At 30.8% G+C, this 72,089-nt stretch overlaps 10 protein-coding genes across 10 annotated transcripts in view; 6 read left to right on the forward strand and 4 right to left on the reverse strand.

Annotated features, from left to right (window-relative positions):
• The first annotated feature begins 2,017 nt into the window (after positions 1 to 2,017).
• On the forward strand, positions 2,018 to 3,489 carry LOC101260093 (anthocyanidin 3-O-glucosyltransferase). The gene has a single exon (XM_004249399.5). It carries the CDS (start codon positions 2,018 to 2,020, stop codon positions 3,359 to 3,361), a length of 1,344 nt encoding a protein of 447 aa, XP_004249447.1. The 3' UTR covers positions 3,362 to 3,489.
• Positions 3,490 to 3,697: 208 nt separating this feature from the next.
• LOC101244243 (NAC transcription factor 32-like) lies at positions 3,698 to 6,912 on the reverse strand. The gene is made up of 3 exons (XM_004249735.5): positions 6,661 to 6,912; positions 4,379 to 4,659; positions 3,698 to 4,305 (listed from the first exon to the last, which is right to left on the reverse strand). Exons 1-3 carry the CDS (start codon positions 6,872 to 6,874, stop codon positions 3,931 to 3,933), a joined length of 870 nt encoding a protein of 289 aa, XP_004249783.2. The 5' UTR covers positions 6,875 to 6,912; the 3' UTR covers positions 3,698 to 3,930.
• A 3,436-nt stretch (positions 6,913 to 10,348) lies between these two features.
• Positions 10,349 to 11,442, forward strand: SAP9 (stress-associated protein 9). The gene is given in 1 exon segment (NM_001345837.2): positions 10,349 to 11,442. A coding segment is annotated over 1 exon segment (480 nt). The 5' UTR covers positions 10,349 to 10,642; the 3' UTR covers positions 11,123 to 11,442.
• Positions 11,443 to 14,507: 3,065 nt separating this feature from the next.
• Positions 14,508 to 14,926, forward strand: LOC101261278 (uncharacterized). The gene has a single exon (XM_004249403.5). It carries the CDS (start codon positions 14,508 to 14,510, stop codon positions 14,820 to 14,822), a length of 315 nt encoding a protein of 104 aa, XP_004249451.1. The 3' UTR covers positions 14,823 to 14,926.
• A 51-nt stretch (positions 14,927 to 14,977) lies between these two features.
• On the reverse strand, positions 14,978 to 18,345 carry LOC101244540 (E3 ubiquitin-protein ligase UPL5-like). The gene is made up of 3 exons (XM_026027864.2): positions 16,650 to 18,345; positions 15,782 to 16,368; positions 14,978 to 15,524 (listed from the first exon to the last, which is right to left on the reverse strand). Exons 1-3 carry the CDS (start codon positions 18,181 to 18,183, stop codon positions 15,261 to 15,263), a joined length of 2,385 nt encoding a protein of 794 aa, XP_025883649.1. The 5' UTR covers positions 18,184 to 18,345; the 3' UTR covers positions 14,978 to 15,260.
• An 889-nt stretch (positions 18,346 to 19,234) lies between these two features.
• Positions 19,235 to 21,674, reverse strand: LOC101260981 (F-box/LRR-repeat protein At1g67190). The gene is made up of 3 exons (XM_004249402.5): positions 21,411 to 21,674; positions 21,242 to 21,291; positions 19,235 to 20,788 (listed from the first exon to the last, which is right to left on the reverse strand). The coding sequence occupies exons 2-3, from the start codon at positions 21,266 to 21,268 to the stop codon at positions 19,526 to 19,528; spliced, it is 1,290 nt and encodes a 429-aa protein (XP_004249450.1). The 5' UTR covers positions 21,269 to 21,291; positions 21,411 to 21,674; the 3' UTR covers positions 19,235 to 19,525.
• Positions 21,675 to 23,505: 1,831 nt separating this feature from the next.
• LOC101260679 (cell division protein FtsZ homolog 2-1, chloroplastic) lies at positions 23,506 to 34,906 on the forward strand. Its single transcript, XM_004249401.5, has 9 exons — positions 23,506 to 23,809; positions 24,103 to 24,847; positions 27,845 to 28,144; positions 30,570 to 30,660; positions 32,323 to 32,447; positions 32,996 to 33,088; positions 34,053 to 34,118; positions 34,205 to 34,336; positions 34,438 to 34,906. The coding sequence occupies exons 2-8, from the start codon at positions 24,218 to 24,220 to the stop codon at positions 34,334 to 34,336; spliced, it is 1,437 nt and encodes a 478-aa protein (XP_004249449.1). The 5' UTR covers positions 23,506 to 23,809; positions 24,103 to 24,217; the 3' UTR covers positions 34,438 to 34,906.
• A 12,154-nt stretch (positions 34,907 to 47,060) lies between these two features.
• On the forward strand, positions 47,061 to 53,175 carry LOC101261560 (serine/threonine-protein kinase KIPK2). Its single transcript, XM_004249404.5, has 3 exons — positions 47,061 to 47,208; positions 48,631 to 50,994; positions 52,120 to 53,175. The coding sequence occupies exons 2-3, from the start codon at positions 48,812 to 48,814 to the stop codon at positions 52,952 to 52,954; spliced, it is 3,018 nt and encodes a 1,005-aa protein (XP_004249452.1). The 5' UTR covers positions 47,061 to 47,208; positions 48,631 to 48,811; the 3' UTR covers positions 52,955 to 53,175.
• A 2,988-nt stretch (positions 53,176 to 56,163) lies between these two features.
• On the reverse strand, positions 56,164 to 60,465 carry LOC101261864 (growth-regulating factor 3). Its single transcript, XM_004249405.3, has 4 exons — positions 60,029 to 60,465; positions 59,625 to 59,834; positions 58,383 to 58,713; positions 56,164 to 56,761 (listed from the first exon to the last, which is right to left on the reverse strand). Exons 1-4 carry the CDS (start codon positions 60,246 to 60,248, stop codon positions 56,353 to 56,355), a joined length of 1,170 nt encoding a protein of 389 aa, XP_004249453.2. The 5' UTR covers positions 60,249 to 60,465; the 3' UTR covers positions 56,164 to 56,352.
• Positions 60,466 to 71,170: 10,705 nt separating this feature from the next.
• LOC101262159 (uncharacterized) overlaps positions 71,171 to 72,089 on the forward strand; it is a 2,020-nt gene continuing 1,101 nt past the window's right edge. Inside the window, exon 1 of the mRNA XM_004249406.5 lies at positions 71,171 to 71,755. Coding sequence (XP_004249454.1) covers positions 71,510 to 71,755 — 246 coding nt within the window. The 5' untranslated portion in view covers positions 71,171 to 71,509. The remainder of the gene's footprint in view (positions 71,756 to 72,089) is intronic.

Here is a 72,089-nt window from a genome sequence, read left to right on the forward strand (position 1 = left end):
AATACATTAGATGAGAAATAATAAATTTTTTAGAATTTTTTAGAAATAAAAGGAAATGTTAAATAATAAAAAAATAAGACGTATATTTTAATAATTTTTCTTGAAAAAAATTGACCACGGAGTCTCAGTCGAGTTAATAGCCAACCATTAGTCAAGGCCGCTCAGTATGTAATGAATAAGGCCTAGCCCATCTGTGGACCAGGCTAACCCAGTCCATTGTAGTCTAGTTTTGGGCTATATATGGGCCGCCATTAACGGGCTCGTCTGTGAGAATTCACGGGCCTAACTAATCCACTTGCCAAATTTATTGTTGGAAAAATGAGATTTTTAGAAATTGTGTTTTCTTCTTAACATTCGGATATATCATTCCTATCTCTATCGCGTACGTTATAATATTCTTTGTGTATAATGTATTGGTAGAAATATTACTATTGATACATAAATTTCAATTATTTCAAATTTAAATCAGTATGAATTGAATTTATAACTCATATCATTTGCTTATGCATTAGATGAAGAAACAATATATTGACAGAGTTAAAAGAGCGTCCAAATTATTGTGATTTTTATACTTAGTACAACCATCCATCAAATTATTGGAAATGTATATTTTACATTCCTATTTATTTTTATTTATGGTTAATAACTGAATAATCGAATAAAAACCTTTAAATATATATTATGATTTGATTTGATTTTAATAATTTTAAAATCAATTATGTTGGTTTGAGTTTAACTTTGACCAACCAGTGTTTTAAAAGACGGGGGCATTTTATACAGTATAAGGCAGAGGCGTAAGCCCCGAGACATGAGGCGTAAGTCCCATGGATCTACGGGACGTAGTCTCATGTATATTCAATTTTATAGTTTTATGGTAATAAAATAAGTAAAAGTAAACCTTTCAATGATTTATGTTTTTTATTTGAGATAAATATTAATATCAATAATTTAAAAAAATATAATTATTATTTAAAAAATATCATTACACCAATACTAAAAATATGAACTAAAGCAAAAAAATGTTTTAATAAATAAATTAAAAAACGCCTCCGCTTACGTTTTTACATCCAGAACAAGACTTACACCTCAACTTTTATGACTTACACTTTATGAATTTACATTTTCCATTTACGCTTTAGAGCATTTTTAATACACTCCACTCTGAGACTCGCCCTAAAACTCACTCCAAAAATATTTTTTAAAACACCGATCCAAATCAACCCATCAACACCGCTAGTAATAGGATAAGTTGACAAATAACCTTGAAAACAATCTTTTTTTAAGATAAGTGACAGCCAAGGTCCCACTTACAAAATAAGAGGCAACATGTAGAGCATCGTGTCTGCGATATCTACCGTCCATTCTACCTAATAGTTTACTCTGAGCCAATATCGACCGTTGATCTTACCTAGCTCATTTATGCGTGTCACATCTGCCTCACTAGTTAGTTCCTTGGCGCTATATATTTTTACACATAAATTTATATTATATTGATATCATATCGAATTCAGATAAATCCAATCACATAAATTACTTTCACCCTTGTTGAACTTCTTATCTTATATTTATATGATATTACATAATTTAAATTTGAGATTTATTTGTTTTTTAAAATAATAAAATTGGACTTATTTTTACTATCACTCACAGTAATTGAAAAATTAAATTGTAATTATCTTATAGAATTTAAAAATTTTATCGCATAAGTTAGCTTTTGAGATTAAATTATACGGAGAGTTCATCTACCTTTCAAATAGAAACAAAATCCTCATGCTATCAACCCCCAAAATAAATGGTAGATGGTACCTTCAACCCCCACCAAAAAAAATATAATAAACTTTGTTTTTTAACCACCAACAAAGAAAGTATAACAACTACTAGTCAATTATATCTACCCCCAACCCCCAACCCCCAACTATCAAACCTACAACAAAAATATATAAACAAACTTGTAAAGAGCCTAAAAACTAAAATTCAATTGAAACAAACAAAACAAAACAACAACTACAACAAAAGAATGACAAGTCCTCAACTTCATATTGCACTTCTTGCATTCCCATTTGGAAGTCATGCAGCTCCTTTACTAACACTAGCTCAAAAAATCACTCCATTTTTACCATCCAACACAATATTTTCCTTCTTCAACACATCAAATTCCAACACATCAATTTTCTCAAGAACTCCAAATCAAGAAAACATCAAGGTTTACAACATTTGGGATGGCGTCAAACAAGGCAATGACACGCCTATTGGGCGCGAAGCAATTGAACTCTTCATACACTCAACACCAACGAATTTCGAAACATCAATGAAAGAAGCAGAGGAGGAAACAGGGGTTAAATTTTCATGCATTATCAGCGATGCATTTTTATGGTTTTCTAGTGAATTTGCTAACAAAATGAACGTCCCTTGGATTGCATTTTGGACTGCTGGTTCATGTTCATTATCTATCCATTTGTACACTGATTTGATTCGATCGAACGACGAAACACTGTTGAACATCCCTGGATTTTCATCTACTTTGAAAATGAGTGATATGCCACCTGAAGTTATAGCAGAGAGTTTAAAAGGGCCAATGCCATCTATGCTGCACAACATGGCATTGAATTTACACAAAGCTAATGCTGTTGTATTAAATTCCTTTGAAGAATTAGATCCAATTATCAATAAAGACCTCAAATCAAAGCTCCAAAAGGTACTCAACATTGGTCCTTTAGTAATATCATCATCATCATCAAATAAAGACGCGAATACTGATGAAAGTGGATGTATCGAATGGCTTGATAATCAAAAGGAAAGATCGGTGGTGTATCTAAGTTTTGGTACGGTTACAACATTACCTCCTAATGAAATAATCGCGATAGCACAAGCGTTGGAAGATAAAAAGATTCCATTTATTTGGTCATTAAGAGACAACGGAGTCAAGACTTTACCTAAGGGTTTTTACGAAAGGTCAAAGGAATATGGGAAGATAATTTCGTGGGCGCCTCAATTGGAAATTTTGGCACATAAGAGTGTTGGCGTTTTTGTAACGCATTGTGGATGGAACTCGATTCTGGAAGGGATATCATACGGTGTGCCTATGATATGTAGGCCCTTTTTTGGTGACCAAAAATTGAATAGTAGAATGGTGGAAAGTGTTTGGAAAATTGGTTTGCAAATTGAAGGTGGGAATTTTACTAAAAGTGGAACAATTGGTGCATTGAGTACTTTTTTCAATGAAGGAAAAGGGAAAGTATTAAGGAAAAATGTTGAAGGGCTAAAAGAAAAAGCATTAGAGGCTGTGAAATTAGATAATGGGAGTTCAATAGAAAATTTCAAGGTTCTAGTTGAGCTAATTAAATGTCACAAGCCTACTTAATTTGTTCCAAAGTATGTTAATCATTGCAATTAGGTGATTTACTAAAAATGTTCATCTAGAACTTTCCCTCGAGCTTCCCGTTGTAATCCTTTTTCAGTTTCAATTTATTTGATCTGTTTTCTTATTAATCCGTCTTAAAAACACCGACATGTTCAATATTTACATGTATTAGAAGTGTCTCTGAGTTGTTAAACAACAACACTGTCTCGATTCCAAACCAGAAGATGAGTATATGATTACTGATGTATCAATTCCAAATAAGTTGAAATTGGATATATGATATTCACATTATCATGTGTTATTTATTTAAAAATAAAACCAAAAAAAAGAGATTTATTTAGTAGGGGAAAATATGACACTATCTTATAAAATAATTATGGAGCCATCTCCATAAAATACATGAATTTCTGCTCGTTGTTAGTGACATATCAATCAATAAACTAGACTCAGTCTTGAACTTGATAACTTTTTTAATTGAATACACACTAAACCAAGAATCTACTATTAAATAGCTAGCTATCATCAATGAATACACATAAACTTGATGGAATATGGAATGATCTATATCTTTATTGATGTGTGCTCTTATCATCAGGAGAATCATCATCGAGAACGTTCTGGGATTCAGTCGTACCTGTGTTGTAATAAGGATTCTGGTACAAATTGTCGAGAGGAACCTGGTACAAGTTGTTGAAATCGATAATTGGGAAAGTGTTGTTGTAACAATCTATGGACACGTTTTCAGACATGTTAAGATACTGATATGGATCCTCAAACTGTCGTTTAGCAAATTCTATTAGACAAGAATCCATAGTCCATTCATAATTCTCAGCAGAATTGATTTTGCTAGCATCTTCCAACTCGTCTTCTTGCTCCTTCTGCTTCTTACTGTCTTTGGATTTGGTACATCTCTTGTAAATCATACATAGAACCCAATCGTCGAGCTATAATAATATGATTAGTATGAATAATATACATAACAAAAAATAAGTTTTTATTTTGTAAACAGAGTAGTACCTTCATATCAGCTGCATGCATTTTGATTCTGCGAGACTCATTTACCCTGTATTCGTGCATAATCCAATTTGTTTTGAGTCCTTTGGGAGGTTTACCTTCGTAGAAAACCAGAGCCTTTCGAAATCCAACTGTAACATTGTTATGTATTATAGGTTTGTCAGCTCCGGTAGCCTTCCAATAACCTCTTCCCGCAGCACGATTTGGCCTATGACCGTTAGGATATTTCCTGTTTCTTGGAGTGAAGAAGTACCATTCCTTTTCTCCAAGCTCAGGATAAATCTCTAGTGAATATTAAACAAAGACAAAACAAAAAATAATTTTAATTTACAAATAGATTTTGTGTTAGATAAAAAATAATTATATTTTGTTAATAATTTGACGCCTTTTCATAAAAAGTTTATAATTTTGAACTTGAGCTCTAACTTTTAATACTAAAAAATAGGAAAAGTTTAAAAAAAAACAGAAATTTTTTATATATATTATGACAAAAATGCATAAATCCAAAGAAATCATAACCTTAAGTATATTGGAAACTTACATAAATATACTATAATAAAAAAATATTTATCATTTATAGTAATAACATTTTTTTTTCACTTGATCACTTTTAATTCATTTATAATACAAGTTTAATACATATTACAAAGAACAATTTATTATTCACATATAATATAAGTTTTAATGATGGATAATGCATTTATCACACATTTTAATAAACTTATAATACAATATGACAATTTTTTATCAAACAAACATAAGATATTTCAAAAACAATTATCATTCAAATATATTGCATACATAATTCACTTTTAATACATATTAAAATTTATCACAGTATCGCTATAAATGATAATAAACAAAAAGTATTGCTAAAATCAGTAATTATTTTTAAAAATGTATTAATTCCTGTAATTTTTCCGTATATAAATAAAAAGGATACGAAATCATACCATAAATTATAAGTAATGTAGATTAGCTTGTCAAAAAAATTAAAAATATGTATAAAGAACAGAATCTCAATAATACTTTTGAACAGGTGAAACTATAAGAGATTAAATATATAATCAATAAACAAATCCTAACAATATAATATATAAACAATAAAACAAACCCTAACTATTGAAGATTAATGAAAAGATATTAAAAAGAAACAAATTGTGTGATTCAAATATTAGTATATGAGTATTGTACATAATGAACATAATCAACAATTTTAAATACTAAATTCATTACGATGTACTTTAGAATAAGTAAAACTAGGATAAAAGATTAGTATATAGATTAGTAAAATAGAGATTAAGAAAAAACAAAAACAAAACATGAAAGCTACCGAGGACTATGACAATAATTTAAATTTACAAAATAGAGAAAAGATTTGGTATGATTTATATTAGATAAAAAGTGTAGTAAAATTAATTATTTTTTTCATTAATTAAGTAATGATGAAGAGTGAAAATTCATAATGAAATAATAACGGGAAAAATAGAATAACAAATATAATACATATGCTCATGGAAGAGAAAAATTCAAACGGATTAGATATGTGTATAACAAAAATGCATAGATCCAAAGAAATCATACAGATAAATCTTAAATTATAAATAAAAAAGGCTACAGAATCACACAAAGAGAACTTTGAATTATAAATAAATAAATAACAAAGACAACAAAAAGGAGTATAAACCAAATCTGCTATTAAAACTTAATAACTCAAAACGATATAAAATATATAAGACTAATAGCAAATTAAAAAAATGGTGGCTTGTATCGAATTGATAATTTGTGTGACTCAAACTTTTTATAACTAATGTCGATCAGCAATGTAGATTAGATTAAGAATGTAGATTAATGTATCAACATATGTATAAAGAATTTAGAACAAGTGAAACGGTAAGTAAAGATCTATATAGCATAAACCTAATGATTTAACATATAAATAAACCCTAAAAAAAAGATTAAAAAGAAACAAACTCTGTAATTCAAATCTTATATCAGTAATGTACCTTAGCATGCCAAAAGAAACAAAAAATATATATATAAAGAACATAATCAACAATTTTAATTACTAAATTCATTACTAGATAGTAATATATAGTTCAGAGAACAACTAAACCTAAAAATTAAGAAGAAGGAAAAAAAACCTTAGATCTAAATACTGAATTTAAAACTATAAAAAAAACTAACTACAAGGTCATGAAGAGGACTATAACTTGATGTGACCTTTAGAACAAGTGAAATATAAATTCTAACGATCGAGATTAAAAAGAAAGAGAGAAAATTACCTGCAAGATCATAAGGACTATACTTGTAAAGATTAACTTCTTTGATCTTATCATGAGGTAAAACTTCATTCCTGATCCTTTTGAGTAGATAATGAGTGATGAGTTCGTCATCACGTGGACAAAAACGATAACCAACTGGAAAAACAAAATCATTAGGGTTAGGGTTTTCAAAATTGGAGTTGATGAAAGCCATGTTTTTCTCATAGGACTCCATTGAGAGACTTCTACGTAACAAGAAATTACTGTTTGACAAATTTATAGCTCATGGACTCTTATATATAATAATTAGTTAAATAAGTTTTTTAAAATATGATAAAATTTGTTTTGAAATCTTTATAAGATAAATATTGTTATCGGAAATATTTCGGAAGATATTTGATCCTATCTAATTGATAGTAGTTAGAATTTGAAAAAGAAAAGGTTATTTCTTAATGAATTGTTTTTTACCTTGGTAAAGTTGATAATTAGTTAGATATATATAATTTATCTTATTTCCATCTTATCATTTGTAAACATGCATGTACAACAAATATTATGTGAATTTTGAATTAAAAAATGCTTGAAAAATATTAGAAAAAAATAAATAATTAATGAAAATTCTTGACCAAATTTGAAGTTGAGTCAATTGTTAACAACGTGTGTATCGATCAATTCGGTTCATTGTTAAGTATTTTTGGTTTATTTGTTTCTAAATATGCTAAATAGAAATCGATTTATCGGTTTGGATCTTTAACGGTTCGTTTCTTTTTTTAATTAATAAGAAAATGCTTTCAAAATATGTAAATATATGACTTGTCCAATAATCTAACGCAAAATAAAAGAGAGAGATCTAATTACTCATTGAGTGCAAAAATTATTCTTAGTGCAGTAAAAGTATAGCAAATACTCACAAAGTCACAACCTAGTCATTGCCTAACCCTTGCCATCGTTCTTAGTTTTTTAGATTTTTGACGTTGTGAACCTAAAGACTAAAATACTTAAAATAAAGGGTAAATGCAGCAAACAAGTTGATTAAGTAATGTTAATTGTGCAGAATCTGTATAATTAGTCTAATATAGTGAGTATATTAATATTTTTTGTATGATATTTATATATGATTAAAAATTAAAATAGTAAATTACTATATTTTAATAACCTAATATTAAAAAAAATATCGAATTGATAATCCAATAATTTTTTATTTATAAAATAAAACTATGAAATAATTGTTAACCAATAACACAATAACAATAAATTGATAATATTTTTTTTAATTCAATTTATCGATCAATTCAATTTTGCATACCACTACAAGAAAGTGGGAGTGTGCAAAAATTGAACCAACCGATAAAATGATCCAAAATAGATACTCTGACATACAATTTATTTTAATTAAGCATTTAGATACATGTCATGAAAAATATATTTGTTTGACGTTTTTAATTTAAACTTTGAAATTTTTTATGTATTTATTTTAGCATTCTACCTAAGACATACCCCTCTATCCCTAATTACTTACCAACTTTTGAATTGACACACCTATTAAGAAAATATTTATTGATATAGTGAATTTAACATTTTATCGCAATTAATATATAGGTGATGAATTAGAAATCTAATATTTTAAAGAAATTCTACATTTTTTCAAAGTGACTAATTGAAGATAGGGCATATAGCAAACAAAAAATTCATATTTGTATGCTATAACAAAGTTTGTATGATTGCGCTCCATAGCAAACATAAAACTATATAATTCGCTATACATATACAATTGTATAATTCGCTGGCCTAAATTGTATAATTCACTGCAATTGTATGATTCGCTATCCTATTTCAATGCGATTGTATAATGCACAATTGTATAATTCGCTGCCTATTTCGCTGCAATATTTTTATAAAATTTGTTTTGCATACAGTTAAATCGAAATATTGCATAATTATAAGTGTATAGCAAGAATATATATGTTTTTCTCTCGCTTTATACAAAAACAGAAACACAATATATACACTTTTGTTGTATAAAGCTAGAGAAAATTGTATTTCACTGCAATTGTATAATTCGTTGGCTTTTTTCTCTGCAATATTTGAAGTAAAATGTTTGTAAATTGTATAACTAAGTGTATAACACGAAGATATATATTTTTGCATGTGTATATACAATTTTCTCTCGCTTTATACAAAACAAAAACAGAATTATACACTTCTGTGTATAAAGCGAGAGAGGCGAGCGAGATTTTTGGGAGAGAGACGCTGGCAAATTTTAGCTAACGTTTGCTATGGAGCACAATTAAATCAAACCCTAGCTATTCCATTTATTTTAAGTTATTAGTTTGCTATTATATACAATTTTCCCTTGAATATAGTAGGTAAAAATATTTTGTCCTTTAATGAATTGTCAAAATAGACAAGTAATTATGGACAACTAAAAAAATAGACAAATAATTAGAGACGGGGGAAATATCATTTATATTTTGTCATGTACATCCATATCAATTAGTACTCTCTCTGTTTCATAAAGAATGACTTAGTTTGACTTAACATAAAATTTAAAAAAATAAAGAAAACTTTTGAATGTTGTGGTCTTAAATTAAAGTTATGTCAAATGTACAAAATTGCATTTAATCTTGTGGCCTTAAACATGTCACGTGAAAAGTTGAAAATATATGTTAACAAAAAATAAAAGACATCATTCTTTTTCAAACGGATTAAAAAGGAAAGGAGATCATTCATTTTTAAATGAAGGGAATATATATTTGTACTATGTAATTTAAAGAGAAAAGACATAATGATACTCCCTCCGTTCGGTATTGTTTGTCATGATTTATATTTTTAGAGTCAAACTATAAAAATGACTAACATTTTAAGGTGTATTTTTTCGTCATATTAATATGCAAAAAATTGTAATTTATAATACTTTTCATATTATTTTTTTTGTTTAAAATATCGAATTAATGTGATCCAATTTACCTTTAAAAATTAGTCAAATTGACTTTCGATAAACGCAACATGATAAACAATTCCGGACGAAGGGAGCATCTGACTTTGTTCCGTATTTTTAAAAAGACACCTTAACTATACCAACGCTCTATTACTTCACTAAACAATCTTGAACTGATATTACCATGATTACAAAATTAAAGTATCTTTTCTTATAAAACTAAGTTACTGTGTATAATTTAAGGAGACACATATTTTGACTGATGGGTTTATTTATGCATTCTTAAGAATGTACAACAAATACTTTTTAAAATTTGAGCCAGGATAATACCTAATAACTCATTGAATGATTAACACATTAATTTATGTAATATCTCAAATGATAATATCACTTGATTTTTTTTTTCAAACTAAATATTTCAAAAGCTAGCAATATCAATCAACTTTCATATTTTTATCTTTTTATACTGTCCAATAAGTACATCAAGAGAAGTGATGATGATAATCAATTATATATAAAAAAAATTCCATCAAAAATATAAATGTTATGTCATTTAATACAACTAAAAAAAATTCAAACTCCACTTAACAAATGAATAGCATATAGAACTTATTTATTATATCTCAATTAAATTAAAATATGTCATAATTTAAATATCTAAAAATATAAATAAAAAGAATTTCAATATCTCACCTCAAACCACAATTCTTTAGCCACATGTCCTCCCTCACCATCCAATTACTCAAATCTCTTGGCTTCCTTTCATTTGCTAAGTTTCCTCCCCAATTTTTTCTTTTTTTATTTTTTTTTTAAAAACCATCTTCATCTTCTTTTTTGCCTCTTCCAGCCTGTTCTTTTCATATTTTTTTAATTATATTATATCTTTCTCTAATGATTTGCCACCATTTTCATTATTAAATTCCCCCTTTTTTTAATTTTTTTCTTTTGTCTCCTTTCCCTTTCTCTATTTATCTATTCTCCCTTCACCTCATATTTTCTTCATTTAGTTTTCACAATTGAATTAATTTTCGTGCTTTTTGATATCGAAGAGAAATCGATATAATTATGGCGGAAGAACATGGATTTGAAGCACCAGAAGGACATATATTATGCGCTAATAACTGTGGTTTCTTTGGTAGCCCAACAACGCAAAATTTCTGCTCCAAATGTTACAATGAAGTTTACATAAAAGGGGGACAACAAAAACCTATTGATTCCCTTTTTCCTCCTTCGCAGCTGCCGATTCCATCAACCTCATCGATACTGGTGCTGCAGGAATCGACAGCTGCGGAGGAAGAACCTGAGGTTGTGACCGCGGCTGTAACAGTCGCGGTCCAACCGATTTCTGCACAGCCGAACAGATGTTCGGCCTGCAGGAAGAAGGTGGGATTGACAGGGTTCAAGTGCAGATGTGGGACCACGTTTTGTGGGACCCATCGGTACCCGGAGATCCATGGATGCTCGTTTGATTTCAAATCTATCGGAAGAGAAGCCATTGCTAAGGCGAATCCGGTGGTTAAAGCAGAGAAATTGGGGAAGATATAATCACAGCCGTTGAATTTAGATGATGAAATCTCGTCGGAAAATGACGTCATGTGAATTAAATATTACTGTATCAATTTATGGGGACCAAAATGGAAATAGAGAAAAAAATCTTGAGGGTCATGTGTCCCATTGTTGACAAAAAAAAAAAAAAGTGAATTAATTAGTGTATATTTTTATTTTATTTTTGTTATTATTTTTTTTTTTAATCTTTTGCTTGGAAAATAATTTATGATTTGGCTTGTTTTGTAGATTTCAACTTTTACTATCTTTGGAATTTGGATATTCCCTCTCCATTGAGGTTTTCACCATGCAATATTGGTTAAATAAATAAAGATAATGAAAGTTATACAAATTTTATGTAAATGTCAAATTTCCTGATTTTCTTATTTGTTAATGTTACTTTATGAACTAATTTTCTAAAGTCTTTTAATATATTTCACATGAGTGAAATCTAGAGAGGAAAAAATGTACGTAGGTCTTATTTTTACTTCAAGTTAATTGTTTATATTTTCTGCTCAAATATAACTATCTTATGCTATAGAAAAAGATAATAAAAATAAAAGTAATCAAAAGACAAAAAATGCATACTGTAATAGAATAAAAAAGAATTAATTGCAACTTAATTTAGTGTGATTTGATATAGTGTGATTTGATAAGAATGTTAAAAATTGGAACCTCTCCACTTTGTATGCCAAAAGATCCTCTAAAGGTATATATAAAATCATTACCAATTTATCATCAAAAAAAATTAAATGTGCTTCATGTTTTTATTTTTGAAATTTAATAAAAACAACAATTTTTGAACTGTAATTTACATCTCGTACTTTTCTTAGTTTAAAACTTTAGATAATCTTTTGTTACAGGATAGAAATAATAAATTAGTTTATGGAAAAAAAATTACTAAAAGTAAATTAGCCATCAACTTTATAATAGAAAATTTCTTTGTTTATTTTAATTATAATAACAATTGAGTACCTAACAAGCATGACATAGTTATGACACATGTCCTAATCCTTTACCAAAGAAAAAAATAATCAAAGATTTAGGATAAAACCTTTCTTAAGTGGTCAAAAAAATAAATAATTGGTATATTCAAATAGTAGAAAAATGAAAATGACTGATATTTTATTTTTTTGTTGGCATTTATCAATTGGTAGCATTTTTATTTATAGCTTTCTCATAATTCTATTTGGTGATGGCCTTATGTGGCTCCTCTTTTGTGGCTATGATCAATATAATAAAAGATAAGAATAAAGAAGCACAAACATAACACGTAGCTTTTGAAAATAAAATCAAATATATCCTCATTGCTATTAGAAGTAATTTTGAAATACCTTTTGTTTGAATGTGTTCAATTATGATCCTTTATTTGAGTATGCTTTAAAATTATTTTTAATAGTGTATAAGTATGATAATAGTGGTACGAATCTAGATTTAGATGAAATAATTCGATATAAGAATGATAATAATGATATGGATCTAGATTAATAATAAAGTGATCCGATTTTAGACGTGTAAGATGATTCAGTTTTAGATATGTGTAAAGGTAAAATTGGATAAATCTAAAAATAGATTACTTATATGTGTATATTGTAAAATGAATGTGTCTATATATTGCACATTTGCACTTCTAACTCACTATCAATTGTGTACTTCATTCACTTACAATATAATTTTAGGCAAACATATTTTAAGTTTGATCTTGTTATGATTATTGTGTTGATTAAACTTATCTGAAATTAGCATTGGTAATTAAGTTAAAATAAAATTTTAATAAATAAAGTTTGAAATTTGGTTTTGTAAACTAGTTCATAATTTTGATTAGAAGTCTCCGACATTAGTTTATTATATCAAATTTCAAATTAAAATTTCTGATATTAGTCTCTAACAAGGATATACTACAGATAAAAATATTAAAAGTCGTAAATTTTCAATTTCAATCATGTACAAATAAAGTCAAAATATATAAACTTGCAACAAACAAAAAAAAAATACAAACATAAGTTAAATATTACTCCAAAAAATTTTGACCTAGCTTAACAATCATTTAAAATTGTAGCTGCTTTAATAAAATTGCTAGATAAAATTTTATTACTCATAGGTATAAGTCGTGGACATAAATTATTTTTAACTATAAGGTAAATACAAATTTCTCATGATATGTCAAGAGAATGAACTTAGTTAATTAACTACAAATTAGACAAAAACTAAAACTTATATAAGATATAAATAACAAAATTCTTTCTCGAGTTAAAGATTATACTTTAAATAATGTGAAACTTTAAAATTGAACACTTTTAAAAATATCACGCGTTATATAAGATGAGCTAAAGAAATAAAATACATTTACATAGTCTTAAATGGATGCACCTAATCATATATATATATATGTGTGTGTAAAAATGTTCTTTCTTCTTTGAATTTTTGAATACCCATTCATTAATTGTTGAACGAATTTTCTATTCTATAGACTTTTATCACATAAATATTATATTGAATATATTACTAATCAAACAATATAGTGAACATTTAGGAACTAAATAGCAAAATACTAGTAAAATTCTAATAACATACTACCAAATTTATAATTTAGTGATATCAATAAAAAACATTGGTACCATAAATGTGAATTCAATTCTCACTATCTTCTTAGCATCTTCATAGTTAACTTGTTATGTACTTTATAATCATGCAATTAAATAGGTAGAAAAATTATAAAATAAAGTTCTTGTGGCGTGGCTCTGACGTATCAGGCTGCTAATTATTAATATAATATTTAATTAATAATATTAATAATTAGAAAATGTGTGATAAATATCCTCCCATGTGGTTGTTACTGTTAGCTCTACTTCTACTGACCTTTTTATTTTATTTTTTGTTTGGTTCTAGTGAAAGTAAAATTACGTGTTCGTTTTAATTTATTTATCTTTATATAATTCATTATAATCAAAAGTTACTTTTTAAATTTAGGATTTTAAAACTAAATATGTGAAATATATGAATAAAAAAGTATACAAAACAACAGATCACCGATTAAAATGTACTAATTACATAAAAATTATTTATTCCATCAATGATTTTTTTTTCTTTGGAGTATAACTTTATAAATTTGTTTACACTTTTAAAAAGAATTAATCATAAAGATAAAATATTTTTTTAAGAAATTAATTCTATATTGAATTTCTTAATCGACAGACAATTTCTAAATTAAAGTGAACAACTGATATAGAACGAGAGAGTAGTATCTAATTAGTTTAGAAGATAATTGAAGATTTGTTGAAGAGCGTTCTACTAATTAACCCATTTTCCACCAACCAAACCCCACAAATCTTACTATAAATAACTATATTATTCCTAAATCTCCAAAATTAAGACACAAAACAATATGGCTCTAGTCTCTAATCAACAACTCAAAGAAGAAATCAAAATTCTTATTGATTATTTGCCAAAAGAAGAAGAAGAAGAAGATGAAGAATTTTTTGAGATAGATTTGGAATTAGTGAATAATTATTTTTCAACACCCCATAATTATAATTGGGAAAGTTATTTTAGAGCAACAACAACTAGTTCTTGTACTCTTCTAGCTAATTGTTTGTTGCCTATTGCTGATGTTTCATGTGCTATTCCTATCACAACTAAAGCTTGTGATGCCTTCATTTCATTACCACCAAGTGGTGGTTCATCGTTTTCGAGATTTTAAGCTTATGAGTTCTGAAACGCAGACGTATTTACTTGGTTCTTGAAAAAGTGATTTACATGTGTACTAAGTGAATCTTAATACAAAGTATTGAATTTGAACCAAAATTATTGAGTTCTGCTTAACATATAACAGATTCAAACATGATACCAACATTGTTTGTTCCCTTGGCTACTATAGCAGAATATTATTATAAACCAAAATTATTGAGTTCTGCTGAACATACAGAAGATTCAAACATGATGTCAACAACATTGTCTGTTCCCTTGGCTACTATAGCAGAATATTGTTATAATTAAGAAAAAACATAGGAGTATAATATAACATAAATTGAGAGATCGATTCTATAGAAAGTTATAGAAAGATCTGACTATTAGTTTTTGCTTACTTTGTAGATCTTGAACATTATAAGCTTCAAATGCTGAATTTGCCTCTGATCGATCAGGAGGAACCAAAGCTGCAACCAATGTGTTCTTGAGTAATCATGTGGAGTCGATCTTGCATGATAGACTCGGACTTATAAGGAGGAAAATGCAAGGAGTAGAAGCAGGTTTGTGAAGTAGGCAAGTGGTCAGAAGGTGCCGAGCTTTTGTGGATCTTAAGCCTTGAGCCCAAACCAGCAAAACCATCCGGAGGCAGAAACTTGATTGAAGTCCAGAAGAAGAGGAGCACGTTTCTCTGCTCAACAGACATACACTCGACTATCTGCATGTAAAGAAAGATAACAAACATGGCAGAGCGTCCTGAATAATGGACTCGTTTGCAAGCAGAGTCTCACGAATCATGCTTCAATTGTGTCATTAACTGTTCCTATTAGACACCTTTTCAGCTAATTTCTACACGTATATGCTCAAACGTTCATCACATATATTAGTTAATTAATCATGTAAAATATGTCTTGAGTGAAAAATTTACTACTTTTTACAAGTAATTCAAACTACTAGTAGAGAGGAGTCATGTACCTTCCAGAACCAGGATATTTGACAATCACTTTTGTTGTAGCCAGAGTAATCAGTATGTGCTTTCCAATCTTCAACAGAAATATCATTTCCACTACCATCAAGCATTAAGTCGAGTTCCTCAAGATTAAGACACCGGAAAAAGGGCTGGTGCTCTGATGTGATTGTAACATCCGCAAAACCATTGGCAAAACACGCAACCTGATCTGCAACTGATGTTACAAAGTAATGTTCAATAAGAAGATTAATATATTCATCCCGATTCTTACTGTCCACAATGGTATCTTTCCCATTGGGACAAAGCTCGATCTCTTTCTTAGAGCCCAACGACTCAACATCACAAATGAACCTCAAGCCTAGATTATCTCCGTCCAACATCTCTGGATCCATTTCTAGTATTTCCTTACAGCTCTTGTAAAAGGGTGGATCCGCATCCCTAACATCTTCCAACGTTATGTCTTTCCCAGCCAATTGCAAATAGAAGGTGCGATCAAACACAATACCGATTTGTATTTTATGCGTTAAAGTCAACGCAATCATCCTACCAGAGAACCAGAAGTAATCAAGGTGTAATGGTTTAACCTTAGATGCTGCAAACACAAATTGTAGATGTGTGTTAATATTAGCGATGAGATTTATAATAGCTTCTTGAATATCCTCGAATACTAGAAGATGTAAAAACACATTTATCTTTATAAGAGAGGTGCATTTGGAGGGATGTTACAACCGGGGGTTTGTGGTTGCTCCATTTTCTTTCAGTCAAGTAACTTACGCTTATCCTTATCGACATCCATTCATATTGAACCAAATAGCAAAATTAGAACCAAATGCTAGCAAAATGTCAAAGTGCATAAATGAAATAAAAGCTTACCTGAATTTGGAAAAAACCTTCTACGATCATTTGGGCAAGCAACAAAGAGAGCATTCTGAGGGTTAAACATCGCTTGGCATACCAATAAAAACCACTCCCTCAACACACCAGGCCCAGTAGCTTCTTCATGTTTGAATTTAATAAACAAACAACCATGCAGATTCTTACGAGTTGCAGTTATAATGTACTCAAACGAACTTTCCAGCAATTGAGACCTGTCAATGAACATGCTGTACAGCCCATCGCCGTCTATAACTTCTGGAAGCATCATTATTGCCAAATGTCTCCGTCCCTCAAAACTCAGTACCTCCTTGTGCTCGAAAAGCCATCCATAATCTTCTAATTTAGTTGCAAACTTAACTACCAAAAAGCACAATGAAGCCTTTACTTGCCTCATCTTTTGCCAAAACACATTCTCCATGCCCGTATACAGTTTTGAGATATTGTTTAACTCCTTTAGAAGTGTAAGATACAGAGACCACCATTGTACAACTCGCACATCTTCTACTTCCTCTTTCAAACCCAACCGGGTTTCCAAAAGCCCTAAAGACAACAGCGTTGCTTTTAGCAAACCACGGAAAGAATAATATAAACACTCAATACTCTGTCTGTAATACTCTGCGTCACCGGTGTCATTCTTTATCAACGGATAAGTTATTGTAGAGCCAAATGGTACTTGAAACCATATGGCATTCCGCACTGGAAACATAAAACCAGCAAAATTATGCACAAGGCTATACGATAATGACAAAGGAGCTGATCCCATAGTCAAATTTAAGTTATGGTATAATTTAACAGCTATCTCACGAACAAATGGTAAAACATCCTGCAATGATATGAACTTCTTTGTATCAGCCTCGCATCTTGCGATTCCTACGAGCGCTATGATATCACGGAGGCTACTCCGACAAAAGATATACAAATCATCTTCAATCCCAGCATCTCTCAAACTCTTACAAAATTCTAAGATGATAGCATATGTACTATACATTGGTGTAAGGGACTCACTGTCAAATGAATTTATAATTTGACGAATACATTTATCAGCAACAATTTTATTGTCTAGATATGGAGACGTATAAAGCATTACCAGAGCTGCTGGAATAGAGGATGAAATAAAAATTTCAAGGTATTCAGAGGCTTCATCAATGTCATGAGGAATCATAATCAAAATCTGTATGAGCACATCTTCTAGATGATCCTTGTCATTCTGAATCAAATAGAATTCGCTTTTGCAAAATCCCCAAATTAATGAAGACAATTCATTCATGAGCTTCCAAGCGTGAGAATACTTTGTGCTCCTCAATCGGCCGACGAGTTGCAAGTTGGATTCCATGTTAATTCCACAATCCGATATCGTCTGGTCTACTCGAAGCTGTTTGCCCTGGTAAATTAAGCGCTGGACAGATGCGGGAATTCGGGTCATCAAACTGATTTTCTCGTGAATTACTTCCACTCTATCCGTCGAATCGGCTTGAACAACTAGAGTTTTTCCACCAGAAAATAAACGGACAAAGAACTGAATCCGATTCATCTTAACGCTGAATCGATCGATAGGAACTAAGGAAAGACAGTTTGAGAAATGGATGTGGAGTGTGAAAAAGGTAAGGGAGAAAGTTCATTTAAAGTTGTGGGAAGACAAATATGGAATAAGAAAAATTAAGAAATTAGTCCCTTTAATATATTTTAAAACCGTTTTAAGTCTTATAAGTTAGAAAAAGTGAAAGTTTAGTCTTCTTAAGTATTTAAGAAATCCTGTTTCTATTAGAATTGCTTTAAAAAGATAGAGATCCCTTATTAAAAAGTGTTAAAAAAAAAGTCACTTAATGTGATTGTAGATCATATACTTAAAGACAAAGAAAGGATCATGCTAACTCTTTAGAGTGTATACAAGTGTAGATAGAATGAAGTGAGGGGATAAAATAATAAGAATTATGCAACCTTTAAAATCGACGCTAGACACTAGATATAAATCAAAAATAGTATCAACTATAAAAATTGCACCTCTAAGATATGAGCTTTTGATAAATAAATCTTCATAATATATATGACGATGAGGAAAAGGCTTACTATTGACAACTTAAAGGACTAAGATTGACAATTCGCATGACAATAATGGGAATACCACTTCTCATCTTCACTAAACAGGGCTGCAAAACAAACGAGTAACAAAGGAGAAGGTGAATAGGGTTCCATCAATCAGAACCAAGGTTGTATTTACAACAACATACCTAGTGTAATCCCACAAGTGGGGTCTGGAGAAGGTGGAGTAGGTAGAGTGTACGTAGACCTCACCCCTACCTCGTAGAGATAGAGAGGTTATTTCCGATAGAGCCTCAGCTCAAGTATCACATCTCAAAGCAGTTTGTAAATGAGAATACATAAATGATAGCAGTAACAATACCAAAATAGAGCGTTATGGAAAGCAGTACATAACATACAGAGATGATATCTGCTAATTTCTACTTCTTGTGAAGGGGGATTCACTCCCTTTACATGGCAATAATAAGGTGACAGTCTTTTTCCTCGTTTCTTCAGCGAGTACGTAGTTGAATTTAGCAGTATATATTAGAAAAGCTAAAACATGGAAAAAAAGACTAAACTTCATTACAACAAGATGAAACAGACAAGCAGAAAAAATAAAGAAAAGGAGAAGTTACAATAAGAATACCACAACTGTGAACACTATGCGAACTTGAGTTGAAAGAATAGGGTAAGTAACAATGCTGAAGCACAACTTAAACTAAAACAGGAACACAGCATGGTAACCACGTAATAACAGAAACAATCACCACAAAGGATCGTCATGTACCTCCTTCAGCTATTAACATTTGAACAAAAATGTGAATTCCAAGGCTGGGTACAGTTGCTCAAATCTATTCATATTCAAACTGAACATCTATCTTCAAATACTTCTTCATTAGCCTTACAATAAAGGATGTGAATTTTGCTAATGTTTGGCATTCTTCGTGTGTTTTGGTTTCTGAAACAACCCCATGAATCACTAACTTCCTTAGATTAGGGCATCTTTCCAATAGCCCGGCTACCCACTGTGAAAAGAGGTCACTGATCACCGTCCAACCAAGCTCCAATACAACCACATTTTCCAATTGAAAAGAACCCTGCAATCCATACTGAATTACTGCCTCTCTTAGTTCATAGCTCAAGGAGAGATGAGTTAGATGCGGAAAGCAAGCAGAAATTGTCTCAATATCAACAACCTCATCATCATCATCAAACACAACTGCCCATAGCCTCAGTCTTCTCAGTTTTGATGACTTTGCTATCATATGATGGAACTTGGACCACATGATAGTGAAATTGCTGACATCCACAATCTCAAGATTCTCAGCGCTATCACCAATATCAAGATGGATGACGCTAACATCATCAATCTTAAGGAGTCTTAACTTCCCCTTGCTGACAAGCTCAAAGACCTCAAGTGTACAATCTTTTAACTGCAATTTCTCAAGGCTATCTGCCTCCAGAATGATTTTATCCAAACTAATGGCTTCGACATAGATATCTTTCAAAGAGTTAGTACTCAGCTCCATTGAGGCATGCGGATCAGACATAACAATATCCAGACTTATAAGGCTCAAGACCTCAACTTTCGGGCAGGCTGTGAGAAAAATACTGAGGTCCAACGCTGATACACTGACATAGCTCAGTGAAAGAGACCTCAAGCAAGGAAATTTTTGGTAACTAGGTTCAACACCCGTAATCGTATTGTGTGCCAGACCCAATACTTCCAGTCTCTGGCGACCACATATCTCAAGAATATTAATGTTTGGTGTAGTCCTGACATTATAGTGTAACTCACGCAAAGTTTCTCTCGTGTACATTAGCCAAGCAATCACCGGAGCAGCAGAGAACTCATCCACATCATCCATCATAATTGACAGACACTGTAATCCATTAGTCTGGAATATTGTCTGTGTCACAATTATCTCTAGTCTGCTCCTTGTAAGCTCATGATAAAGAGGCCAGTCATTTGAATTAAACGTGAGTGTGTGAAGATGATTTCTCCAAGCCTCTCGCCATTTCCGGCAAGTAGAAGATGCAATCACTACATCTCGTGCAGCTCCTAACCGAGACAATATGTTGCCAATAACCTCAACAGGAAGGTGCTCCATAGCCTTCATACAGAAAAACAAATCAAAAGGCCACCAGAAGTAAAGAAAAAAAAACGCTACAACCTAATAAATCCAACTGAGCCACTAAAACCTCCAAACTTCACAGATATATTAGGCATGTTTAAAGTCAAGAATCATCTAACTCTCAGCAACCAAATGATATCCAAAATCAGATGGAAAAAAAAAACTAAAAGTAGACCAATCTTACAGCTTCACAACTAAAAAGTAGACCAAACCCAAACTTCACAGCTACATTACTGTTCAAACTGAGAGTAACAGTAGATCACAGACCAATCTTCAGGGGAAAGTAGACCAAAAGATGAAATATCAGGCAACCCAATTAATGATCCATCAAATTATATAATCAACCAATGACAGATTTCTTGATTTCACAACCATCTACTTCAAAACCCCAAATCAAAACAAAACAAAAAAAGAAAACTCAAAAGATTTCACCTTTTTGGGCAAAGGCAACAATCCCATTAACACCTCATCAATTTCCCATCCTGCAACCAAAAAAATCAAAACTTTAACAAACCCCACACATATTCATAAAAAAAAGGATACATAACATGGATGTTGAAGGAATTAAACCAAAAAAAAAACAAGAATATGTCCAACTTACAACAAGAATCAAGTAAAAGATCACGACCCAGAATCAGAAATGAATCGATTGAGGTAAATTATAAGCCCCGTCGATCAAAAGGGGATGGAAATCTGAAAAAAAAAAATTGGAGAAAATTGTTCAAACAAGATGGTGGAAGAAAGGCAGCACAGACACACACAGTGAGTGGTGTGCTGTGTGCAATATGCTATACAGGTGAGACCCACGTCAAGTAGCCAGTTATATTGAATCTTTTTTAAATACAAATTTTTCAGTGTTTTGTTTATATTTTAAATTTAATTCAATAAAGTAACACTATTTTATACGAATTACAATGAATGATTATATATATAATATATAATCATATATAGTTAGTGATATATGTCTGATGCTGGATAATTTATGAATAACTTCTTAAGACAGTAATTACAGTCGAGGACGATAATTTTTGATAGTAGACGATACTCTTCTGTCTACATTTATTTGTTATATTGAGTTTTTTAAAATTAATTTGATTAATTTCAAAGTTATCTTAGTCAGAGTTTTGTCGTATGCCCTAATCCATCTAGCAACAGATGAACTTTTCATATTGCCAATTTGTTGCAACATTGTTTAGGAGTAATGCCTTCTATCAAGTAATGCATAGTGGTTCATTGGCATGGAAACATATTCTTTTTGGTAATAAATATATTTTATATTAACGCAGGTAATTATGTTAATAATATCTAGTTATTGAATATAGTCCCAATATATCAGCAGCTAAGCAACAACATAGGATCTACAGTTTAATGACAGTAATTAAGTTTTGCGATCCAACTAGCTATCTTGACCTTCAAACTATCTCGTATCACTATTATTCATATAATTTGCCTTGTGAGAACCACGAGAATTATCTTCTTGGTCTGACTCGATTATTCTTTTTTTACGATATCGTATTCATTGTACCAGCTATATACAGTAATCCTAAATAGCGTGCATTAGCATGAGTCTCAACCAGGAATGAGTTAACGTAGGGTAAGGGCTGTCAAGCGACATTTCTTCATTAGAAAATTACATTGTATATAGTTCGAAATTTGATTTAATGAATATACATATAAGTGTTGACACATCTTGACATAAATTGAAAGTTTAATGTAGTGGTTTATGGGTTGCAAAAGTAGTTTGAGGTTGTGTGTTCCATCCTTGATAGCAAAATTATGGCTCCGCTACTGGTATCAATCCAACACAATCCCTTTATCCATTTCATCATGTTCCTATTATGTCCTTGCTACTTTATATTTTGACATTCCTTAATTAAAAAAATGTGGCTTCACCATTGGTCTTGATCCAACGCACTTTATTTGTCCATTTCATTGTGTTCCCATTATGTCTTTGCCGCTTTATATTTTGACATTTCTTAATAAAAATTTTTGACTTCACCACTGGTCTTGATCCAATGCACTTTCTTTGTCCATTTCACTGTGTTCCTATTATATCCTCACCAGCGCAGGGCAAACAACGACTAGTTCATTCCTCTTGTGCTTTACATCAATGGAGTAGCCGGAATAACAACTAAGGAGTGTCAAAATATAAAAACGTAAAAATGTGTAGAAGTCGAAGAGTGTCAATATGTAGTATATATATATATATATATATATATTTTTTTTACCTAGCTATGCAGTATAATTTTTCGACGAAAGGCTCCATCGTTGCTTCACACAAAGGGTAGACATTTTGATCAACCAACTTACACTTCAACAGTCAGTCTCTAGGGTATAGTCTTTTGAGATTGACATACAGAATATGAAAATCCACTTGGGAGCTTCAAAGTTGTTGCATACCAATCTCTGCTGCTATATTTTCTGATAAGTACCTCTAAGTTTTGCATACACCTGCTTCATGGAGAATTGCTAATCACCTTAATGAAATTTGCCTAATCACCTTTACTTCGGACAGTTCTTTCATCGAGATCCTATTTACTTATAAATACTTATAAAAAAAAAGCAATTTCCATATACAATTTAGTCAAATAAAAACAATTATAAGAATTAATAAAGCAAACTAAAAGAATATCACTAACTAACAATTGCTTGACTCAAATAAGTGATAAAAAAAAAACCCTAATATATGTGTGACTATGCTTGACTTAAAGAAATATCTAATATAAACAAATTTTTACTCTCTTTAATTATCATATTTTTCTTAATATTTTTTTTTAAAAAAAAGTAACTTAAGTTAGGGTGATTCTCAAGCAATTCTTGTGAAGTATTTTACAAAAAAGTTGATATTTTTATCAAAATGGACACTGAAATTGCTAAAATCCAGTTTTTCTTACTATAGCTTATACACTAAAATAATAAAATAGCAAAAAATCCCTTCTCTTTTTTTTTTTTATCACTGAAAACTTCGCCTCTCTCGCTGTAAATGCTGCGAATTATTCTGTAAGTATTTGTTTCCAAGAATCTCTCTACTTCTTGCTAAAGTTACAATCTTGCTACAATTTCTGTAATTTTAAGGTTTTCAGTTCTATCTTGCTTTGTTTGGGGGGGGGGGGGGGGAATGGTAGAAATGTATGAAGTTTTGAGCTTTATCTGTTGGCATTATGGTTTATGTTATCTTCTTGTTGCAAGTTTTAATGGGTTTGTACATTGGGGGTGGGGGGTGTTTGGGTATTGGAGCCCTTTTACAAATTTCCCCTGATTGTCTGTTTTCTTGATTTTTTTTCAATTGACAGGTGCTGAAAGAAAGTTTTGGGGTTGAAATTCAGTTATAGTGAGGTGGGGTTGTGATATTTTTGGGGAATTAGTAGATTAAGTTGATTTTGGATAGTGGGTTTTTTGAGTTTGGGTATGGCTAGTTGTACATCAGCTGTGTTTGTGCCTCTGGATACTCGATTGCGGAATGGGGTGTTAACTGTTCTTGCAAGAAGAGTTTGTCCTTTGAAAATGCAGGATGAGAAAGTTGGATACTTGAGTGTTAACCAAAAGGGTATTTCAAGTTGTCCACAGTTCAAGTGTTCAGCTAATTCACATAGGTTCAATAATTATCAAAGTAAGGACTCGTTTCTAAATCTGCATCCTGAAATTTCGATGCTTCAAGGTGAAGGAAACCATACTTTCACTACCTCTAGACAGGAAAGCTCGAGTGGAGGTGTTGCCGAGAGCTTAATGGACTCATCTAGTTTGAAGAATTTCAATGAGGCTAAGATTAAGGTGGTTGGTGTAGGAGGTGGTGGATCAAATGCAGTTAATCGGATGATTGAGAGCTCTATGAATGGCGTGGAGTTTTGGATTGTGAATACTGATATTCAGGCAATTAGGATGTCGCCTGTGTTTCCTGAGAATCGATTGCCAATAGGCCAAGAGCTCACGAGAGGACTAGGTGCAGGTGGTAATCCAGATATAGGGATGAATGCTGCCAAAGAAAGCAAGGAGGCTATCGAAGAAGCAGTTCGCGGTGCAGATATGGTTTTTGTGACTGTAAGTTCAGCTTTTGTTTAGGACTATAAGTTCAAGTTGTTTAGCTTTATGCTAACTTTACTTTGATGCTTTGTCATATCTTTTTTTGTCTTCTCAGTTTCTCGGTTTCATATGGTGTTGTACTAGATTCTTTGTTTTTTCATTCTTCAATAACAGATACTGCGATAAAGTGCTTCCTTTCTAGCTATGAGGAATATATGAAACTCATAAGAGTTAATTGGTGATAACATGCAGAATCACCAAATGATCTTCATATAATTGCAGCTTGTTTGGATGATAGTTACCTATTGTACTGTTAGAGTAAATACCATGTTTTTGTTATCGTTACTTTAAATTATATTGTATCGTATCGTTAAATTCATTGTTATGTAACGATCAAAAGTCTCATTTTAAGTAACGACCGATCTTGTGTGATCGCGTTGTTACCTTATCTTTTTCTTCTCATTTAGTCTTTGTATATTTCCAATAATAATCTTATTTTAACCTTTACACTGCAATCTTATAATAGCTTTACCTGGTACCGTGCTTTTCTTGTAGGTTTGTCTTTCGAATTGCTAATGTGTTGTATTATGTTATTAGGGAAACGATAATATTTACTCAAACATTATATTCATCAAAACAATACAATAAAAACTATACATTATGAAACTATATGTAACAACCATCCATTAAAGGCAAGCTAATTGCAACACTATAACCAAACTCCAAATACTTTTTTTTTAACATATGGCTACTACCCCTTTAAAAGCATCTGGAAACGGTAAAAAGTGGCGGTTGAAGGGATTTCCATTTAGGCCTCATTTGTTTGCACTTAGTGATGGTCTTAGTCTTAATCATGTAGATATCAATCATTAAGTTTGTTATTTAGATCTGAATCTTAACCATTTGGTGCTCTTTTTTATTTTCCATGTCCCAACTATATAATGGGTCTGAATGATTATGATTTGTAACAAAGTCCCACTGTCATTAGGATGTCTGTCGAAAAATTTAAAAAGATGCAAGTTCACCGTTTCCATTTATTCACCGCTAACGCTATCGCCCACCATTATCATTTACTACCATCCGCAACCACAATCACCACTGATGTAAATCATTATAATCAACTATCACCACCACTAGCCACCATTACAATCATCACCGTCGACCACCATTACCATAACAACCAACAATCACTACTGAGTATGCCCACCATCGATCTATACTATATGTCATCAACCACTACTATCATGCATCACCACCATTAGCCGTCACTATCAATCCACCACAACTATCATCTGCCACCATCAACCACTACTGTCAACCACCTTCACTAACTAGCTACTATTCATAACCAACACCATTCCCAATCGGCACTCATAACCGCCGCCGCTAGTTAACACTACCACCAATCGCCAAACAATGTTTAATAATATTTCTTAATATAATATTAAATTAATTAGTACTTTATTGAATTTTTATATTTAAGCATTTTTTTTAAAATAACTTGTGGAACTACACCAGATGCGTTGTTGTATTAATTTTAAAATAAAGACCAGTTTTATACATTCATATGTTTAAAAAAATAAAAATCTTAATTAATTAGTATTTGGATCTTATTACAACATCTTAACAATTCAGATGTGTACTCAGACATCTAAATCTTAATACACATCTTAGTACTAAGATGTATATTTTAGACGTCTTATTCTTTAACAATTCAGGCGGTCTACCTTTAAGAGGAAAGTTTATTCTCTTGTCACTAATTGCTATAATTGTATTACATTCTTCCACTTCATCCCTTTAAGCTTCTCTGTTTTCACAACTACAAAATCCTAAAAATTTCATAACGTTATAAATAATTTTGCATTGTGTCCATCTATGAGATGTAGTTGTTGTAAATTTTGTACCCATCTGGATTTTGTCTTTGTCTTGCATACACCACAAGCTTGGGCTGGGTATGCTGACTGTAAAGGTTGTAGGCAAAAGACAGTGTCATAATCTGATGTCGCACATCACTCCCTATATTGAATAGAAATATCTAGAAATGAAGTACTATTTATTCTACGTAGTGAATCAAGGGAGTATAATTTCCAGGATGAACACCTGACATTTCATCAAATCATTAGTTTGAGTTTGAGTTTTCAGGGACAAGGTTGATACCAGGCAGAAATGTAAATTAGGTGAACTTGATGCTGGAGAAGCTAGAGTATCTGTGATATATGGCATTTTAGCCTTTAAGCACCTTAGGAATATGATTTCCCTTGCTTAAATAAGATGAGAAATGAATGAATTTGACTAGATCATCCATTCAAAGAGAGGAAAAAACTTTCACATGATTGACATCTTCAAGGTGCCTTGATGATCGGTAGGGTAATTCAGTCATTACCTAGAAAGAGAAATATTTGGTTTTCGATTAAGTGCTAAATTGGGTGATTTTGCCACATTTTTAGTTTTTGGTCCATTTATGATAACTTCAACCAAACTATGCATGAGGGGATTTTCTTAAAAGTTGTATGACGTCTGGAATTTACTGAAAATCGCCAAATATGGTTTGGAAGGCTTGAGTGAAGGGGATATACTGAAATTTATCAGGGGTATAAGATGATGAATTTTGCTCTTAGGGTCTTAATATCAATCTGCATTTGTTTCCTTATTTTATTCAGTTTAAATGGTGTCCAGAAATCAGTGAAATTTCTCAACTTGGAACATATTTAATCTAGTGCACTGATCAAAAGGAATATCTTACTCTGGAATACAATGTCATTTTCTGTTTTGCCTCCAATTTTTGGTTCTGACACTTATAAACTTCACGAGTTATCCTTATGAAACTAAATACATGTAAGATGATTGATGTCATCCATCTCAATGCATATTATCCAGAAGCTTTGTAAAAGTTAAATATGGATGATCTGCATATTGCTCTATTCAGAATTAAAGTTCCTATACATTTTTGGTCTTGTAGAAGGGAGTAATTAAATTAACTTTCCTCCTTTCTGGGCTTCAAAATTTTATGTGCAGGCTGGAATGGGCGGAGGAACAGGGACTGGTGGGGCTCCTATAATTGCAGGAATTGCCAAATCAATGGGTATCTTAACTGTTGGTATTGTCACAACCCCCTTTTCTTTTGAGGGACGAAGAAGAGCAGTTCAAGCCCAAGAAGGAATTGCAGCTTTGAGAGAAAATGTTGATACACTAATTGTCATTCCTAATGACAAGTTACTGACTGCTGTTTCCTTATCAACCCCAGTAACTGAAGCTTTTAACCTGGCTGATGATATTCTTCGGCAAGGGGTTCGTGGTATTTCTGATATAATTACGGTAGGAATGCTGAGTTCTCCCTCTCTTTTGTTTCCATTCTGCTCTCTACATTGTTTGACATTAATTTGAAGTTAAGTTGATTTTCTCAGTCTTACTTTACATCTAGCAACTGGCCCTTTCATTCCCTGCTTTTTGGTGGGGGGAGGGAGGAGGTTTCTTTGGCGTGGTCCCACAGGAAATTCACGCTTTAACTTCTCTCCTGTCTTCATTTTTGTGCATTTGATTTTGCTTGTCTTTAGCAGTTACTCCCTCTCCGTCCCATTTTAGTTGATCATCTTACTAAAAACAGTTCTCTCATGATCTCATATTAGTTGATCACCTTACTAAATCAAGAAAACATTAATATTTTTTCCTATATTACCTTGCAATTAATTCCTTTTGAAAGTGTTCACATTTGTTTGTAGAATCTCGTAGAATTTTTTAAGGGGTGAATTAGTAAAATTATCTTCGTTATTATGATTTTTTTATTATGCGTGTAAAATGGAAAGTGATCAACTAATATGGGACGGAAGGAGTATTATTTACTCCACCTGTTTCGATTTGCTCGTCTTACTTTCGTTTGTAGTCTGTATCAAAAGAATTCCCTCTTTCCTTTTTTTGGCAACTCCTCAACTTCAACTTACCACATGAAATGTTTAAGGCCACAAGATTAAAGGGCATTTCAAACTGTTTAGCAACCTTTTACTTTTGGTGTATCCACTCTGTACCTAAGGATATAGGGGACATTACCCTATTTTTAGACAGTTTATAATATAGGTGATAGATTTTGTTTCGGGCTGTTCCTTCATACTTTTGATGTAATTATGTAGGAGCACATTATTGGTGTACTCCTTTTGTTCATAATACCAGTTAACCTTCTCAAAAAAAAACATTCTCTGCATATCTTTAATTTAAGACCACAAGATTTCATATTTTTTACTTTCTTAAACTTCTAAATTGAAATGGAGAGAGTAACATTTTCACCTAGGGAAGGTCATCATTTACTCAATTTTATGCTTGCAATATCAAGATATACTCAATTCTATGTTAATAATCACTGTAGTTTCACCTAGACTAGGTGATCATTAACTCAGTTATATCTGAACAATCCCTGTCTGTTACCAGTGGAGTGCATCTTAATTTGCTTTGATTTGGTGACACCATATAGCTGATAAGTCTGCAGTGTGTATAAGCTGTTAAAACTTGAGATATTGACATTCACATCCAAATTTGGATACATGCTTTGTAAGCTTCTGATGAATCTAGCATTATTTGCCACCTACCCCTAAAAGAGTGGGAGAGACAGGAGGGAGGGGAGAATGACAAACTCTCGTGCCCGGTCAATGTTAATTGGCAGAACTGTTTCTAGTCTGACCTGGAAGAATGCAGCGAAACCTTGCTGGCCAGTGATGTTGATGTTTCTTTCTTTCATTTTTCCTGTTTTGGTATTAGGGAGTGGATAGGGCACTCCCTGCCTCTATCACAACGTTTGCCTCTTTTCTAATCCATAAACTGAATTCTCATCCCTCATTCTCCAGAAGTCCACATCATCAGCTGCTCACAAATCGTTGTTTTGATGAAGGTATTTAATTCACTGAAAGGCATCAAGAAGATGCATAGCTACAGAAAATAAATACAAAATAAAGAGTTGTTAGCCCCTTTAATATTGTCATAAGACAATGGAACTAACAAAGTCCAAAGACAGATCTGTTCTTATTACAGCAGCTAACATAGTCCATCAAAAAAGGTTGTTTAAACAATTAGCTTTGAGAGTGGTTTGGAGTTGAGGTTTCATCAAAGCATTTCCTAGCTCTCTCATTACGTAAACTTCTCCAAAATTGACTGTATCAGCTGCACACAAATCTTTATCTGTAGTAGTATTAATCGCCCTACTAATTTTATCCTGCTCTTGGTTTTGATATGTTTGGAGAGACTATGGAACATCTTTGGTGTTCTCTGAAGAAATTATGATGTGATGCCCTCCAATCAGTTTGTTTCATCAGCAACAAAATAGGGCTGGCAAATATATTTACTAATACAAAATACCTTTTTAATGTTACAAGGATTCCGAAAAATCAACAACGTCTTCTGCCACGACTACATACTTTCTTTACATCAAAAATGAAGGATACCCCCCATTCAGTTTGTTATCACCAATGTAATTTTCTATGTTTATTTATTGCTACAAGCTTCTGATTCATACCATATGATCTTTGTATGGATTTGTAGAGCAATGAGTCTGATATTTGTTCCCAAATGTCCATTCATCTTCTTTTTATGCATCTGAGTTCCGCTGTATAATATGTAACTTTGATCTCAGTTCTGATGTTTTCATATATTCTTTGCTTATGGATGAATCAAATTCACTTTCGAACCGGTGCTCTTGTTAAGTGAGTGAATATATTAGTCTGTATTATTTATTCTCAGTATATCTACATGAATTCAGATTCCTGGACTGGTAAATGTTGATTTTGCTGATGTGCGTGCTATTATGGCAAATGCTGGTTCTTCGTTGATGGGAATAGGAACTGCTACAGGTAAGTTCAGGGAGCTATTTTTCAATTGGGGCCTATCACTTTTTGTTAGTACCGTTTAATTCATAATTTTGTCAGATGTAAGGTGACTACGAATGTGATGAAGTTGCCTTATGTGACACATTCAGGGCCTATATATCTGATATATTATAAGTACCTCTAAAGTCAAAAGGGATTAAACAAACAGAAGTGGATAAAAACATTCTCATAAGAGTTCTAGATCTAATCACCCATCTAAGAGTTCCCTGATAGCATCATTTTAACCAAGAAAAAATATATTTTTCTGGTACAAAAACTTACCAAACAGTAGACTGCAGCGCAAGCTTATGCTCGTCTAATATGCTGTATACATTTTAAATGATGACACAACCATCTGTTGGTCGACTGCGAGCTATTGCGAGGGGGGTTTTACCCTGTGCGCACTCAAAGGGTAGCGGCTGCGGGTCTCCTTGTCATAAAAAAAAGAACATTATCATAAGATCACTTGTGCATCATTCTCCTTATTTCCTATCAATATTTGGACTACCAAAGCCACTCCCCAAATGAATAGCAATCCCAATTCTAAACCACCGAATCACATGTTTTGCTTACTTCTATCCTAATATTTTCTTATGGTTCCTTGAGTTACGTTTCCTGAGATGTTAGCGAGCTATTGAATTCCCTGAATAGCTTTAGCTGATGACGGAACCTATAATCAGGTCATATTAAAGAAAAATGGCATACTTGACAACTACGAGGGCTGCAATGTTGGAAATATGAAATGAAAGTTCTGTTGAACTAATTATTTCTTTTGTCTTCCCCTTTCAATACTGACAATGTCTTTACCAATTGCCATGACAAACACTAGACTACAATATTTTTCTAGTCAAATCTTTTGTGAAGATGAATATAGTATCTTTTCCACGGATGTTAAATGAGTCTTTTCTGGGATTTCTTTGTTATCAATAATAATGGACCTAAACCTAAGCTTACATACGCTCTCATAACTTTCACACCCTGTCATGCCACAATGCACATTTGACAAGTTTATATTAATTTCACAATGTTGTAGCCACAATGGCATACTTGACAACTACGAGGGCTGCAATGTTGGAAATATGAAATAAAAGTTCTGTTGAACTAATTATTTCTTTTGTCTTTCCCTTTCAATACTGACAATGTCTTTACCAGTTGCCATGACAAACACTAGACAATATTTTTCTAGTCAAATCTTTTGTGAAGATAGATATAGTATCTTTTCCACGGATATTAAATGAGTCTTTTCTGGGATTTCTTTGTTATCAATAATAATGGACCTAAACCTAAGCTTACATGCACTCTCATAACTTTCACACCTGTCATGCCACAATGTACATTTGACAAGTTTATATTAATTTCACAATGTTGTAGCCTTCACTTCTTTCTGAAAGTGCAAATTTTTTTTGCATGTTCCATCCTTGTTTTGACCAAGACCCAAAAGTATTTCAGATCCATATTAAAAAGCAGCTAAGTTATGAGTTCTAGCAGACTACATGGACTGATATTTTAGATTGGGATAAGATGTATAGCCAGTTGGCCACATACAGTTTTTCTCGTCTCTCAAGTAGTTGGGTTTATCAGCAAATTGAATTATTTCTGTTGAGAATGTATTACAGGACATGTCTTATTGTTGAGTTGATATTGCAGGGAAGACCAGAGCCAGAGATGCTGCATTGAATGCTGTTCAATCTCCTTTGCTGGACATTGGCATAGAGAGAGCTACAGGAATTGTGTGGAATATAACCGGTGGTAACGATTTAACATTATTTGAGGTACCTTCCCTGCTCCCCTCCACCCCCACCCCTACCCCCAATGTTTTTACTGCTTTCAGTAAATTAACTTTTTATATCGAACCTAGCATGTATAGATAGTTATTATATGACCTACTTTCATTAATTTCCCTGAGTGATTGTTTCTAGAAATGGAGAAGAACAAAGAGAATCTTTAATTAATGATGCATGAGTGCGGTTTCTCTAGAAAATTTAATGGTCTACACTTTTGGTCTACCTGTTTGTCCTTTTTGCTATCTCTCTTCAGCTTTGATGACTGCTTTTCAATCGAAAAAGCATATAGCCACATTTCCATCATTGCATCCTTTTCATGTTATGCATAGTGATGGTCAGATGAGTCATTTGCTCACAACTATCGAGTCAAAGCATTCCTACTTCAGATGTACCATAAGTGTTTTTGAACCTCTTTAAAGAATACTTCATTCACAATATCTTATGCTCGTAGACACATTGTTGATTATGTTAATTCATGATTATCCAATTTTTGATGTATTCTCTTACATTTGCATGTTCATTTGGCACTTCTCTAGGTAAATGCTGCAGCAGAGGTTATATATGACCTTGTCGACCCAAGTGCCAACCTCATTTTTGGAGCTGTGATAGACCCATCATTAAGTGGACAGGTACATTTAATATCTCCTATCACAAGGATAACATTGGCTTTGTTAAGATGATACTATGTTGAAATAACTAGCAAAGATCTATATGTTTAATGATTACAATGGGCCTGGTATAGACTCTCAGAAACTTCTAATTGGAACAGCATAAAAGTATGTCTGACCATAAAACCCGAACTGTGAGGGATACTAATGGTTGGTTTCCTTTACTACGAGAAAGCATTATCAATCGCTTTCTCTTGCATAACAAATCTAGTTCTGAAAGAACTTCTCAGCAAAGTATGTACTTCGAGAAACAGCTTATCAGGTCAGAAGCCAAATATTGATCAAGTGTAGGGAAGGCTTTCTCTCTAATTGGTAAATCAAGTGTTTAAATTCTTACCACATACCTAGTGTAATTCCATAGGTGGTGTCTGATGAAGATAGAGTGCAGACCTTACTCCACATCGTGGAGGTAGAAAGACTAGTTCCGAAAGATCCTTCACTTCAAATAAAACATAATACAGCAGTTTGAAAAAGAAAAATACACATGTAAAGAGGACATAACCAAATAATAAGGAAAACACTACATGTCACTCAGAAAACACGGAACAGTAACAATAGCCAAATAATGCGATAATGGAAGCACAGGAAACAACGGGTAGTAACAGACTTCATAGGACAAGAAATGCTACTAATACTGATACGAACAGAGAAATAGGTATATGATGCAAAATTAGTTCTCCAATGAAAAGATGCATCGGTTGTGACATTGCCTTTATTTTCCCACACCAAATGCTTGTCTATGTTAGTTCTATGGCAAACACAAATAGGTTCTGGTAATGTTACAGCATTCAAGATGATTGTATCACTTGTCAGTATGCATTACTCATAGTTCTTCTATTACTATTTTCAAGCTCTCTTTCTCCGAATCCTTGACCAATATTCATCTTGGATCATGTTTACTCGCGTCATTATTCTCATGATGCAGGTCAGTATAACACTAATTGCCACCGGTTTTAAGCGCCAAGAAGAAAGTGATGGGAGGCCCCTCCAGGTATTCCTCTCATCCACTTCTCTTTGCATGTTCACTCTTCATGCAAAACCTGTGCATCTTGTATAGTTTGTTTCATGATGTTACAGGGAAACCAACTAGCTCAAGGAGATGCCAACCTTGGAATTAACCGACGACCTTCATCCTTCCTGGAAGGTGGTTCAGTAGAGATCCCCGAGTTCCTCCGGAAGAAAGGAGGCTCTCGCTATCCTAGAACTTAAGTCAGTCCTTGCTTTTCTTTTACATATAGTAGTCTTTCACCCTTTATATAATTGTCATTTCTTTCCTCATCTTCTAATATGATAATGTCTTCTATGTGCAGGATCTTTGGTATGCTTCAAATAGTGTCTCTTAATCTCCGAGGAAGTGTTACCCGACGCCCTTTCTTAAATGAATAGATTCTTGTTCTGTTTTTCAGTAGTCATGCCTGGTATATATTACTTCTTTGGCAGTCAATTGGTTATAAGCTGGAGCTTTTTACAGCAAGATATGGAAGCGTGATGAGTCGGTAGCCTTGACATGCATGAAGTGTACCGTTAACATGTCTGTTGAGTCCGGTGTGTGTGTGTATGTGCATGCATGTTTCCATCCGGGTAGGGTACGTCAAAACGCGTCCTATCTATGTTCTTGCCAGTAGGCAGAACTGCAAAACTGAGATATTAGAAACCAGTATTTGTGAAAAGATGAGTGATAAAGGTACACTCTTTCTAGTGCAAAGATATTGTCCCCAGTTTTGACATTTGTGCTGAAACAATCTTTTCCAGTTTAATGAAAAAAATTCAGAACTAAAACATCCTCAAGTTTATGATGCTTCAGGTTTGAATTTCAATAGAGAGAGAATTATCAGGTGATTTTTCTTTATTTGTTTAAGCTTCGGTATACAGAATTATTCGATATTTATGTTGATGTAAGCTAGTAAATATAGGAAATCGGCAATGTCCAAGTAGGTTGTGGCTTATAAATAGAAAAATAAGGCGTTAGTGAACCAACTTGTCAAGACCCTCCTTTACTCTATCTAACTCGATGTGTCATACTTATAGCTCTGCCAAAACATATTCGGACATGCACACAACTCATATGAAACCCCTTAGAGCAGGCCTGAAAGACTATACGACCCATCTTCTGCGCACGAACCTAATCACATAATTACTTGTAACTATCATCTTCTTTTTAAAAGTTTGACATATTGATGATCGTAGCTTTCTGAGGGAAAAAAGAATCATAAATATGCAAAAAAGTATCGTATAAAAGATCATCTATAGCAAAATTATGAACCTAAGCCAAACAATTCCCTAAGGAGATAATTGTTAAACAATTCCCTAAGGAGATAATTGTTAAACATGTAAGTTATTTTATAAATATCCCGTAAAATTAATCGAGACGCTAGATGATACAACATGAGTATCAAAAAAGAAAAAAAAAGTAGATAAAGGTGATAACTTTATGTTGAGTAGGTAGGTATTTGTGGACAAATTCTTCTGTATTTTATTTTCTAGTCAGTCCCTATCAGTATTATATATCACTTTTCACTACCTATATTTACTTTTAAATGTTATAAGTCACAAACACAAGACAAAAACATTAAATTCTCTAGCAAAAATGGACCATTAGCAAAACTTTTTTTTTTTTTAATTTCTTTAAACCTTTTTTTTGACAGATTGTCCAACAAAGTGAAAACAGAAACTAAAGTATCAAACCCTAAACATTAAATTGTCTTAATTCAACATTGCAGAAGGCTTTTAATTTTTAACCCACTGTGTATAAATGTGATTTATTGTCCCTAAAAAACAGTTGAAATCATACTAATAATACTATATTAAACTTGATCCTTTTCCCTTTATAACCAATTCTACACTGTAGTTTCGTAATATTTGTCGTCCTTATTAAAAATATTTGAGATAAATATTTTCTTCGTTCATTTTTAGTTATTCATTTACTATAAATAGATAATCATTTTTACTTAAACAAATTAGAAGATCAAGGGATAATTTATCACTTATTAGGAGTCGTTTGATATGAGGTATAAGGTATAGTTATCTCAAAACAAAACGTAAAATTATTTTATCATGCATTTGGTTGGAGGTATCAGGTGACCTTGATTTATTCATCCCACTATTTTTACCGTGATAGATAAGTTATTACATATATATGGTGGGATAGTTTATCGTGAGATAATTAATCTCGAAAAAACTTATTTCCAATCAAACAACCTCTAAATTATTGATTTAATTTATAAAATAAACTATAGTTATTTCTCAATGTATTTCTCAAAAGTATAGAATTTGTTATTATTCAAGAGGTGATAAATTAAAATTATTATTTTATTTATTATTCTTGAAAAGGTATGCCAAGTCAATATTGAACAAATAAAGATGGATTTTAGAATTTCAAAATATCATTTTTATTAATAAATTGTTTTGAAGACTAAGAATACTTTAATTATGACCCATAAATAAAGTAAATATTCATTAAATACAAATTATATTTTAAGACACAAATAAAATAAAATAATTAAGCATTACTTTTACTCAATTAGTTTTATATTAAAAAAAATGTAAATGAAAAACACCATAATTATTTTGAGAAGTGTAGAAGTGTTTTAAAAAAAACATATATATACATGTGTGTGTGTATAGAAGTGTTTTCAAAAGTTAAAATCAAAGTGGGGCATTAGTTACTGTTCTTGAAATAGTTATATTCTTTTATAATGTGAAGGGACAAAATAGATTTTAGAATTTTAAGCATTTTTTGAATGAGAAAGTAGATATTATGCTAGAATAAAGTGAAAAAATAATTATTTAAAAACAATTTAATAATTTTAGGGTTGAATGGCACTCATGCTGGTCAATCAATTATTGAAAATTTATATTTTAGTCCTTCTGAAATCTACCTAAGTAAATTTAATTTAACTAAATAAATCCGAGTTTCGATGTAATAAACATTTTTTGTATTCTTTTGAATATTTATAAAATTTACCTTGATATCAATAATTTCACCTGAATTATTTATGTGTTATGTTAAACTTAATTATTACTTAGTATTGAATAATAATATAATCTTAAAAATAGATTAAATATAACATAAAGGTAGCCATTAAATATATTTAATCAAATACCATACTGATTAAAAATAATAATTACTATTTGAGGGACTAGAAATGCTATTAAGTATTACCCCTAATTTTAATTATTGATCAATGAGAAGAATCACAAACAAGAATTGTAATACAAGTAATCATCTGATTTAAACTTTAAACAGCATATTGTTAAAATTATAATCATCCATTTTCATAGAATATATATTTATGGGAACCAAACTTACCAAATAAGCATATCAAAATTCAAAACCAATTTCTAACTACTTTCCATGGCCCACAATTATTTTTTTAAAGTCATAAATACTAATTAAGTTTATTCTTTTTTCTCAATTCTAGATCGAAATATATTACAAAAATTCTTAATATATAAACATAAATATCATTTGAGATCTTAATAATTCAACTGATTAACTATCTGAATTTCATCTTTATTAACAAGAGTTCGAATTCCCTTTACCTATCCTAATTTTTTAAAATTTCATATTAATATGCTAATCATTACACATTATTACACTAATCCAAGTTTATATATAATAAAATAAAACTATACAAGAATCAATTACTACAACCATTATTTTAAAAAGGGAATATCTCTAGTCTTTAATTAGTTAGATCTTTCATTTGATTACATTGAGATTTTTTAACTCAAAGTATCTAACCTAGAGAATTAAAATATTATTATTATTTACAAATCATTTCCTTCTCCTCTAATTAGCTGTCGATTATTTATTTTAATTGTAAAATAAATTATTTTGGTATGTTAATAAGTATTTTTTTGAATTTTATATTTCTTGAAGGGGGACCAACAACAATATTATTAAATATAGGGGAACAAACAAACTATCCCTTTCTTAGCAAAATTAACAAGAAAGTGATAGTTGTTCTATTTTTTCTTTTTGACAATTGATACATTTAGGACCACAAACCATGACTTTTTTTCATTTTTCACCCCAAATATTTGGTCAACTTGCAACAACCTTTGTAATAAATTAAAATGCTTTAGTCGTTTCGATTTGTCTGATTTAATATGGAGTTTAAGAAAATAAATTTCATCTCTTTCGAGACCTTAGGGTGTTTTTCTTGAGGTGAGTAGTGTGTGCGCTTCTGCTAGAGCAGAATCACGTGTGTACTTTGTGTATGGTATTAAGACTTTTGACTCTTATGCTCTTAAATTAAAAATATGTTCAATGTATTAAAAATGTCTTTTACTCTTGTGCTGTATTATACATATCATATAGAAAGTTAAAATTAAAAAAAACGATATTCTTTTGAAATACACTAAAAAAAAATAGTTCAAATAAACTGAAGTGGAGGGAGCAATTATATTTTTGTTAGAAAATGTTTTTCCCATCTTTGCTATATCATGTTCAAGATATTACTTTTTTTTTTTTGCTTTCCCATTTATTAAATTAATTTTTAATAAAAATGATTTACTTTTTTTCCCCATATTTATATTAAAGTCTGAGCTATCGATTCGCGATGAGAAGTCCTATTTTGCAAGGTAAAGTCATCCATACAATAAAAAATAAATTTGAGTTCAAAAATTTTGAGCCACGTACCGTAAATTTTAATGGTAAAATTCAAAATTAGTCCACCTACCTATATAATATCAAATTGTTAAACAACCAAGCTAGTGGGTGAATCTTATATTTTTTATGGATCATAGCACCATAAATTCAATATAAATATATAGTTTCTCCGTTCCCAATTATTTAACAGGTATACTAAAAATAGATATCTAAGATTAATTGTCAATTTAAATAATTAAGAAATAATTAATTATTTTTTTTTAAAATTTGCCCTTAATAGTAATATAGTTCAAAAAGTTAAGTAGACTTTTAATATTTTTTATAAAGTTATATTAGTTAAATTACACATTATATTAATTTTTTTTAGAAACAAATAATTATGAACGGAAAAAGAACTTTTGTAATTTTGAATTTTAAAACTATCTACATTTGACCTTAATCTTTAAATCCATTAAAATTTGAGCCACCACGCGGCGGACTTCTCTTGGGATCACAAATTAGGAGGAAAAATATTACTTGAAAAATGCGATAAGAAAATGATTATAATAATCATGAAAGGTAGTAATTTAGTAACTAATAGTAAAATATCAATTGATTTTATAAAGTAATTAAGTATTGTTGGATATTTTAAAAATAATATAGTGCACGGATATTATTGGACAAAGAAAAAAAAATTCAATAAATTGTTTTATTGTCGTTCGTTTTTCTTTTTTGGTCATCAAATATCTATAAGAAATAATTTCTTTGTGGGTCCAAAGATGGTTGACTTTTTTTTCAAACTAGTGCCACGTAGGCTAAAAAGGAGTAGAAAATTACTTGTAAAATAAGTTCAGGGGTAATAGGACCTTACTATAGTATAAATGTGTCTGTGGAATTTCGGGCATAGATTGAGGGGGTACTTGTGCATTATCCCCTTTTCTTTTAAGGGTTTCAACTCTTCTCTTCTTTTTATTTCTTTCATATTTGTTTACTCATTATAATTCTTTTTCTTGTTATAACCTTAAAATGAAAAAAATGGTATAGGGGATAGCTTTATGGTTAATTAATTGGTTTCTAGCTTTATTTTTTCAACTTTTAGAGTTTGTCCTTGTTGTTGGAACTAATGGCTCAAAAAGTCCTATTTATATATATATATATATATATATATATATATATATATATATATATATATATATATATATATAAAGGTATATAATCCCTTTGACTCAAAGAGAAATTTACTTCTAGATGCAATATCTTTTTGTTTTGATGAAAGCTGCTATTTTTGTCATAAGGAATTAACCTTTATTGGTTACAAATAGTAGTATTTTCACATAATTTTGCTTTATTATTTGGTTAAAATTTAATATTTATGACAATTTTTTTAATATAAATATATAATCTAAATTAAATATGTTGGACTTGTCTGAATTCATACCTAATATCGTAATTCATCTCGTATTGATAATGTAATGATTTTTTTTATTACACTAACAATATAATATAACATGTCATTTACTTTATCTTTCGCGTTATAAAAAAGTGCTTGTTAATATTGCAAGTAATTGGCCTGATGTGATATATATATACATAAAAGAAAAATTTACATTATTAATTGACAAAATTCAAACTCATGTAACAATAATCATGAAATAAATATGTCATAGTTGATAAATTCATTCTTTTAGTACCGCCATATCAAAAATAACTTTTAACAGTAATTAATATAAATACTGACAAAAATTTTTATCGCCTTTACTAACATAAGTCAATGATATCAATGTTCATGTAGGCTTCATAGATATTTATAATAAATGCTTATTACTGCTATATATTAAATGATAATTAAGCTATTATTATTAATTAATTAATGACCCGTCTCATGCTCTTCCCCATACTACACATGCCCACAAAATGGAAGCAAAACTTATAGGTGAGGGAGCAAATGTAGACTCCAATTGGATATAGAAAAGAAGATATTTTAGTAAACCAAAATCATAAAAAGATGTTATCGATTTTGGAGTTAATATCTCAGATGATGCACTCTTCTTTCAGTAAGTTACTGAACTTTTGATTTTCACCCAAAAGTCACTCAACTATGCACTTCTTTCTTAGAAAGTCACTCAACTATGCACTTCTTTCTTAGAAAGTTACTCAATTTATTTAATTATATTTTAATAAAAATTTACTGATATTAATTGTTTATATAACAACTCAAATTTTTTAAAAAAATAAAAAATTCCATTTTAACCATTTAATGATCCATCCACCTAACCCGACCTATTAAAAAATATAATACGACCCATTTTATTTTGCCTTTCATCCTAAATTATTCCAAATTTTTTTCATCTTTTATTAAAAATTTGAATCATTCGATATCTATTCTTGCTAAAACAAATGAAAAAGTTTAATTTTATGTTTTCTTTAGAAGTTTGACTAATTCATATCTTTTTCGATACATTTCTGGCTAGAAATTATCCTTGGTCACTAATGTAACAACATAGACATAATTTTAAGTGGAGTGAAGACTATAAATGTTACCCTATTTTTTTCTATTTATTTTATCCATGCCTATACATGTTCATAGATCTCTTAAATAAGAATATTATATAACTTACTAGTTGACAAAATGAATAATATTTATTTTTTTTATAAAAAAGGGGGATTGCAGAATTATGGCACATCGATATCATATTGTATAATTTTTGTTTGAATATTTATTAATTCTTTTGGATTTTTGAGAGTCCATGGAAATACACATCTAAAGGTCAATTTCAATATCAACTAAAATTATCGTGAAATGGTAAGTATTTTTTATTTTTAATTAAGAAGTCTCAAGTTTGAGCCCTCTTAGGTATGAAGACGTCTTGTTAGGGGTCACTTTATCTCAATATGAAATTTTTTAATAAGAATTTAAATTTAATTAAATTTTAATATAAATATCGATACGAGATATAAAAAAAAAGTCACTTTCGATGCCTAATAATAGTCCAAAAATAAATTGTATCTGAAATCTGACAGACACCTCAGCTGCTACTTCCCACATGGTCCCTTTCATATTTATTTATGTCAAATTAAACTCATTAAAATTTTATGAATCACTCATTTACTACATTAAAATTATTAAAATTACGTGTATGGGATTTTTTTCTATAAATTTTTATATTATGATACTCCTGGACAATGAGGTACCAACAAAAAAACCATAAAATGAATCATTAAATTTAGCTAGCTTCTGGTAAAAATACTATCGAAAATAATCTCTATATCGTACAAAATAAAAAATAGAACATGCAAATATTTTATATTTTTACGATTTTATTGTAAAATTACACAATATATATTATTATTATTGTTGTTCTTGCCCGTATACAGATGATAACATTCAGAGTACAAAAATCTACATATATGATTTTCTACGTGAATTTATATAAAGCTTATATATTTATCAGCTATATGGGTATATTTAGATAAACAAGTTAATTTATAACTTATTCAAATAACCTAAAAATATTTAAAACACTTAAAATAAGTCGATTTAATCAGACTCTTTATATAAAGAATAAATACTCTGAATCATGATTTTTTTTTCTTTCTTAAAGTTAAATATTTTTTTTCCCCAGGAAAATGAAAGTCGTAGGGTATGTATATAAATATACATGTCCTTCTCAAGAGAATCAGAGAGGTCCCTAGAAACTGTTCTCTATTTGATTAGACATTATCGTAATCGGAGACAGAGACGAAATTAGAATTTGAAGTTTACGTGTTTGAATTTCAAATCTTTTAAAATTATTATCTCGTAGACGAATTTTATTTGAAAACTCAATTATTTTGTATGGAATTGTGCGAAAAAAAGAATGCTACATCAAAAGGCAAAAAAAATTTTAAATTCGAAATCGAAAATTCAATATTATAATTTGTGATGTTACTACTTTAATAGTAATTTTGCAAATTATAGGAGTACAAATTTGGAAAATTTTATGACTTAAACAATACAGTTTCAGTTTGTTGCATTAAATTGCATAAAAAAAGATATACATAGAATAAAAAATAAAATAATTGTACAATATGAATTGTGTAACGGAATGTTTTTTTTTCTTCTCTTTTCAAACCCATTTTGCCGACAATCCTTCATAATGGACTAAAAGTTTTAAATTTCACAAATATACCAAACTTATTTATCAAATAATTGTCCATTGAATGACATTTACATATCACATCAAAATTGGGTTGGACGATAAATATCTCTTCGTTCTTAATTAAATTAAAGATATCGGTTCGAATCTTATAAATAAAATACATATTTAATAAGAAGTATTTTATATTAAAATTGAGATTTTTAGGATTCGTTTGATTGTCAATTTTTTAAGTCATAATATTTGGAGAAAAATTGACGAATAGTATATGTTTATATAATTTGTTATTACTTGATAAATATTTTTGACAAATATTTCATATTTTCAAATATTAGTTTTTTCTAGTCTTTGAATCAAATTTCATTATTTGCTATCTTTTAAAAATTGAAATTTTACACCAAATTTCATTCTTTTACAGAGACACCTTATGTAGTTGTTGTTTGCGTTGTATTACATATATTTTTTACGTGAACAATAAAGTAGTGATGAAATATTTAATGAATATGAAAGTGATGGTATGATTGTTGATGAAAACGATGAACAATCGACTCAGGATAACAAAGTCATGTGTTTTGTTTACTTTACGATGTATGGAATGATGCTTGTTGCTCTCACCCCAAACTACCACATTTCTCAAGTTTTATGGACACTATTTGTTATTTGTTGCAACGAAGATCCAATTGACTTGTAATACAAACTTATGATTAGTTTTGATAGTTTTTAAAACTTATAAATAAATCAAATTGTTCTAAAAAAGTGAAATATGTTTTTCAAATACTGTGACTAAACAAACACAAGGTGAAATTTCACCTAAATTTTCATCCAAATAATATTTGTCAAAATATTTGTAAATAAATAATCAAACACTAGCTTAAATTTAAATCCTAAAGCTAAATAAATATTATTACGAAAAAAAGAAAAGAAAAAGAAAGATAAATATTTTTTTCGAAAAAAGAGAGATAAATATCTTTATTACTATATAAAACTCACTCTTCTTTGAAAGTTTAATCAAATACCTCAACTTCTTAACGAGTTTATATATATATATATATATATATATATATATATATATATATATATATATATATATATATATATATATATATATATATATATATATTCAGAAACTTGATCAAACGTACTATAATATTATCGATTTGGTAAGTATTTCTTCAAATAATCATATTTAGCTGTCATTATAATTTACAAGTGCACCTTTACTCTTTTTGTCTATCTATTTTTTTGATATTTTTAATGGCCGATATAATCATGTATGCATAATTCCCTACACAACTTAAACAAATTAAAATGTTGAAAAGAGTTTGTTCATAGTTGAGCTTTCATTTTTAAATTGTTGTCTTCTTCTTTTCGATTGAATTAATTAAAGTAATTATAAGGTTTTGGTCATTTTCCATGTCTCAAAAAACTATAGATAAATGTCAAAGAAGGCCTAATATGAAATTAAATTCAGGTCAAAGTGATTGTGACTTGTTAAAATATTTTATTTTATTTATTCATTTATAAAATGTAGAGATTCGAGTAAAAGAAAAAAGGGAAAAAGACATGATATCGTAAGTCGTTTAATCGTTAATATTTTGTATTTTTCTAAGAATTCAGTTATATATCATAAGATTTCACTTTCCTAAGAATCACAACAACTTACAATTTCTTTCCAAGAATTGCAACAACTTACACTACACATATCGTTACTTATGCGATGAGGTATGTCAATTTTTTAAAAAATTACATTTTATACTTTTATTTATTATTGAATCATGCGAACTAGAATTAATCGAATAATATGGGCAATTAGTACTCAAATGATTATGTTGCTCCTTATAGAAGATATTGTCATGCTATTGCTCCAACCTATCAACTCTTAGAATTAATTTTTTCAGAGCTAGCTTAAGCACCTAATCTTTTTAATTAACTTAATTAATCAAAAGCATTCATCATCATTATTGTTATTATTTTAGGTGACTATCAATTGAATTTGCACTCTTCCTTTTTATACATTCTACGTGATTATTACTCAATCTACTTCTTTTTAGTAAAAAACTACTATTTCAACAAGAAACTAATCTTAATCGAATTAATCCTCCAAAATAATATATTACTAGGATATGTTGTTACTATTAACAACAAAATATTCGATATTATTTCACATGCGAGATCTAAGAAAAATAAGATATATACGTAAATTTTGCCCTTGTCTTTACGTGATGGACCTCGGATCAAGTTATGTATTGTTATCAAAGAACGATTGGGAGAAAAATATAACAAACAAACAAGATACGAAGGAAGTGAAATAACAGATAGTAATATACGTAAAAAGATAAAGAAAATACAAAATTATTAAACAATGCTACCAATAGTCAGAAGGAGGAGGCTACCTCCTTACCTTTTCTACTGCGACAACGCTCGACTATCTGCTAACCTCTTAATTATTCTAATCTTCGACCTTTCTATCTTCGTCTCGACCATACATTTTCCATTTTCTAAATTTTTTGATAGTAATAGAATGGAATTTAATTTAACAATATCAATTCCCTAAAAAAAAAACATATATAATAAAAAGTCTTAAAACTCTTGTACATTTTCATAATTGAATTGTTTACTAGCTCCATTTATTCTCTATTATTGAGCTTATACTTTTTCTATTTTTTTTAATGTGTTATTTTTAATTTTTTTTTTGTATTCTCAAATTCAGGGAAGAAAAAAAAATCAAAGATGTGAAGGGTAGTCTCAATCTACAGTATAATTGTAATATTTTGAAATGCTCAATAATTGCTTTTTCTCAGTCCAATAATTGTTAGGTCTCTGAGTAAAGTATTGTCTATTCTGCACTTATTTAAGTGAAAGTATCATATTTCCAATCAAAAGTAAAGCTGATTAATTCTTTGAATTAAAAAACTAAAAATATTGTTACTTATGAAAAGAAGTAATTGTCAGGCAAGAAACTAATAAAATTTTTAAGTAAATTTTAATATATATTTTGGTGGTTTCTTTAATAACTTTTTAAATTTACAAATTTAAACAAAAGAGTTAATTAATTCATCAAAATATCCCTCGAGTCTTATCAATTTAAACATAATTAAGTAAGATATTTGAATAAAATAGTTACTAAATAAAAAAAATGACATTCTTTTCTAAAGTAGATTAAACTCGAAACATGAACCTAATATACATTATTAAACCTATAAAAATTAAACATTAAAAAATATGAAACTTTTTACCTCATAAAAATTTCTTTTTTTTTAAACGAGTAATCTCAAATTAAATAGTGTTCTATTCAAATATAAAACGTCATAAAACAAAATCAAATTTAACGATGATATGAAATCAAGAAAATAAAATCATATGAAACTTCTTAATAGATAATGATTGAGAAAAGACTTAATTTTTAGTTAACAATATAAACATAAAAAAGTACATTGAACTTAATATAAATAATTAACTTAAAAAAGTTAAAGAAAGCAAATGAAGAATCCAAAGCATGTAAGATTTGTAGTTAATTAATTTTTTTAGGCAAAGTGTTACAGGTTAAGCACGTTGTAAAGACGTGCATTGTCCCCAGCCCAACATTGCATGAGAAAAAATATCAATTTTATAAAATTAAATATTTTTAAAAAATGTTTAATCATTTAAGGAAAAAATGATGTGACACAATAAATTTAGTCCCTTAATTGGATACACTTATAACTCACGCAAAAATAATTAGTTAGAGATATTATATACTTATTAAGCGTATAAATAATGTATTTTATTAGCATATATAATTTATTTCGCTATAATATACATATGAATATAATGTATTCTGCTATATTTTAAATTAAATTATTGATAAATTTTTTAATTATTCATAATTTTTATTTCGAAATAAAAATTTACGATTGTTAAGATATTCATTCTGAATAAAAAAAAGTTAATACTATATATATTTTTAGTAGCATAATCCTTCCAAAATTATATATTTGCTATCTTAATTTACCTTGACTATCTTAACTTTTCTAAATTTGTTTTTATAACATTAGTAGTAGTATTTATACTATTTTCATAATTTTAATACTGTGTTTTATTTTTCTTGCTATAAAATTATATTTTGAAAAATCACTTCATTAGGAATTATAAATTAGAAAAATATATAGTGTGGGACCCATTTTACTCCTATGGAGTGGCAGCCCACATGTCCTCTATACAATCCAAGAAAGGACCATTGATGTTACAAAAAATATACAGAGAAATGAGAAAAAAAATGAAAACTCTCTCTTTCTCTCTCAAGTATTTGTTCAGAGTATAGTTTGTGAAAATACAGAGCTTTAGATCTCTGTTTACATCATAGGTTTTTGAAGGTAAATATGCTTTCTTTTATACATTTTCTTGATTTGCTGTTGTGTTTTGCTTTGAGTTTTGCTCATTATTGATGGTCACTATGTGTTGAATCTTAATGGGGTTTTTCTTAACTTCATTGCAATGGCTTTTAAGTTGCTCAATCTCTTATTCTTGTTGTTTATATTTAAATGAGTTTTTTTTTGTGTGTTTATACTAAAAATTGCATTTTTTAGGAAGTTGGGAGAAATAATGGAGGAATTTGGAAAATACCACTTCAAATCTCTTGTTTTTGCTTTAAAGTTGTAATCTTTGTTATTTTTGAGTAATGGGGGTGCTTTAGTTGAAATGGAGAAATTTGAAAAATCTCACTTCAAATCTCTTGTTTTTGCTTTAAAGTTGTAATCTTTGTTATTTTTGAGTAATGGGGTTGTTTTTATTGAAATGGAGAAATTTGAAATATCTCACTTCAAATCTCTTGTTTTTCCTTTAAAGTTGTAATCTTTGATGTTTATGAGTGATGGGGTTGTTTTAATTGAAATGGATCTATGTTTAAACTTAGTGTATCTCCATAGTTGTGTTATGCTTAACGTATGAAGTTCAAGAAGTTGATGCTTGGTCACAAAATGGGTGGATTTATATACCTCACTTAGGGTTGTGTTATATTATAGGATAGTTCTTATAGGAAATCAAGCAATATATACGACAACAACATACTCACTGAAATCCCACAAGTGAGGTTTGGGGAGGTGTAGAGTGTAAGCAGACCTTACTCCTACCTCGTGGAGGCAAAGTTGTTTCCGAAAAACTCTAGACTCAAGTGAAGCAAATCAACGTAGTAATGGAAAGGAAAAATGGTAGTGAAGAAAGCATGACAACTAAATAAGCAATATATATACTTTACAATATCCATTACATTGTTTAAAGAGATATCATGGCATCAAAAGATTTACTTTTATTGTTCATACAATGTTGGACTCAAACTATTGTGAATGCTTTACTGAGGTCATTACGTTATGCTCCTTTACAAAATTTATTGGAAATTTCACCTAACTTGCATTCTCTTGTTCATATATATATTTTTTTAATATTCTGTGGGGTCCGGGCTAGCTTGCGTGCACCTCGACTAATTCCACCAGATATTTGTCACCTCATACCCCCAACATGTGCTAGGTAACTCTATCTACCAAGGCTATGACACATGGGAAGAAATCATCTAGTGCTTTTTTCTTACTGAGATTGAAACCTGAGGCCTTGTGGTTCTGTTTCATGAAATGCTTGTTCTTTCATCTCTTTATTGTTGTGTTTTTGGTAGTCAAAGAGGTAGTATTTGCCTCTTCTATATATTTACTTATTGTGGTTTAGGATATGTATGAGTCTGATTATTAGGAAGATAACAGGTGTTGCTTGGTTTTCTGATATGGAATTCTAATTAATCATTTCAGGGGCAAGTATGGATTTCAAAATGACTGAATCAGACCGGACTCGATAGAGCTCAGAAATTTTTGGTTCAGTGTGATGTATGCTCTTTAAGGCATGGTCGGCAAGGTGTTTGGCTTTTATGAATCAGCCATTTACCTTTGAAGTGCTTGCTGATTAGTCTACTTACTGCCAAGGCACGTTGTGATGGGTTCATTTCGTGCTAATTGTGAAATTGTTGAGTCGAAGGATGAGGCTGAATTGTTCCAGCATTCCAGAAGGTTTAATCAAGTACTCGAACCGGACAGAAAGCAGCAGAAGCCTCCTTTGGCTAGAAAAGGAGCCGGTAAATACATAGGAGATGACATCAATCAGCTTTTTGAATCAATCAATGTAAGAACATCAAAGAGTCTGGATTTGACAGATCATGTAAGAAGAGATGCCTCAAAAAGGCCAATGAGGGGTGGTGGATCAAACTCTCCGGTAACAGGGTTTTCTGATCCAGTTTCTCTAAAGCAGGCATTTCGGGGTCTATGCATATCTCAGGCAGCTGAAATGGCTGCAATGAGGCGATTATCAAAGCCACCTGGCTCTCCTAGTGGCTTAGAACCTGGAAGAATTACATGTTCCTCCCGATTTGCAGGTCCTAGTGAATCTGGTTTTCTTCGATCAGAAAGACTATTACAAGATGAAAGCATTTCAGGAGGTCTCCACAAGCTGTCCCATAACCCCCATGAACGGTATGTTAAGTCAGCAAACCATAGTCCCCGTTCTTCTCCTCGATTTGCCATTAAGCCATTCAACATGAGTCAAAATGGGAGAGTAGTGCCAGCAGAGAGCATGTCCAGCTCTGTGCCTCAGCACATCCAAGAATCCAGGTTAAAGTCACCAGGTCAAAGTGCGCTTTCGTCTCCACGATATGCTAGTAAACCGAGTATTAAGAGTACAGAGTCCATATCCAGGCAATCTGAGAGAATATTGTCTGCAGAAAATGTACTGGGCTCCCGTAAAAAGGATTTTCTACAGCCTCCAGAAGCCAACATGAGATCATCCAGCCAAACTGCTCTCTCTTCACCTCAAATTGGTGATAAACCAGTAACTAAGCAAGCAGAATCAGTTGTACCGCAAAATGAGAGGACAGGAGGCGCCGAAAGCATTTCTGGTTTTTTCAACATGATACCTGATTACCCAGAGCCCATGAAGTCCCCACACCAAGGTGCCATTTCGTCTCCTAGGTTGGTAGCTGCACAGGCTCTACAGTTGACAACTTCAAGCCTCCAGGAAACTAAGAATGCACAACCATCAAACTATCATGAGATCAAACCACTAGGAACAGCATCAACTAAGGAAAAAACCCAAACTGCAGTTCCTTCCTCATCTTCATGTGAGTCTAGTAATGTCGTATTGGTGTCTGGACCAAAAAGATCGCCAGATAATCAGAAGAGAAATGTGGTTACATCATTTAGAGTAGCAAACAAAGCAGCTCTAAAGCTGAGACGGAAAGGCAGGTCGCAGACAGTGCCTTCGTCAAATGTAGTAAAAGGCAACAAGGAGTCTAAATCGAGAAGAAGCACCAGTCGTTCCATTAAGCCTCCAGTCAAAAACAAATATCTTGTCAAGAAGAAATTGAAAGAGGAGGTGGCACTAGCAGCTGGCACTTTTAATCTATGCTATGAAATAAATGGTCCAACAGAATCTCCTAGTCAACTTATCTGCCAGAGATGTCAGTGCACTCTCGAGGGTGCAGGGAAGGAATCTAGTGAGGAACCTGCTAAGCAAATCTCTGGATGTATGACCGTTGGAGCTAGTGAAAATAGCACTAGCTGTGCTGCTAATGGTTATAACAATAGCGGTCCCCCTGTCTTGAAATTCAACAAGACATCAAAATCTAGGGAGCAAGGCGAATTTTCTCAGAGCTCAAAGAGTAGTATTGGCGATTATAGTACTAGCACAACCATCAGTGAAGAGAGCAACCTAAGCGGCTCTTTTTCGGGGAACAGACCACACATGTCCAAAGATGGCAGGTGGGAGGCTATCAATCAGGTGAGAAAACACTATGGATTCTTAGGATTAAGTCACTTCAATTTGTTGAAGAAGCTTGGTTGCGGAGACATTGGCACGGTGTATCTTGCTGAGCTGCTAGAAACCAATTGCTTGTTTGCAATAAAAGTTATGGATAATGAATATCTGGCAAGAAGGAAAAAGTTGCCGAGGGCCCAAACTGAAAGAGAGATTCTCCGGATCCTGGATCATCCTTTTCTGCCAACACTCTATGCACAGTTCACTTCAGATAATTTATCATGTTTAGTTATGGAGTTCTGTTCAGGTGGTGATTTACATGTCCTCCGTCAGAAGCAGCCAGGTCGATATTTTTCCGAGCCGGCAGCAAGGTATGATGTTCTCCAATGCAGTAGATCTTACTGAACAACAATAATGTTGTCAGATGATGTTTACTGGGAAATACTTGTAAATAATGAAACTTCCTTTGAAAATGATATAAGTTCACCATACACATAAAAAAGAATATCTTTCTTTTGACCTGTAAATAAATGTGAAATTTTTTGGCTCAGTTTATTATATAGCTTAACTTAGATTTTCTCACTTTACTGACTTGAACAAGTAATGACCAGGTAATGCATGATCGTAGGAGTCTGTGTTCTAACTTATCTATATATTATAGCTACGCGATAAGACAAATTCTTTTAATATGCATGCATTTTCTGATTAGGTGTATCCTCTTTTGTCACCAATCGAACCCCTCTTTCCAAAGAAAAATGTAAATCGATAAAAATGCACTTGTGTCGAAACTGTTGCTTTTAAGTTTTAAAGGCTAAGTGGAACTTATTTGATTGGGCTGGTGTTTTAAAATTTTGGCTTGCTTTGATAGCTGTGTTTTTAAACACTAAGAAAAGTTGAACTAGTTATGTCACCTTCAGCATAAAATATTTCTTCCATTATAACAAGACAACTAGCTTAGTGTATAATTTTTGTTCTTCTACCCGAGATTTTTCTCACTAGTTAGTTATATTAGACATGTTTTACTGTCTTTAGGTTCTCTATTATCTTCTCCGTTTAACATATGATACTCGTTAAATGCCATGTAAATATATCCGTTGACCTGTTGGTATATTAATATCATGAAAGACCTTACTGTAGATGGCTCCCTCTCTCCAGTTCCTTGCAATTTAGCATCATGACCTAGTGGGTGTGCTTCTCCTAACTTGGCTGAATGTTGTACGCCATAGTTTCAGCCGAGTTTTTATGAACGGTAGTAACTGTGTTTAGCGTCGTGAATATGTATCTATTATATTTAAGCATAGATGATTAAGCACTATCTAACCAGGCTGAGAATGTAGAAATCAAAATCAGCCATGTTTTAATGGAAGCTACCAAGTGTGATTTGTATCCACAATATTCAAATTTAGATGTATTATACATCATGTCATTAATCTTTTAGCTTCCACATCCGTTATTCGGTAGTTGGTGCAACCTCTCTTAACTCGTTGTAATTGCAGGTTTTATGTTGCTGAGGTCCTCCTTGCTCTGGAGTATTTGCATATGCTAGGAGTTGTATACCGTGATTTGAAACCAGAAAACATTCTGGTTCGGGAAGATGGTCACATCATGCTTACTGATTTTGACCTCTCACTCAGATGTTCTGTTAATCCCACTCTTCTACAGTCATCCTCATTGGGAGTAGAAGCCCCGCGGATCTCTGGTCCATGCGCAGGATCCAACTGCATTGATCCATTTTGTGCTGGACCATCATGTCAAGTTTCTTGCTTTAGCCCCAGAGTTTTACCTGGCACTGCTAAAGCAAGAAAGCTAAAAGCTGAAGCTGCTGCATCTCTTAACAGATCATTGCCTCAGCTTGTGGTAGAGCCAACGGAAGCTCGGTCCAACTCGTTTGTAGGTACACATGAATACTTGGCTCCTGAGATCATCAAAGGTGAGGGCCATGGGAGTGCTGTTGACTGGTGGACACTAGGCGTTTTCCTTTACGAGCTTCTATATGGTAAGACACCCTTTAAAGGTGCTGGAAATGAAGAAACTTTGGCCAACGTCGTCCTGCAGAACCTCAGATTTCCCGACAGCCAGATTGTTAGTTTTCAAGCAAGGGATCTCATCAGAGGGCTGTTAGTAAAGGAGCCCGAGAATCGATTGGGAACAGAAACAGGTGCTGCTGAGATTAAGAGACACCCTTTCTTTGATGGCCTGAACTGGGCATTGATACGCTGCGCCGTTCCACCTCAAGTACCTGGAGTAACAAAAGTAGCACTTGAGGAGAAGAGCAAAAAGTTTTTGGAGTGTGGTTCAACAGGAGAGCATCTGGAATTTGAGCTATTCTAGCAAAACTTGTTGATACTCATGTCTAAATTATTAATGAAAAGCAAGGCCAAAAAATTTTGCTCAGTGAAAAGCTGTAGTTATACTTTGATTATGCCATATTATATTTGGATTTTGCTTAGCTGATGTATTGGGAAAAAAATTGAAGAGCCACAACTAGGAGGCTGAGCAATAAATGCATTTAAGTCCTGCTATGAAATGGTAGTTGATTGTTTTGACTGGCAGATATAGTTGTTCAAAATTCTTCAAAAAAAAATTGTCTAACAGGTGCATGCTGGATTTTATAAAAGTAGTGTACATGCATTTAGTCCTAGTTGTTTTGACCGGCAGATATACATATTAGCTATGTTGCTAAAGCTCTTCAAAAATAATGTCTAACGTGTGCGTGTCAGATTTTTCGAAAGTAGTATATTTTTTTTAAAAATTCAACAAGGGTACGGTATTGAAAGTCAAAAGTTCGCGCAACTTAGCATATTAGTGAAGTTACACAAGTTGTTTAAGAAATGGGTGGTTTTTTACTGTGACTCGAGTAATTTTCACCTCTGGAGCTAGCTCTAGGATTAAGTTAGGTTGAAGATTCATTAATTTTAGAGTAATAAATATGTAGAATGTTAGATGATTTTTTCACTGTTTGGTATGTGTTAGTCTATCAATATTTTGGTGATAAGATTTTCGAACGATTTTATTGCAAAACCCTTACGGTGCCTTCTAGGGAGTTAGGTGAGCAATACTGTAGGGTCGTGGAATAGTTGATTCGATTTTATGTATTATTAGTTCAGTTTTTAAATATGATAAACCAATAAGAATTTTTTTTATCAGTTTTTGTCCTTAACCGTTTGGTTTTTTATTTAATCAATAAGAAAATACTTATAAAATAAATATATGACTTCTCTAATAAATTTGAGGCGACAAGACAATCATTAACTTTACAAATTCTCATAAAATAGAAAGAATAATAACAAACATGAAAAGAACTATGCATGTGTAATACAAAGAGAAATTAAGAGAAATAGAGTTCTTACTTTAGATTATGACGATTTGTGTAATATCAAAGTTGTGAACTCAAAGTTACGTGAAAGTATGAATTGAAGGCTTAATGACAAAGGCATAGTAGGATTTAATATTTAATATTTATGTATAGGTAAAAGTAGTAAATAAGTATATACTCTTAATGAGTTAAATCAATACAAAACCAGTAACTCAGTAATTTTTTTTATAAAATTATTTAAACATATTAACCCAATAGTAATAAGCTAATAACACTTTTTTGCTCGGCTTACCGATCGATTTGATATTTACACACCCATAAGTACTTGAAGCCTCACCATTTTTGCACCTATTTTGGGCATAATTTAGGAGCCAATTTATAAGAAGTAAGAGATTTTCTTAGTTTTTCGTATGTGTTAGCCCATGATTATTTTGACAATACAATTTTCAGATGAATTTTTTGTAGAACCTTTATGGAACCACTGTAGGGAGTTCGGGGAGCAGCACATTAAGTCTCACCATTTTTCACATAAATTTTGGACATTTTGAAGTTTTTATTTAGTAGGAATTAGGTGATAGTCTCAGTTTCTCTTGTGTTGGCCCATGAAAATATGACTTTCAGATGATTTGTTTCAAACTCTTTATGGAACCACTCTTTATGGAACCCTCCGAATGGAGTTAGGGAAGCAGTACATGAAATCTCACTAATTTTGCACATTTAGGAGCCATTTTAAGGAAATCTGCATTTTTTTTAGTTTTTTATGTGTGTAAACCTAGAATATTTTGATAGTATGCCTCAAGAAAATTATATTTTACAAAACTTTTATAAAACCATCCCATAGGGAGTTGGGAGAGCAATACATAAAGGCACTCCATTTTTGCACATATTTTTGGCATTAAGGAGCTATTTTTCAGGAATTTATGTAATTTTTTGAGTTTTTCTTATCTCTTAGTCGTGAATATTTTGGTGATATAACTTTTTGACGATATTAATGCAAAATCTTTACGAAACCCTCCATAGGGAGTTGGGTGATTTTGGTGATATGACTTTTTGACGATATTAATGCAAAATCTTTACGAAACCCCCCATAGGGAGTTGGGTGAGCAGTACGTGAAGTTTCACCACTTCTGCACATAATTTGAGAATTAGGAGTATTTTACTAAAATAATGTCATTTTCTTAATTTTTTGTGTGTTAGCCCATGAATATTTTGGTGATATAACTTCTGAAGACTTTTTTGCAAAACCTTTATGGAACTCTCTGTAGGGAGTTTCGGGAGAAGTACGTGAAGACTAGCCATTTTTTACAGATATTAGGTGCATTTTGGAGCCATTTTACAGACTTACGATCTTCTTAGTTATTTGTATGTATTAGCCCATGAATATTTGATGATATTTCGGGAGGAGTACGTGAATACTGACCATTTTTTACACATATTAGGTGCATTTTGGAGCCATTTTACAGACTTACGATCTTCTTAGTTATTCGTATGTATTTAATGATATGGTTACCCGATGATTTTTTTGCAAACCCTTGTGGAACTTCCCGTAGGAAGTTGGGGGAGCCATACGTGAAGCTTCACCATTTTTTGTGCACATATTTTAGTCATTAAGAACAATTACAATAATTAGGAGATTTTTCAGTTTTTCGTGTGTGCTGACCTCTAAATATTTTGGTAATATGGCTTTCGAAAGATTTTTGTTTGCAAATCTTTATGGAACCTTGTGCAAGGAGTTGGATGAGCCGTATGTGACGCTCCACCATTTTTTCCACATGTTTTGGGCATTTAAAAGTCATGGAATCAGATAATTTTCTTAATTTTTATGTGTTAGCCCGTGCATATCTTGATGATATGGTTTCCGATCAATTCTTTTGCAAAACTTCTATGAAACCCTACGTAGAGAGTCGGGAAACAATACGTGAAACCTTACCATTTTTTACACATTATGGATATTTAGAAACTATTCTACAAAAAATTTACAATTTTCTCAATTTTTCATATATGTTAGCTCATTAATATATTTGTTATATGACTTTTCGAACAATTTTTTTTAACAAAACCTTTACAAATCTCTCCATTAAGAAGATGGAGAGAAAAGTAGTAATTAATTTCATGATAGGTTGAAGTGGACCTAATTATTATAGCGTAAGTTACATATTTGATCGATCGATAAAAATAACAATTAAGTTATATATTTGATCAATCGATAAAAATAACAGTGAAGTTCACCAAAATGCACACCTTTGGTATCAACTCAAACCAATAATAAACACACCACACATCCAATTCAAATCTGTACAGGTGACAGTTAGGTATATCAATACCAAAAAAGAACAATGAACAACAACACAACCAAGTTAAAAAACAATAAAGTCCAAAAGAAAAAAACATTTAACAAGAACACTTGCAAAAATCAAGTGCTAATATAGCTGGCCTCGGACGCGCTACCTCGTGCCAATTGATGCAACACGCTAGTAGGGGACGAGTTAGTTGTTGATGACCTTAAGGCCTCGGCAAGTGGACCACCCATTGAGGCTACGTGGTGGTGACTCGTCCCCCATGTAGACCGTTCAACATTACTAACTTGAGTACCTGAATCATAGTAATTCCCAGTTGAAAGCTTCAACGAGAAGTCTGACGAGGGGTTACCCCCTACACCGGGCATCGAAATGGACAGGCTGGTTGCAGCATTGTCGCCTTCTTGAAGTTGTTGTCTAGGCCAATCGTCGAAGAAATGGCGTAGGATTTGGCCACTAGATGATTTACCATCACCAATAGATACATCTTTTTGAAGTACTTCTTGTGGTGGACCCTTAATTGGCCTACAAATCAACATCATGACAGCCCAACCCCAAATCAAGCAGGGGACAAATTGAAGAAAAAGCTGAACAGAACATATAGTACATACACAATACAACAAACCACATAATAAATTCTTTTAAACATAATGTAAAATATAGACAACACGATCTCCGTATTTACATTGTAATCCGTCTATCTCAATTTATGTGAAGGGATTCATAGTACATGTCAAAACACTTAATTATGATTATATAAGTTTGGTTATAGTTTCTTCAATAACTAACAACTCAAAATATCGAAAAATGACTTGAAAAGAAAATTGTAGTCAAAGAATAAACTATTCAACTCTCCAAATAGTAACAAACACCTTCACATAACACGAAACGGAGGAGTACTTGTTATATTTGATATACACACCAATGATGCCTACAAATAACTATAACTAGGCGGTTGGCTACTTCTTATGTTTCTTGATCTGTATACATAGATTATACATATAATATTGTAAACGGGTATTTAGGTTAATACCCGTTCACGAAACTGTTAAGATCTCAGAAAGTAGGATCCCTGCCAGAGCAAACCCCCCCAAAAAACAAAGATAGGGTTCCTAGAAAGTAAATGAAAGTGGGCCAAATATATCTTCAATAGATTCTAAAGATCCAACAAAAAATTAACAAGTGGACCATGCTCAACTACAAGGCAAAAAGAGAAAAAGAAATATAATAAAAGGAATTTAAAGAAAATGGAACTCACTTTGATCAAGGTTTTAATTTAAAATTTTCTCCCTATTGGGAGACAAGTATCAATTTAACAGTTCTATATAAAGATGTCTCATTGTAGGAGGTAGTGGAAAAAAGAGAATATTTGTTGGTCCATTCAAGAAGAAAAAAAAGTGAAAGTTCAATGCTTTAATGTATAATTGAACTTCTTGTCAATCTCTTTTGCATAAAAACAGTGAAAAAAAAGTTGTATCTGTACAAAGTAACATTTTGCTTTGAGAAAATGAGTTATATAGAGTGCATATTCACTAGATTGAATAAAGTGAGAACAGATAAAAAAAAAATTAAAACAAAAAATTATTAAGGCATAAAATGCATTTATTAAGACACACTAGGGTAGGTAATCTGTTTTATTATCTAAGTTAATGGTTTTATTTTTTATGGAGGTAAGTAGTTATCTTTTGCTTTTGAATGGACCGGCTTTCACTAACTTCGACTAATTTGATGCTACCTACTACCTCTCTTTAGCATAAGCACAACTACAGGATATTACGAGATAAATAACACTATTCACTACGACTTAGACGTATGAATGAAAAAAAAAACTAGTGCTTTTGCCTATATTGCTCAACTCTTCGAAAATGATGACACACACGTATTGTATCCTCTAAAAAATTGCACTATTTTGAGAGTATTCAACATGCACCCGTCAACATTTTTAGAGAATCTAAGCAACACAAGTTTTTCATGCCCCAAGACCTCATCATTCTCAACTCACTCTATAGACCACTAGGCGACACTCTTGGGTGCGACGAAATAACTATCTTTTATTTCACAAATTGCAGTTCTGTAAACTAGTTAAAAGCACAAATCATACAAGATTCAGCATTCGAGAATCTATTAAAAATAAAAATAGATATACCTTTGATTGAGATGAAAAGGCGCATTAGTGGAAGGTGAATGTCCCGAAAGAGAAAACTGAGGAGCACCACCACCAGCATGAGCATGTCCAGTCATTTTTCCAAAGGCTTGATGATGAGAAACAGTGTTGTTGTTTTTACTGCCATTGTTGGCAGGTGTGGGAATTTCCACAGGCTTTCTTGAACGGCTGCGGCCACGATGAACGTGGCGCTCGCAGTATTTCTGGCCAACCACTACATCCCTTGAGCACCTCCATTTCTTGCCATCAGTCCTCCTACACCTTCCTGGTTCTGGATCCATGGCGGCTCTACCCCAGTACCCTGACTGCATCACTTCAAAAACATACACATAACATTCTTAATCTTGAAGGCCAAGTACAAATTATAAACGAAATGATTCAACTTATAGACACTTAACAATTTAGTGAAGTTATTAGGTATCTTCGACTCATTGGGGCGCCTATTCAATGTTTGGGCAGTATAATCCTATGTTGCTCGGATTTTTTAAATCCGACAAAAACAATGCATTTTTCGAGAGTCCAAGCAACATAATCACAATCCATTGTGACATTTTAACATTATTATATTTAGGTAATAACAGTACATTTATATCATCAAGTACAGAAGTTAAGCTCTCAATGAAAACATCATTTATAGTTCAACAATTAATGACATCTAACAGATTATCTTTCTTACAACAAAAAATAGCCCGAAAAATGAAAGGGAAATTTAATTTTTATACAGTGGAAAGGTTGTTATTTTCTTACATAGTTGTGGAAAATTGAATTTGATCCTTTGCTCTAAGATCAAGAAAGGAACAAAGAGTCAACACATACAACAACCGATACCTAGTTTAATTCCACAAGTCAGGTTTTGAACGATAAGACCTACTTAGACCTTGTACAAAGAGATTTTTTGTGATAGACCGTCAGCTCAAACAGTAAAGTTATTAAAAAAAGAGTCAAACACATGCAACAACAACACATATCCAGTGTAATTCCACACGTCGAGCCTGGAAGAGTAAGCCATATCCACACCATACAACCATGCCTTCTATACATACAGCAAAAAAAAACAAGTTCCAACTTCACAATAAGGTAGAGAGGCTGTTTCCTATTAACCATTGGCTCAAAAAGTGAAGCTATTCAAAAAAGTGTCAACAACACACATACACACAAAATAAGATTCCAACTTTACACAACAAAAACTAAAAACTTGATTTAAAAAAAAAAAAAATAACTTACAAGCTTGTTGATAATGAGGATACTGTTGATATGGATGAGCAAAGTAATATGAAGGAGGAGGAGGAGAAGAAGCAATAATACTTTTCTTAACAAGATGAAGTAGTTCAGAAGGAACAGGGGCACCAGCTACAAAATGCCTAAAAATCAAACTGTGTAGTTCAAGTTCTTGCCATTGAGCCAAGCTGAAGTAACCACCACCACTTCCAATCCCTAAAAAATCAAATAAAAATACAATCTTTATAACATGTACAACAACTCAAAAATCAGCAACAACATTGTAAAGGGTGTCTAAATCTAAAATCAAGAAAACCAACAAAATATAAAAAAATTGAATCTTTAACATGTACAACAACTCAAAATTTTACAACTCTGATAAAGGGTGTCTAAATCTGTGTAAATCTTACTTGGAAATTTGGTGGTGACAGTGGTTGCTGAATCTGACATTAATTTGGTACAAGTTGTTGTTGATGTTGTTGGTTCAGATACAAACAATGGTAGAGCAGCAGCAGAAGCAGAATCAGAAGAAACAGAGTGGAAGTCAAGAAGAAGTCTTGGTAACTTTGTTGGTGATTCTTGATTTTCTGACTCATGTTGATTACTCCATTGCTTCACATTGAAGTCCATGTTCCGATTGAGAATGATTTTTGTTACTAACAACAAAATATTAATGTGAAGGCAAATTTATTTCTGAAGAGAAAGTTAAGTCTTGGACAAAAGTTTTTAATTTTTTTTATTTTTGCAGAGAGTTGAGTGGACCTTTTTTTTTATATGTATCTTTTTTGCAGTGTCGAGTGCGGTGAAACCTGCAAAGTTAAGTCATTTGTGTGTTTCTTATCATCCCTTTATTTTACCACCAACAATGTAATAACTTCAACCAGATAGAACCGCGAACAGTTTGTGGTCTAGTGATAAATATTTCTTTCATAGTTAATTATATGTTTTTGAATTTTAAGTAAGAAATTAGTTTTGTTAGAGAGCATTTTACTTTCTATATGTGAGATTTTTACTATAAATTTTAATTAAATCAAGTTCTAATATTAATATTAATCAAAGTTAAAAAATTCCTTTGAGTCCTTATAAAGTATTTTATTTCAAAAAATTTATGAGGTTAAAATTGAAGATATAATGTGTTTGATTATACTTTTGTAAAAACATATTTGACATACCTTTTGTATTTAAAAGATAATGATTTATTTTTATTTTATCTTGTTAGAATAGATTGATTTTTTTTACGATATTTAATTTTAATTTTTCACGTGATATATTTAAGATTTTAGAAATCAAATCACATTTCGATATAATTTCAATATTGGATATTTTGGTACAGTCAGACTAGTTTAGTTTTTTAAACGGAAGAAGTAATCTAATATTGAAATTAAATGTAAAGGGTCATTTGATAATCGGATAACTCACTAAGTTATTCATATATTAATTTTGATATAGCAAATATAATATTAAATAGATACCTCAGAAATAATAAGTTATTCACATACGATATTCAATTTACAATTTAAAAATTAATATAACTAATATATGCATAACTCAACTCAGTGCACATGAATAAATATTGTTAGTAAAGCCAATGAAGTGATCAGTGGGCAGGCAGTAAGCACTTGAGGGAAAAAAAAAAGTAAAAAGAAGCTTTTAGGTAAGGTGTTAGTAAGCACTTGAGATTAAAAAAGAGAGTCAGAGACAAGACAGTTGAGACCAAAAAAATATAAAAATAAATTACAACTAAAACAATATATATATATAGGTTCTGCAGGCTCTGTCTGTAGCTGTAAGTTTTTATTGGAAAGTGAACCCAAAAAAATAAAAATAAAACAGGAGCTACAGTTATTACTAATTAGTAGGATTTCGAGGTTCAGTTTTGTTTGGGGCTCAACAATTTTATTTTTTTTTATTTTTTGCCCAAGAGTTAAAAAAATATAAAGCATGAGAGAATGTGAAAGAGTGAAAAAAAATTAATTAAATTTAAGATTTTACCAAGCTGACAAATGTAAGTTCTATTTCAGCTAAAAATATCAGAGTTTGTCTAATTTTCATAAGCAGTTTCTACTAAGGTTTGATCAGATGGAGAAAGATGTTAAATTTTAATTTAGTTAAAAAAAAATAAAATTGATTTTCTTAAATTGGAGTTTGGCACAAAGTGTTATTGTATTTTACGTGTATCGAATGTTTATGTTAAATAGATAAATATATATACATATCTAGTTTAAATATATACTATAATTACTTTATAAGTAAAAATAACAATTATGTATCATTTTTGTAAAGTTTAAAATAAATAGTACATCAAAGGTTTGCGATATTTTAGGCTTTTTGTAATTGAGGAATTATCGATATAGATCACTAACGATTGTGATGTGATGCGATGAATGAGATTGTTTCTTATTTAATAAGATATTTAGGTTTTGCGCTCGAAATATCGAAAGATCCTTAGTAGAGATTAGAGAGTATTATATCTAAATGAGTTTGATCTAATGTGAATACAGATTAATGTAATTATAATACTGATAACGAATACAAAATGAAAATTCAAAAGACGAAGAAGAAGCAATCATCAACTTAACTTTAGTAGTGACATAAATATACATAACAGGATGATTAGTTAAATATTTTCAATAAAAAATTCTAATTTCGTCATTAAGCTATGATAACTCGAAAAATTAGTTAAGAAGCTATAGAGATATTTATGGAAGAGCCCCCTTAAACTTGATTTAAAATACAACAAAATGACAAGTTCTTAAGGTAATTAAACTAACAAATCACAATTATCAAGATATTCCTGAGTAGTTTCATAATGTTAAATGTTTCTCTAGGTGTTATTTATCAGAGATTAAGATGATAAGCTTTGGGTTAATAAAACTAAAGTATTTTTTTTCAAGTTTCCACATGAATGTCATGATGATAATGGCAATTGGCAATTGTGCCAACATTTTACTGTATAATCTCGTAATTAATGTTAAATGTTTCTCTAGGTGTTACTTAATCATATTTTCACTTTGAAATTAAAAAAAATTAAGAAGAAATATGCAATTTAAAGACTTTGACGAAAGCATAAGCTAACATAAATTGACAATAATTCCATAATAACTATATGAAAGTAATACGTACCGTTTTGTTAAAAAGGATATTTTTTTACTCATATGTTAAAGGATCGATTATTTTGAATAGAAATTATTTAGATAATATGATGTACGAAAAAATATAAAAAGTTCTCATTCTTTGTGATTGTACGTTAAAATTGTATATCAATCTAAAAACATATTGGCATGTTTAATTTAATTTATATCAATTCAAACGCCTTCTAAATTGAATTTCTAATAAAATATTTTTTTCTGTTCGATATTGTTTGTCATGGTTTTTATTTTTAGAGTTAAAACTATAAAAAATTTGACTAACATTTTAAAATGTATTTTTTTATCATATTAATATGAAAAAAATTATAATTTATACTATTTTTCATATAATTTTAAAATATTTAATTTTTTTTATTTAAAATATTAAATCAATGTGATCTAATTTACCTTTAAAAATTAGTCAAATTAATTTTTGATAAGCGTAATATAACAAACAATTATGGAGCGAGAAAGTAACTTTATTAAGATAGTTTTCTCATAAAAATCATATTTTTATAATTTTCAATGAAATTGGAAGTAGATGTGAATGAGTGAAAATATTAATTGAAGGAAACATAAGAGAAAAAATGTCAGAAAAGCAGTTGAAATTGCAGGGTGTTGTCACCATTTTTATCTTTATATTTGTTGCGTGCATTCACTTGATGTGACCAACTAAACTTTTCCTTTTAACTGTACGCACTAAATTCATAATAATAATTAATTAAGAGCGTATATATATATATTTGATTAATTTTTTATTATTTGAAAATTTAATTAGGTCTTCACGCATTAATTATCTAACTAAATTAATCAATTGTAGACACTTATTTGAACGAATACGAAGGGTCATGATCTAGGTTGGTGATCTTTATTGCGCTTTGATGAAGTCCATTATTTAAGGTGAAAAAAAATTAAGTAATTGAGCTTACGTTATAATTTGTTGGTCTTTCACGCATCAATTATCTAATTAAATTAATCGATCATGGACACTTACATGAAAGTTTACGAAGGATAATGATCTAGGTTGGTTGTCTTTATTGCACTTCGACGAAGTCCATCATCTAAGATAAAGTAAAATTAAGTGATTGAGCTTATGTTATAATTTGTTGGTCTTTCACGTATTAATTACCTAATTAAATTAATCGATAGTGGACACTTACATGAACGATCACGAAGGATAATGATCTAGGTTGGTGATCTTTATTGCACTTCAACGAAGTCCATCATCTAAGGTTAAAGAAAAATTAAGTAAATCGAATTTACGTTATAATTTGTAACTTTAAAAGAGTTAACCTAACTAAGTTAAACTCAAATTTGGCTTAAGATAAAAGACACTAGATGTAAATTATTTTCTCTATGTGTCTTTTTTGATATAATACACGTAAGATGCTTAATAACAAAGGATAATTTTTATTCGAAAACTAAAATAAAGTAATAATATAAATATTAAACAGTATTTATATATCGTTATATATATAATTGTATATCACTAAATTGATCTGCAAACTGCTGATATTTATTACAATCTGCAGAAATTCCTTGCAGCTTGTATACCAAATTTGGATGAACTATATTATCATAAATAATTCACGTCACGTAAATTGGCTTTTATTTGCAAAATATATACATATATTATTTTAAATAATAAAAAAAAAACTTGAAATTAATAATATTTCCTACACATTCTTACAATATTTAACGAAAAGCTGGTTTCACAAGTCTGTGAATACCCAAATACGTCAAAAGTAGTAAGTTTAAATTGTCAGGAAAAAAGATATTATAAATTTGTCAGAAAAAATATCACGAAAATACAAAATACAGTCTGCTCATGTGGATCTTATAGAACTACTTTTTTTTAAAAAAAAATCGATAAATAAAATATTTCGTATTCGTATAGAATTTAGAGAAAAAAATACATCCAAAAAAAGTAGTTTACAATATAACATATGATCAGATGAAAATAATTTTATTTATACAATTTTCGCCTTTTTCGATTCAAATATTTGTATTTATTTCTTTTAATTTTAGAGAGGATTAAAGTTGTGGTTCAACCAGCATGCGATTAGTTCCACGTGCCTGCATGTGAGTTATATTTTCGAGGTGTCATTAGTAATATAATTATTATTTTTTTTGTTATAAACGTCAAAGTTTGGTTAATTTTGTGTTACAAATATTTTGTATTTAAAAATTTACCTAATTGGTTAATCTAAACTTTTAGTCATGCAAGACTTAAATATTTTGTTATTTAAATTATTGATTTCAATTTGAGTCGTGTAAAACTTATTTAAGAAGATAACTCTTTATTAAGTTTTTCTATTATGAATATTCGAATTCAAAACTTTTCATCGAGAATTAGTGGTTGTTTACATTCACTTCTGCTAAAATGTTGCGATAAAGAATGAAAATTAGAAATAAGTTCACATTAAGAAATTTTTACGTTGATCGTCTCATTTCCATCTCCGACACCTAACCCTACCACCACCCGACTCTTATCCACCGCACCACCACCCGAAGACTAGTTGCTTGGGTTACTTAAGAAACTCTCTTTTTGAAGCAAAAGCCCAATTATTTTATCAAAATAATAGGCCCATTTAGTTTTGCTTGAAAGCCCTATATCTCATGGGCTGGGCCTGCAGAGTTAATACCTCATGGGTTGGGCCTGTCATTCCTTATATTTAGTAGTCAAAGGAATAAAAAGTAGTATTATAGATTTTGTTAAATTATTGTGTAGTGTTGACATGTCATTACGATTGTTTTTGGTTGGAAAATCTACGTAATTAGATATACATCACTATCATATATACTATTATCATCTAAACTTAATTCAAAATATGAAGTATCTGATCACTAATTGAGAGTTTCCTATCAAATATTGAGGAAGATACATTTAGATACATATAATTTTGCTACAAGATACACTAAAATAGGGTGAGTGGCAAAAAAGTTCTTTGCGTATATGGTGTGTTTCGTATGTAAATATCAAATATATAGAAGAGTGACGACCGAGATTTATTATATATTCATATACATGTGAATCTACTTGAACACAATGTATCTAGAACAAATACACCTAATTTTGACTCATGTATCTCGAAATACATATATCTGAACATATTTGAATGCATGTGGACGCACGAAAATCTGATCAACTTTAGGTTAACTCATACAAAATCACCTCTCCTTTGCTTATTCTTCTATTTCAAAAGCTTTGTTTCATGACTTATTATATTGTAGATTTTCAAAAATTTATATTTATTATTATATGGCATTCACGTGACATTTAACAACTTCCATTAATAAGAAGGGTATTTTTGACCCAATAGTATGATGAGAAGGATAGTTTTGAGCCGAAATAAAGTTAAAGGGTATATATGAGCAATTTCGAATAGTTTAAGGATATTTCTGATCCTTTCCCCCCCAAAAAATAAAGTTAGGTCTTTCTAAATCCAAAATTTCAATAAAAAATATTTGAAGTTATCCTTTGAACGATATGTAATAATGTTTGAAGTTAGTCTTCACTACTCATATTAAACTTCTCATAAAAATGTCTAATGTCAAACACAAAGTTTCTAACTTCAAATATGTGTGCAAAATCTAGAAAAATCCAAAGTTTCTAACTTCAAATATGTGTGCAAAATCTAGAAAAATCCAATAGCCACTTTGGAGGGTCAAGTCAATATCTAGTTGGTTGACCAAATTTAGGTATTTAAACTCTTTAGCTTAAATCATGGACAAAAGCAGCTCAACCTCCATATAGATGATGTCAATTCAATAAAATTCTTATTATTAATTGACTGATGACTCACCAACAATTTTCTGAGTTCTTAAATAAAAAAATAATGTTCAAATTTTAAAAAGATATTTTTCTATATTTATGTTTCATCCCGTCTTTCGATCAATACACAATTAACTAATCGAACTCATAAATACTATATAGGTATGACTACGATCCTAATAAGAAAATACTAAGTCGGAGACTGAAAAATAGCAAGAGGATGCTTATCCCCAATAATAGAAATTGCGGGTCGTATAAATATGATATGACCTAAGAATCGAAAGTCAAGGATAGATTGATTGATTGAATCACTCTTTTAATTAAATTTGTAGAATTGATAAATTATATAAGCTAATTAAATATTGAAATAGAAAATTCGAGTATGATAAAAAAACACCCGTCAATAAAAGTATTGACCTAAGATGATCATTTTGGGGCAAAATTATGGTTTCAAATGATTATTGTTTGGGTTGACTCTTGCATTTGATTAGTAATCCTAGTGGATTTCATGTAACACCAAATAACTTATCTAAATTAGCTAATTAACTATAAATGAAAAATCCTATCATTGGTTAATATATATATTTGTTAAGACGTATTTTAATTTTTTTATTAGAAAAGATAATAAAAAACAGATCTTTTTTGGTACAAAAAAATCATTTGTAGATAATTAGGTAAACCCAAAGAATAAATATTGTCTGGTTATCAAACGGCGAATACTGGCAAATAGAATCTTTTTATTAAATAAAAAGAAGTATATTTAATTCCATTTGTCAAATTTATTACACATTGTTTTCAGTATATAACTTGTTCTAAATAATAAATATGTAAAAGATATATACTAAAATAATAAAAATTTAGAGACTTTATTTAAGTTACTTGATAATGAAAGTACATTGAGTGTATAGAGCACATACTGTAGGGTCAACTCTAAAAGAAAATATCGAAATATTATTTTTTCATTGTTTCGAGTTCTGATTCATGTAGTGATTCAATTCTGATTCGTATAGTGATTTAATTTTAGTTCGTGTAGTAATGTTGAGAGTTGATTGATTGAAAGCTAAGTTATTTATCTAGAGGGTCGTGATTCATATCTCATTTTTCATTAAATTAATAGTGCACATGTCTTCTTGAAATTTAAAATCTGTTTATGCTATTCTTCGTATCTTTATAAAAAGAAAGTGTTTTTTCAATTGACACTCGATCCACAATATCCTCTTTTATTCTGGCTCGAAATCGATGATAGGACCGAATTGACACTCGATCCACAATATCCTCTTTTATTTGGCTCGAAACCAATGATAGGACCGAATTGACACTTGATCCATAATATCTTCTTTTATTCTGGCTCGAAACCAATGATAGGACCGACAAGTTGAATCAACTCCCTATTTGTTTACCATCTTTCAAATAATAATTTTGCCATTTTTAGGTGAAAAGTTAACCATCTTTAATGACTAATGTCATGTTAATAAAATAATTTAGCACGAGTAATCAATTGATTAGCATGCGAAAATAATTTGATTTAGGTGCATTGATCACCCACCAAGATGGCTCCACATATAAGAGATAGGTGCTAAAATCTAAATGGAAAAAAAGATTATTTTTATGTAATTTTTATAATATTTTCATCGTAAAAATAGTTTATTATTTTTTCATTATTTCAATTTCACTTTCTTTTCCATTAAAAAATTATGGCGATCATTTAATCGCAACCATAAATAATTGTATGATATAATTTTGGATCTTGGAACAGTCAAGAAGAAAATGGTCTCCACTATAAGAAGAAAGATTAAGCCCTATAATTAAGTTTGTAATTATATATAATTTAAGAATATCTTAGTACATGCTTGACCAAATCATACCAACCAATTATCCCAAGTAAAACAAATTGTAAAATATTTAAATATTTCAAGTAAAATGAAAAAGGAAAAAAAAAAAAAGTGGTGACATATATACAAGAATAAAGTTACAAAATTATAAGATAAGTGAGATTCTTCTTTACAAATCCAAATTAAAAAGTTGGACATATCTGTCAAAAAGAGTGAGCTAACACATTTTCATGCTTTTTTCCCCCTTTATAGACTGCTTCTTCCTTAAGGTTTTTTTGCCTTTATATTATTCCAATAATTTAACCTGTGTGACATGGTAGGGTGAAATGTGAAACCCCCCACCCCCAACTTATAACGATCAAAATCATCTAAAGTCAGAAAGGATAATCGTGATGTCTCTTCACGATTGATATTTTCTTTTGTAAGAAGTCAAACGTACAATACCTTGACTAATAATATTCTTAGTTCCGCCTCTGTTAATATATATCACTCATATATTAACTTAACCACTTGAAGGTACCTACTACCTCAATCCCTAAAGATAGAAATATGAATATATAAAACAAGAATATTATTAAAGTTGTGTTTTGGCAAATAATGTATAGTTCGAATAAAAATGGAAATGAGGGAGTATTGTCAGCAAATATACCATTTGTGGCAGACTGTAAAGTTAGTTAAGGACAGGCATTGTAACAACTAAAAAAAATAACAAGAAAGAGTTATATTTCTGCATAGTATATAGTGGACCAATATTATTGTTCTTTCCATGTGATCTCTATGAAAAAGTTACATTTAAGCAAAAGAAATGAATTCAATATGGAAAGACACTTTGATTTATGAAATAGTAAATGAAATGAAAAGAAAAATAGTACTCTAACAAGTAGTTTGATGAACATAGATAAGAAATAATAATTTCGACATAAACTGTAAGATTATTTTATTTTATATTTGGTTATATATGTTAGTCTCGTGATTGTTTATTCACCATTTATACTATAATAATGACTAATAAGATAACTTACATAATGGAATAACTAATTCCACGGAGTATCTCAATCCATGGGATAACTTTGCCCGCTAATGATTGCAGGTGTGAAGAACAAAGGGGTACACCGGAAAGCATAGTGGAGTCACCATTTCGATTAAAAAGTGTTAAAATATATATATAAAAAAAAGAAAAGTAAAATTGCGTAAAAATTAAAAAAAAGTCAATATATGATATATACACGTAAAAGAATATTTTTATCAAATTATACAATGTAATTTCTGATAAAGTGATATCGATTGACACTCTTTGTTGAAAATGCTTAGTTAAATATTTTTCATCAAAAAATTATATAATCGGTATAAAACTAATTATAATATCTATCTTTCTATATATATATATATATATATAATTATTCAAGCTTAATATATATATCCAGTGAAAAATTACTTTTATATATTTATATTAAATCTTAAATATCATTAACAAAATCTTTTATTTAGAGGGGACAACTTGTATTTACATTACATAGGTATAGGAAAAAATAAATAGGAGAGTTAGTACATTAAATTAAATTATGTTAAATTGAGGGACACACATAAAGAGAATCATTTTCTCTATGTATAAAGGTACTTAGTGCAACTGAAATGAGAAAATCTTTGTCTTGTATGACAATGATTATTTAATGTTTTCAGAATATAATTCACATAATTACAAACCACAAGAAGTATGTCAATTCTATAATTTAAAAAGTGATTGAAAAAACATTCAAAATAGTATATACTCAAAATAGAGAAGTTGCCTAGATGGTTAAGGTATTGCAACAAGTAACATTTCATAATAAAAAGAGATTATTATTTTTAATTATTATCTGTTTAATCAAGTTTGCTGCACTATACTTATCTAATGATATTTTTTTTTAATTTGCGAGTTATCGCATAATAATGCTCAAAAATAATAGTTATAAACTTTTTTTGAGGTTCAATTTTTTTAAAAAATTTTTTTTATTTAATTATTCAAGTTTAATAGATTATATGAAATCTAATTATCAAATTATGATAAATGAATAAGATTAGTACTCAGTCAAAAACTTTCGATTCAAAATCTGATAAAAGATACTCATCATATAAATATAAATTCATATTGATCGATGCTACAAACATTAAACACCAGACAAAAATAAGAAGGATGGTAAAAGGTTATAGTCGTAGTTAATCTGAATCCAATACTTTTAACTTCCAACATAAATTAATTCTCTAAAATTTTACTAATTTTTATTTTAATACAAATAGATAATTGATAAAAAACCATAATTTTATTAAAAAAGTACTAAGCATAAAATTTGTTTCTAATGACATCCTAGTGGGGGGGAGTGGAGACAAAGCTTTGAAATTGAATAGACATCATAAAAATCCATGTTATTTTCCCAAGTGGTAGTAGTTGGGTCATTTCACTGTTTGTCTTTTTCAGCAACACTCACACTAAAAATTTACAAAACCCTCCCCACATTTTACAAAATTTTCCTTTTATCCCCAAAATTTTGGGTCATAAAAAAAAAGTTTAGAAAAACTATCAAAATTTTAATATTCATAAGAACTCAAAGTATTGAAAACACCTTTAAATTTAATTAGTTGCTTTAAAAATTATATTTCTGATAGAGTAACTAAACATAAAATACACCCCTAATCTTGCAATATGAGTGAAATACATCTCTAAATTCTCGTCAAGTTTAAGATGGCTTCAACACTTCTCTCGATTTTTTTTATTAAAAGCCTCATATTTTTACAAAAATTTAACACCACTAGTTATGTCATGTGCTAAATTGGGAATGTGACCTAAATTTTGTTAGTTAAGTAGATGATTATTTGTACACTGTCAAATATTTCTCTTAAAAAAGATACAAACTTTAATGTTTCGTATATAATTTTTTGACGAAGAATATTTAACGGGTGATACTATACATGGCCCTACCCACTGCCTTGTCCCTTTGTTCATTCTAATAAGCACAAGCAACAGTAGAAAAAAGGGTCCATTGTCCATTTCCATCATAACCAAAGCCAAAAAAAGCAAAAGGAGAACACAGTGAAGAAATAAGAAAGGTAAAGTGAAGAAATTGTTGTTGAAGAAGAAGGAGAAGGGGTTTTGTTTTTGGTTTGAAGAAGATCGAAGAAATGCCGAATCAAAAGCAAGGAAGTGAACAGCTACAAACACTGATGCAATCTGGGCAAATTTCTGGGTCTTTTAGCTTTAATGGAACCTTATCTAAAGAAGATGAAGAGATGTCAAGGTCTGCGCTTTCTACTTTCAAAGCTAAGGAAGAAGAGATTGAGAAAAGGAAAATGGAAGTAAAGGAAAGAGTTCAAGCTCAACTGGGTCGGGTTGAAGAAGAAACCCGACGTTTAGCCATTATTCGTGAGGTTTGTCTTCAGTTTCATCCATTTTTTTTGTCTCTCTGTCAACTTGATTACTCCTCTTTTTCAGTAGCTGAGTATTTTCTTTCTGTAATCTGTACACAAATGTACTTTTTTTTTTTTGCTTTGTAGCTCAAAGAGTTTTGATTTTGTACTGTTAATGTAGAAAATCCTTAGAGGAGTTTGGAGATCAGGTACTGTTAAGCTTTGAACATTTTTTTTTAAAAAAAAATTTAGGTTAGGGGAAGGGGATTACAAGGCGGGGAATCGAATCGCGTAGCAATAAAGTGAAAGGTGAAAGTTTGCGTAGCCAATTAACTGAGCTACTAAGATATCTCGA

This window comes from Solanum lycopersicum, chromosome 10 (genome assembly GCF_036512215.1).
Source record: "Solanum lycopersicum chromosome 10, SLM_r2.1".
Taxonomy (NCBI): domain Eukaryota; kingdom Viridiplantae; phylum Streptophyta; class Magnoliopsida; order Solanales; family Solanaceae; genus Solanum; species Solanum lycopersicum.

Coding starts and splice junctions, on each gene's coding strand:
- LOC101260093 (XM_004249399.5), top strand. CDS start 2,018: ATGACAAGTCCTCAACTTCATATTGCACTTCTTGCATTCCCATTTGGA.
- LOC101244243 (XM_004249735.5), bottom strand. CDS start 6,874: ATGGAGTCCTATGAGAAAAACATGGCTTTCATCAACTCCAATTTTGAA. Junction 4,660..6,660: donor TAGTCCTTATGATCTTGCAG/GTAATTTTCTCT, acceptor AATATTCACTAG/AGATTTATCCTGAGCTTGGA. Junction 4,306..4,378: donor TGCATGCAGCTGATATGAAG/GTACTACTCTGT, acceptor ATATTATTATAG/CTCGACGATTGGGTTCTATG.
- LOC101261278 (XM_004249403.5), top strand. CDS start 14,508: ATGGCTCTAGTCTCTAATCAACAACTCAAAGAAGAAATCAAAATTCTT.
- LOC101244540 (XM_026027864.2), bottom strand. CDS start 18,183: ATGAATCGGATTCAGTTCTTTGTCCGTTTATTTTCTGGTGGAAAAACT. Junction 16,369..16,649: donor AAGGTTTTTTCCAAATTCAG/GTAAGCTTTTAT, acceptor TTGTGTTTGCAG/CATCTAAGGTTAAACCATTA. Junction 15,525..15,781: donor AAATATCCTGGTTCTGGAAG/GTACATGACTCC, acceptor CTTTACATGCAG/ATAGTCGAGTGTATGTCTGT.
- LOC101260981 (XM_004249402.5), bottom strand. CDS start 21,268: ATGGGATTGTTGCCTTTGCCCAAAAAG. Junction 20,789..21,241: donor TGTTGCCTTTGCCCAAAAAG/GTGAAATCTTTT, acceptor TTCTGTATGAAG/GCTATGGAGCACCTTCCTGT.
- LOC101260679 (XM_004249401.5), top strand. CDS start 24,218: ATGGCTAGTTGTACATCAGCTGTGTTTGTGCCTCTGGATACTCGATTG. Junction 28,145..30,569: donor GTATTTCTGATATAATTACG/GTAGGAATGCTG, acceptor ACATGAATTCAG/ATTCCTGGACTGGTAAATGT. Junction 32,448..32,995: donor ACGATTTAACATTATTTGAG/GTACCTTCCCTG, acceptor GCACTTCTCTAG/GTAAATGCTGCAGCAGAGGT.
- LOC101261560 (XM_004249404.5), top strand. CDS start 48,812: ATGGGTTCATTTCGTGCTAATTGTGAAATTGTTGAGTCGAAGGATGAG. Junction 50,995..52,119: donor TTTTCCGAGCCGGCAGCAAG/GTATGATGTTCT, acceptor TTGTAATTGCAG/GTTTTATGTTGCTGAGGTCC.
- LOC101261864 (XM_004249405.3), bottom strand. CDS start 60,248: ATGGACTTCAATGTGAAGCAATGGAGTAATCAACATGAGTCAGAAAAT. Junction 59,835..60,028: donor TGTCACCACCAAATTTCCAA/GTAAGATTTACA, acceptor TTGATTTTTTAG/GGATTGGAAGTGGTGGTGGT. Junction 56,762..58,382: donor CCTTTTCATCTCAATCAAAG/GTATATCTATTT, acceptor GTTGATTTGTAG/GCCAATTAAGGGTCCACCAC.